Below are 72,089 nucleotides of genomic sequence, written 5' to 3' on the forward strand. Positions count from 1 at the left end.
GATTGCAATTATCTTTCTTGTCCTATCCTGAAAGAGATGCAGATTGGAGCCGTGAGTCTAAGGTGGAGGATAACATGAGGTGGTTTCAGACTTGGCTTGGGGTATCACGGTACAATCATTCCTAGGGTACTTAAACAAGGACTCAAAATGTATATGGTACCTATAGAGTGTTTGATTGTAGTTAGCCTTACATTTTACATTATAACAATGTTGATATACTGCTGCAGCAAATATAGTACTTCTGCCAGAGGATGAATGGATGAGCTGCTAGTAGGAGAGAGCCTGATCATTTAACCCAGGGGTCCCCAACCTTTCTTACTCGTGAGGCACAGACAAATGCAAAAAGACTTGGAGAGCAACACAAGCGCCATAAAAGTTAATGAAGGTGCCAAATAAGGGCTGTGATTGGCTATTAGGCAGCCTCTATGCACCCTATCAGCTTACATGGGGCTTTATTTGGTAGGAAATCTTGTTTTTATTCAACCAAAACTTGCCCCCAAGTCAGGAATTCAAAAATAACTCCCTGGTTTGGGGGCACTGAGAGCAACATCCAAGGGGTTGGGGGGCAACATGTTGCCCCCGAGCCACTGGTTGGGGATCACTGATTTAACCACTGAATAAATTATGCAACATGCTATTAAAAAGTAGGGATGAAGAGGCGAGGTCTGGGTAAGAAGGAGTAATATAAATGAGTGTCCAGGTATATATATAGGAAATAAGATTAAAAAACATGGAACCCATTTTGTTAATCTCTGTTGCTATTGTTTAACCATTTTGGGATTGTGTTGACTATTTTTGCTAAATCATGTTGTGCTACATGAGTGAGTTTGCCTGGGGCCCCCCTGCCTTACCTGTCTTTTGACAAATGAATATATATTATAATATATTATATATATTATTATATTATATTATTATATATATATTACATATTATATATTATTATATATTATTATATATTATTATATATGATATTTTATATATTTCTATTTAAAGAGTGTGCTGTTTGTTCAGAGACATAGAATCAATGTGAATAAACGACTTATCTTCAATCAAACTGGCCTATCCAACCTTGCTTAACTCCAACAAAATGCAGCCAGCAGCATCCAATCAGCAATAAATCTTAAACAAGCTACAGCAAGGCAAAAGACCTTTTGGCAACTGCAGTTGACCATCTATGTTTGCAAAAAAACCTCAATAATGAACAAGATTTTTCTCTCAATTCCCCTCCTACCAAAAATGTATTTCTCTATTGTGACATGATTGTGGGACATTAATATGAATAATATTGTGGGATTATTAATATTATATGCGAATACCTCCATGTCAGCTGGTACAACTGTATCTGTGGTTTTATATACGGAACCAAAGAGAAAGACTGAGAAATCAGCCAAATAACTTAACCATTAGATTTATTGGATAACATTATAAGATTCATTAAAGGTCTTTAGAGGACAACTAGATGCAGAAATACAAGCCTTCCTATACCTATCAAACCAGACTAGAGCAGGAGGTATCTCATCTAGATCAGTGCTGTCCAACTGGCGGCCCGCGGGCCCCACACACAGGCAGAGTAGGGAAGGCAGAGTATGGCAGGTTTTTGCTGTACTACAACCATTAATATGGGTATGGTCATGTGATAACACGGGTGTGGTTTCAAAACTGGCTTCCATTATCGGCCCTCCGCCACGTAGGTCGGAAAAATTCCGGCCCTCGGTACCACAGAAGTTGGACAGCACTGATCTAGATCATTCAACAACACAATCCCCTTCTAATAAAAACTTTGGGTTGCCAGTACAATCCCCATGGATGTAACCTAACTATATATATGATGTGGCTATTGCTCTCTTGCCAAACATCCCCAGATGTTAGAATCCTATCTCAATATCTCGCTACTTATGGATGATGTAAAATACTGGTGTCAGGAGCAGCCACAGGTGGGTGGCTGGCAGGTAGGAGCCTATATGCTGTGTAATATGGATATAACAGGTACTGTTGTAGATAGGAAGGCATATTGAGATGCAGAGACATTTACTGTATTATAAGGATTCAGCAAGAAATACAAGTCCATAAAACAGGCCAGTGGTCAGAGGCAGGGGGCAAAACAATATAAGTCCGTTAAGCAGGCAGAGGGTCAGGACTGGCAGCAGGCAAGGAAGGTCCGAATAACAGGCAGTGGTCAGGGGCAGGCACTCTCATAGGGCTCAATGGCACTCTGCAGCTCCAACCCGGCCCAAGGAAAGTCTCCCATAGGGCTCAATGGCACTCTGCAGCTCCAACCCGGCCCAAGGAAAGTCTCCCCATAGGACTCAATGGCACCCCCCTGCAGACTCCCCAACCCCTGGCCCCACCAGGAAAGTCTCCCATAGGGCTCAATGGCACTCTGCAGCTCCAACCCGGCCCAAGGAAAGTCTCCCATAGGGCTCAATGGCACTCTGCAGCTCCAACCCGGCCCAAGGAAAGTCTCCCATAGGGCTCAATGGCACTCTGCAGCTCCAACCCGGCCCAAGGAAAGTCTCCCATAGGGCTCAATGGCACTCTGCAGCTCTGCCCAAGAAAAGTCTCCCATAGGGCTCAATGGCACTCTGCAGCTCCAACCCGGCCCAAAGGAAAGTCTCCCATAGGGCTCAATGGCACTCTGCAGCTCCAACCCGGCCCAAGGAAAGTCTCCCATAGGGCTCAATGGCACTCTGCAGCTCCAACCCGGCCCAAGGAAAGTCTCCCATAGGGCTCAATGGCACTCTGCAGCTCCAACCCGGCCCAAGGAAAGTCTCCCATAGGGCTCAATGGCACTCTGCAGCTCCAAACCCGGCCCAAGGAAGTCTCCCATAGGGCTCAATGGCACTCTGCAGCTCCAACCCGGCCCAAGGAAAGTCTCCCATAGGGCTCAATGGCACTCTGCAGCTCCAACCCGGCCCAAGGAAAGCCTCCCATAGGGCTCAATGGCACTCTGCAGCTCCAACCCTGGCCCAAGGAAAGTCTCCCATAGGGCTCAATGGCACTCTGCAGCTCCAACCCGGCCCAAGGAAAGTCTCCCATAGGGCTCAATGCACTCTGCAGCCCACCGGCCAAGGAAAGTCTCCCATAGGGCTCATGGCCCTGCGCTCAACCCGGCCCAAGGAAAGTCTCTCTTAGGGCTCAATGGCACTCTGCAGCTCCAACCCGGCCCAAGGATAGTCTCCCATAGGGCTCAATGGCACTCTGCAGCTCCAACCCGGCCCAAGGAAAGCCTCCCATAGGGCTCAATGGCACTCTGCAGCTCCAACCCGGCCCAAGGAAAGTCTCCCATAGGGCTCAATGGCACTCTGCAGCTCCAACCCGGCCCAAGTAAAGTCTCCCACAGGGCTCAATGGCACTCTGCAGCTCTAACCCGGCCCAAGGAAAGTCTCCCTGAGGGCTCAATGGCACTCTGCAGCTCCAACCCAGCCCAGGGAAACTCAGCATACTGAAGCTTGAATGAATCTGCAACTTTCGTACTCGGGGATTGCTGCCTGTCCTGACCCTTTTGCCTGATTTTGAACACGCCTTTTGGATTCCAATTTTGTACCCCGCTGTCAGTGCGGTTTTGACCTCGGCCTGATGATGACTTTGTCTCCTCCTTCTGATTCCATAGTAATGCTTAGGTTCCCTTGCTTGCCCAGAACGTTTGCCCTGGTTCTCACATAAGTCCTGCCAGCAGTGGAGTAGTGGAGGGCTCCTCCCAAAGCCAAACATGGCGGTTTATAGGCAGAAGAGTGAGCTCAGACCAGGGACCTTGGCTTTTGTTCTGGGATTTGGGTTACTGTGCGTGACAACTTTTCTAAAGTGCTGAAGTGACTTGTAAACAGGGCAACACTCATTGTGTGAGATACCCTTGGCTGCTACTGTATAATTTGGGGTAGAGTACATTTTGGTCTGTCCACATCCTTATAAATGTTTTGAAATGTTTTTAAACACTTAGTGACTGTAGGTACAATATATGATATTGATTGAAAATGAATTCATTAGCCATAGTTGTGTTCTGCTACATAATATATTCCCCTATGCCTTGAAAATAATGAGACTGTTCCCCAAGGCATTTCCTCTTATTAACAAACTACAAACAGTAACTCACAGTAATAATCCCTCCCTCTGGATAAAGCTCAATTCTGATTGGTGCACAGAACAGCCCAGTGGACCCTATAAATAAGCATCTGAGAGAGCTGCATTGGGCACATAGCTGGAAAGCTATGGATGCTGTCACTTTTCAAGGTAAGAATATACATCTCACTGACACTAGTAAGGAATAATCACAATGGGAGGAATCAGGAAATATTTAATTCTTCTGTTATTCTTTATTTTCTCTATGTTATTATACTTACTGTAAGCTCATATAACAACATTAATTACATGCAAACTAAAATAAAAAGGTGTTTTATGTGCCTCCTCCATAGAACTTTCAGTTTAAATTTGGTACCTGAAGGCCAGAAATTGAAACTCATTTACATTACAATCCTATGAATTTTGGGTCTATAATTAGTAATGTTCAGGATGTTAAAAGGATTCTGTCGTGATTTGTATGGGGTACTTTTTATTTCTAAATGACACTGTTACACAGCAAATAATTCCCTCTGCCATTTAACCTTTTATTCTTGAACCAACAAATGTATTTGTAGCTGTAATATTGGTGTGTAGGCGCCATCTCAGTGCATTGTGCCTGAGTCTGAGCTTTCAGCCAGCGCTACACATTAGAACTGCTTTCAGCTAACCTATTGTTTCTCCTACTCCCATGTAACTGGAGGAGTCCCAAGCCGGACTTGGATTTCTTACTATTGAGTGCTATTCTGATACCTACTGGGAGCTGCTATCTTGCTCCCTTCCCATTGTTCTGCTGATTGGCTGCTGGGAGGGGGGTATATCACTCCAACTTGCAGTGCAGCAGTAAAGTGTGCCTGAGTCTGAGCTTTCAGAAGGAGCCAGCGCTACTCATTAGAACTGCTTTCAGCTAACCTATTGTTTCTCCTACTCCCATGTATAAAATGTATTTCCTTTCATTCATTCCACGATTTGTTTTTTGTTTTTCTATAAAGACAAGATGAAGCCCCAAGGCATTGTGGGAAATCAGTCGGAGGTGACCGAGTTTATAGTCCAGTGTTTTTCCAATGCACCAGAACTCCAGCCCCTCCTTTTTGTGATTTTTTTTCTCATCTACCTCCTCATTGTAACAGGAAACACAACAATTTGTGCGACGGTCGCAGCCGACCCCCACCTGCAAACCCCCATGTATTGGCTCCTGAGTAACTTCTCATTTTTGGAAATGTCTTACTCCTCAGTCATTCTCCCGAAACTTCTAACCATGCTCGTTACACAGCACAAGACCATATCCACCACTGGGTGCAAATTCCAGTTGTTTTTCTTCACAGTTTTTACTTGTATTGAATTCTTCCTACTCACGGTTATGGCTTACGATCGCTACGTGGCAGTTTGTCACCCTCTTCATTATCACTCACTCATGACTCTACGGCATTGTGCTAAGTATATTGCTGCTGTTTGGACCTTTGGGTTTCTTGACCCTATTCCCCTCAACGCCATAATAGCTAAATTTTCTTTCTGTTCATCCAATCAGATTGACCATTTCTATTGTGACGTCACTCCAGTATTAAAACTCACTTGCAGTGATACCTTTACCTTACTTCTTCTCGTTTACATGAATGGGGCTTTCCTTTTCTTAAGCACAATTACGCTTACTTGCATTTCTTACATTCTTATAATCCGAACTATTCAGGGAATTAAGTCCTCTGAAGGCCGGAAGAAAGCTTTTTCTACATGCGCTTCCCATTTGACTTGTGTGAGTATCTTCTATGGGACAATCTTCTGCTTGTACATGAGGCCAAGAGCAGCCTATGAACCAGAGAAAGACAAGTTCTTTTCTCTTTTGAATATTGTGTTAGTTCCCTCACTGAATCCTTTTATTTACACTCTAAAGAATAAAGAATTTAAAATTGCTTTTGCAAAGCAGAAAAAAAGAATATTTTCTTGGGGCCAGTCTTGATGGTGCCAACACGATGCCCATTAGCTCCAAGGCAACAAGGAATGGGTTCTAGATTTGAACAGAGGGGTTAGAAACAATCCCTGGTGAAAAAGTATTTGAGATAATTAAAACCCAACTGGAGCAAAAAAAAGGGGCTAAAGTTGCTGATAGAACCAGTATTTGTCTCAAAATGTTCCACAACCTGGGGGTTTATTTGTAACTAATGGTCCCTTGCTGGTAGAGGCTTGGAATCCACCTCTAGTGATTATCAACATTTTTTTTGCGAGGCATGGATCTGTGGTAAATTCTGCTTTTCTCCATCTATCAATTTTTTCACAAGACCACAGCCAAGTGGTTTGTGTGCACAAAAATGAAGAGAAATCACACCCATTGGCTTCAATGCATTTTGCACACAAAAAAAGCAAAAAACACCCATTTCAAAGTGTTTCACAAATGTTTTGTGAATTTCACAGTTCATTTTTTTTGCAAAGTGAAAGATTTGCTCATAACTACTCAGTCGTGGCATTAGTAACCGGCAAAATGAGATCAAGGGGCAACCAAGATTGTAGGCAAACAGCAAAAAGAAAGAGGTGTAATCAGTAGCAGCGTGGATCATGTTGTTGTAGGCCCCCATCACATCAGGCATAAATTTAGGCCATTTATATATTCTTCCCCCATGGTCCTCAGCAGGTTTAGGAGCATCCAGCTAAATCGCTCTCAGACACCATTACCCTAAGGGTGGTATGGGCTGGTACTGGACTTACGTAATTGCTGGGAACAATCATATGACCTAATTAAATAAGTTCACATAAGATAGGGGTGGTTGGTTGTTTGTTATGTTTGGTCTTTGGTGGAGGCCACAATTGCAAACTTAGAAAAATGGTCAGTAAACACTAGGCCATACCAATGTCCAGTTTTGAATTATTACAAAGTCCATAGTTTAAAAGGCTCCCCGGTGTGACTCTGTATTAGTATGGTGCTATTTATTTAGGATTTGTGGATAGCAAATTGAGGCCACTGATGGCCATCCAATCTCTCCCCTGGCATGGAGGTAAGTGCCCCTGTCTTAACCAATTGAGCAGACAGGACTTTAATTCCTCAGGGCTCTCTGTTGTTCTTAGCCCAAGATCCAACAGGCTACTTGTTGGCGCTTATCTCCTCTCTGTGGGGCACCCCACAAGTAACCTGTTTAGTGATGAAGCAACAAAGGAAAAAATTTAATATAATGCCAATAGTATCCTGCCAGCCCCAGGAAAGATCATAACTGCCCCACACTACTGGGGTTGGACCACTGCTGTACAGCCTGCACTTTGGTTCCGTCACTACTCCTTCCTTGCTGATAACTAGTGATGGGCAAAAAGTTTCGCCAGGCATGGATTTGCAGTGCATTTCCCCATTTCGCCATTGGTGGATTGTTTTGCGAAACAGATGAAAAAGATTGCCACGGAAAAATTTGCCTTGCATCCAAAAATTGTCGCAGGTGTCAAAAGAATAGTTGCGCATCAAAGGAATAGTCGCTGTGTCAAACTACATAGTCCCGGGGGTCAAAAGAATAGTCGCGGCGTCAAAATAAATAGTTGCACATTAAAAAATAGTCGGGGGCGTTGAAAGAATAGTCGTGGCGTTAAAATAAATAGAGGCGCATCGGGAGACAATTTTTTTTAAGCGCAACATTTTCCCCGTTTCACAAATTTTCCGCTGTTTCGAAATGGGACAGATTCGCTCATCACTACTGATGACCTGTATGTATGTATGTATGTATAAGTTTATTTATAAAGTGCCACAAGGGTATGCAGTGCTGTACAATCAGAATTACACACAGGGAGGACTAGTGATATAATAAATAAATACAATAAATATATATCTACTGTATATATATATAAGTGTCATGTGGTATGAGACAGTAGGAAGGAGGTCCCTGCCCCGTAGAGCTTACAATCTAAGTATCTAAGACCTGTCCAAAGTTGGCTACTACCTCTGTGCAAGTTGACATTTTGTGGGCTTCAGCTTGAGTCCAAAAAGTCTCCAGTCAACCCAGCATGGCATCTAAATGCAATAAATGTTCCTTGAATGTGCAGGAGAGAAATACAAAATTGTCCAAGTATATAAGCACAACATGTACATATCATAGTTCATGTCTCCCAAACATTGTTCCATGAGTCTCCAGAAAGTGCTAGAGGCATTGGTTAATCCAAATGGCATTTGGTTGATCTCAAAGAGGCCTATGAGGGTAATGAATACAGTTTTAGTCCCATCTTCTGGTTGAACACCTACTTGCCCATAACTACTACCTATGTCTAATAAATAAATGTAAGTGCTCACTTAAGCATAGTTAGTGACTCCTCAATCAGGTTAAGGTACCACAGCTAGGTTCCAACTTTCCACTATACTCAATTTATTCCAAATATACTGCAGCACCACCGCAAAGTGGGGGAGTGTCTCGCCCTATCTCTGGACTTGCAGATCTATAGCCGCAGCCAGCACATTCTTCATATAACCCTTCCAAACATGCAGCCAACTCATCCAGAATGGATTTCTTTGTGGTCGGTTATTGCAGAACCTCCTTGCGAGCATCACCCTCCAGGGACCCTACGGCCAGGTAAGAGTCATGCTTGGTGGGTGCCCTATACAGACAGATAGTCACTTGCAACCTTTCATCCTCTTCTACTACCAACATATTCACTGCATTCAATGGATATACTTGCCATGACCACTTATAATCATCACATCTGGAGAATGCTGAATTCACCCTGAAGCAGAATCTTTGATCTTACAGCATGTCAAGTATTCTTTTTCATCTAAGTGGTCCCTCATACAGCTGCTATCCCTAAATCTCCACTGCCAGGAAGGTCAGTCCACATCCTCTTTCTCCTAAAGATATATTATCTTGAGACCAAACTTTGTTAACCACACAGATAAACAAAAGAGAGCAAAACAAAACAGTTTTGACTTGAAACTTGCCCAGTAAAATAGTATAGGGTTCCATAGGGTTAACTTCCCAAACTAGTTTAGAAATCCCCTGGCTTTGGTCATTAAAGAACTGTTGAGTTATTTTTCTTTTCTGGTTAAAAGTTTCTCCTGGAAATGGATGGACAGCCTGGGCAAAGGTCCCAGTAAAGGAAAGACCCCAAGGCAGATAAGCCTTGGAGAAGTCTGAGAAAAGGGCCCCATGAATAAGGAATAAGATGGGGAAGGTGTAGCTCCTTTCACAGTACACTGTAGGAGTGTAAGGCAGACAGGTTGAGCTAAAAAGAGCAGTTCTGAGCTCCAACATATAAGTGATAGATTGGAGTTATCTCTCCCAAGTGATACTACCTGTTAGTGTAGGGATAATAGTGGATAGGGAATGTGGTTAGAGGATTTCAATGGAGGTTTCAATTAAGGTTCCACTAGAAGTGATCCAATTCCGATAAAGGGTGTCACAGAGGTGAAATAAAATTCCTGCCTCCTAAAGGGAGTGTCAATATGTGATACGATGTTATTAAATGAGCCTTAACCACTTTACTTCAGAGAAGACTGTACTGTGGTTAAGAACTCAGAAATCCTGTTTTGAGTTACACTAGTAATACATGTGTACAAATGCCCCCTTTCACACTGTAAAATAAGATGGAGTTGCAGTGATAATGTTCTCCATACTAATTGTGTCCTTGCCCCCAGTCCCCAGTGGGGACTGGGGAGAGTGGGGAGAGAGGACTATCAAAGTATCAAATAATGTGGTTGTAGCTGTACCACAAATTAAATATATACCCAGTAATCTGCCACCTCATGGGTCCTTTTTTTTCAAAATCTATATCTGACTCGAACCCACAAACCGCAACCCAAACCCATACCCACAACCCACATAGTCACGCTATCTGCACTCAGCTTACTTGCTTCCTAGGCCCTGGGTCTAAAGCCCACAGCTCTACCTACTGGAATTACAGAGGAACTTCAAAAGTTACTATTTCAAGACAATTACTAAGGACGCAGCTACATGTACAAACTTGGCAGTAGCCCTGCCTTAGTTTTGCCTGGCTGACCCTGACTGCCGGCTAGCCCACCATGAACTAGACCTAAAAACTGAAATGACCATGCACAATTTGCCTATTTTGACGTGCCCACAACTTTTTTTGACGTGTGACCAATGTTTGCGCAGCAAATTTTTACAAAAGTTTTGTGAAACAATTTTCACTGCAAATCCGTGCCTGGCGAAAAAATCTGCTCATCACTAAGTGGCATACATTGTACTTTTCATCTTAACCTAAAATACCCCTAAAGTATTGTGAATTCCTTCTACTCTTTAGGGTGTCATGGGGGGGATTATGGGAAAGATTATGGGAACATCACTAAAGCGGGCAGCCAAGCCATTAATAATAATTATTGGGGGTGACACTGAGATTTTACATAAATACACGCAGGTTTTTTGAGGCCCTGACAAAGTGGCAAAATCATTAACACCACAGGTTTTTACAAACAGTTGGGACTTGGACATCAAGAAAAAGACTGATTTCTGTGTTAGTTCTGCTATTGAATCTAGTATAATCTCCAAAAAGAATATGGGCCGTCTAACAAAGTCGTTCTCAACCTTCCTAATGCTGCGACCCTTTAATACAGTTCCTCATGTTGTGGTGACCCCCAACCATAGAGGAGCAGTGTCTAGGTTCCTAAGACCATTGGAAATGTGTTTTCCGATGGCCTTAGGGGAGCCCTGTGAAAGGGCTGTTCAACCCCCAAAGGGGTCCCAACCCACAGGTTGAGAACCACTGGTTAGACGCAGTAGAATACCAGTGGAGAGGAGGCCATAAATCAGAAAAAGAGCAGTCAGTAGTATCTACTACTTGTCTACAGAAGTCAGAAGAATTAGTAGAAGTCCAAAGTTCTTGATTTGCACGTGAACAAAGATGAAGTTTCTAGATTTTCAGGTTCATGTTCTTAAGAAGGAATTAGACCTGATGTGAAGGCACTTACCAGCCAACATGAAATGGCACCGTTATGTCCAGCATTACAGGGACTGACCAGCCAACATAAAAAGGCACAGTTATGTCCAGCATCACAGGCATGCTGGAATACACTTATAGCATTCAGAGTCATAAAAGTTCCATCACCAGTTATGCTCCTGAGGGCCACCATCAGAAATCATGGGGCCCCATTCAAATAAATGGACATCTTCCACTCCATGACTATTGAGGGAGGACCTTTATAATTTCTAAATATTGCCTTGATTGCCTGCATAGGCCCCTTACCCACTAGCAGCCCTGATGCTCCCTGGGTCACATGGCTGCCAGTGGGTAAGAGGAGGCTTCAGCTCAGGGCCTATGCAGGCAATCAAGGCAATATTTAGCACTTATAAAGGTCCTTCCTCACTAGTCATGGAGTGAAAGATGTCCATTTATTTGAATATGCAGCCTGGTCACAATTGGCATATTTTGATAACAGCCATTTTAGCAAGGTAGGTAACACAGTGCACATAATAGAATATGACTGGGTGTACAACAAGCATTACAGATAAACATGGGAAGGCATATTTATTGAAAAAAATGAATTTCAAATGTGCAAGTTTTCATAGAGAAATCACTTGCTAGGACAACTTCCATTGACTTCTACAAGAACTTGCCAACCTTTGGATTCTTCATTTTTACGTTCAAAATTTTTTGTGCTTTTTAAGTCTTGAACATTCAAGGTTTGGAAACTCTAATTCGAAACTGGTTCGTTTTAGCACAAAAATACTTGAATCTTGGCAAAAACTTCAATTTGAATGTTAATAAATCAGACCCTTAGTTTTATTCTGCATAACCGTATGTATTCCCCTACGTCTTCTTGAAGAGAATAAAATTATCTCCCTTGGCAGTTCTGCTTATTAACGATCCACCACCAGAATCTTTAAATAAAACATTGTTTTCCATTCGGGATAAAGCTGGCTTCTGATTGGCACACAGAGCAGCCCAGTGACGTTATTAATAAGCATCTGAGAGCTCTGTGTTGGACACTTAGCTGGAAAACTATCACCTATGCCGTCACTTTTCAAGGTAAGAACAAACATGTTTCTTTGCATTGAATACCAACGCAATGGAGAACTCAGACAGTGCTCATCTTGGTTAATAGCATTTTCATTCGCTAAGAAAAAGGTAAATATTTTTAACATGGTGACATTGATAAAGAACCAGAAGTTAAACCTTGACTTCATTATCCTGCCAAAGGTGCACGGGAATCCGGCAGATTTCTGTTGCCCATATACAACAATGGAATTCAACTTTTTCAGATGGAAAAACCAGTTGAAAAAAAGGGAAATGTGGGTCGATTACTGAGGAAAATCAACAAATTCCAGAATACCTGGAAAAGACTAGAAACTGCGATAAAATTTGAATTACTACAAAAATGTCAGAAGAATTTCTGGGAATTCCAATTCAAACTTAAATAAATCTCTGCAGTCACACCTTCACCCATTAATAAGATTTTTACTTACACTAAGTTAGAATATTCCAAAATACAGAGCTGAATAAAGTACCAGTTATGAAGGGATGGAAAACGAGAGCTCGGTATTTCTGATAATGTGTTATCTATCTTGCCACAAAGTTCTAGTAAAGTTCAGCTAAAGAGACCAGATATTCCAATAAATGAAACTTTTATTGATAATTAAGTTCTTCCATCTGTCTAATATCTTCTGTGTTTGCCAACTATTCAGGAAACAAATATTACTATTACCTTACTCTACATCTCCTTCAGTTATTGATTCCAAGGAAGTGGCCAACATACGGAGCGGAAGTAGATTGCCACTTCCATGGAATCAATGACTGACGGAAATGTAGACTAAGGGGGTCTGTAATGATAATATTTTTTTCTAAAGAGGCATTTAATATAATTAAAACATGGTCATCGATTTTTATATTGTTACTGTGTAACTTTATTTTAAGTATCAATCACTCAAGACCAAAATTGCTTTAGAGTTGGACCTGTAGAGCTGGACATGTAAGCCAAATGTGAACACGAGTTCCTTCAGAAGTGTTACAACTCCAACACTTGTTGGAGCAGTTAGGATATATCCTATTAAGTTTAGCTGGTGTATAATGCCACCTTGTGGTCAATTTGTATTTGGCTTCATTTATCCCAGAGGCTCTAGATCAGGGGTAGGGAACCTATTGGTCGGGAGCCAGATGTGGCTCTTTTGATGGCTGCATCTGGCTCTCTGGCAAATCTTTAATAAAAAAAAAAAAACGGCTGGCGTGGCCTGCTCTCGGCGGATAGAAGACGTGTTCTAAGCCTTAAAACACGTCTTCTATCCGCCGAGAACAGGCCACGCCCTTCTCCGCATCGCATCTGGCATCCTTGGGACCCACCCTACTTTGCCCCACAGTATCCGCGGCCAAAAATATTGTATGGCTCTCACGGAATTACATTTTAAGATATGTGGTGTTTATGGCCAAAAAGGTTCCCGACCCCTGCTCTAGATGTTTCATACACAGAATGAAAAATTCCACTCCAGAAGTCATCGGGTATATTTATATTCAGTTCTCTTTCCCATGCTTTGCAAAAAGGTTTGGTAGGCACAGATATTGCATTCAACAACAGTTTATAAGTTATAGACAGAGGTTTACCATGGTGCGTTTTATCAGGAGCCAATTAATCATGGGTTTTTGGAGTGTAGGAGGAATTCCTGGCACACACATAAAGAACTTGGCTTGAATTGAAACTTGGACCCCAGCACTGCAAAATAGAAATGCTAACCACTGTGCCAACCCATGCACATTTTTTACAACAGACCTTATATTTCTTTCTTTCTTTCTTTGCTATAAGTGTGTTTTTATGTAATATGATGCACCAAACACTTTAAACACTGATTGGCAGCCTGTGCTGCCCTTAGCACCATTGGACACACACTCCCTTTCCTTCCCGAATGGGGCACACACCCTAAGCATGGGCCCCTGGGTGACTTTATGGTAAATTTGGCCATTCTCACTGGGGGTATAGATCAGTTCAGACATCATTGGATGAGTAATTACATTAATGCAGATTACAAAACACATTATTTTATGAATTAACCCGGGACAAAAAACAGACTCCAGGATGGCTGTATAAGACAACTGTTTTATTTACACAATAACAACAATACACTTTAAAACATTAGATTTTAATAATGCAATACAAAATACTAATGACAAAAAGTAGTAATGTGAAAAATTCACCCCAGGATTGCTTACCAGCAAAACCCAACAAGAGTGAATGGGCCACTCACCATACCCACCACTAGTTGCAGAAGTTCTCCAAAGGGTAAGGGAAAGCTCTTACTCTGATAGGCCTTACTCTGAACCCTGCCTCCTGGGACCAGTACCCAAGGAGGAAACTAACTGAACTATACCAGGACCAAGCATTCCTGATGCCAGAGAGAGCAGTCCAACCACATTTTCTACTCACACCTAATAATTCCATTGTTTCTCTCCACAATTGAAGTGTTAAAGAAAGCAACTCCTCCTATCCTTCTGTAAGCCTTTATATTCCTGCACACTGACCACTCCGCCTTGTACATATACCTCCCTATTAATCTTGTCCTCCCTACCTTCCTATCTTGGTCAAATCTCCCCTTGACCTTGACCTTGACCTAAGTTAGCACCTGGATGGTTGCCTTAGGAATGGAGAGTGCCAGCCTCAGCATGGGGTGTCTATATATATCTAAATACCTATGTTATGGTATTGTCTATAGCAGGATTCCCAGCCTTTCTTACTCGTGAGCCACAGTCAAATGTAAAAAGACTTGGGGAGCAACACAAGCATCATGAAAGTTCATGGAGGAGCCAAATAAGGGCTGTTATTGGCTATTAGGCAGCCTCTATGAACCCTATCAGCTTACAGGGGCTTTATTTGGTAGGAAATCTTGTTTTTATTCAACCAAAACTTGCCCCCAAGTCAGGAATTCAAAAATAACTACCTGGTTTGGGGGCACTGGAAGCAACATCCAAGGGGTTGGGGAGCAACATGATGCCCCTGAGCCACTGGTTGGGGATCACTGATCTATAGACTGCATTAAGAACCTTACACCCTTGTGACTATACACAAGTATAAACTTTATTTGCTTTTGTCTAATTCATGATTTGGTTTTTCTTTATCTTTTATAGACAAGATGCTCCCCAAAGGAATTGTGGGAAATCAGTCAGAGGTCATTGAGTTCATAGTGCAGTGTTTTTCCAATGCACCAGAACTCCAGGTCCCCCTTTTTGTGCTATTTTTTCTCATCTACTTCATCATTTTAACAGGAAACATAACAATTTGCACAACAGTCACAGTGGACCCCCACCTTCACACCCCCATGTATTGGTTCTTGAGTAACTTTTCCATTTTGGAGATTTTGCACACTTCGGCTATTCTACCAAAACTTCTAACCATGCTCATTACACAGCACAAGACCATATCCACCACTGGGTGTAAAATGCAGTTGTTTTTCTTCATGGCTTTTACTTGTATTGAATTTTTCCTTCTCACGGTTATGGCTTACGATCGTTACATCGCAGTTTGTCTGCCTCTTCGTTATCACTCACTTATGAATCCACAGCTTGGTGCTAAGTATATTGCTGCTGTTTGGACCACTGGATTACTTGACCCTGTTCCCCATAATGCAGTAATATCACAATTTTCTTTCTGTTCATCCAATCAGATTGACCATTTCTATTGTGACATCACTCCTGTATTAAAACTCACTTGCAGTGATACTTCTACTGTAGAACTTCTGATTTTCCTCAATGGGACTTTCCTTTTGTTAAGTACATTTACCTTTACTTGTATTTCTTACATTCTTATCATCCAAACTATTCTGGGAATTAAGTCCTCTGAAGGACAAAAAAAGGCTTTTTCTACATGCGCTTCCCATTTGACTTGTGTGAGTATCTTCTATGGAACAATCTACTGCTTGTACATGAGGCCAACAACAGCTTACGATCCAGAGAAGGACAAGTTTTTGTCTCTTTTGAACATTGTGTTAGTTCCCATGCTAAATCCTTTTATTTATACCCTCAAGAATAAAGAATTTAAAATTGCTTTTGCAAAGCAGAAAAAAAGAATATTTTCTTGGGGTCAGTCTTGATGGTGCTGAGAAGACACCTATAAAGTCAGCTCCTAGACTACAAATAATAGATTTAAACAGAGGAGTTATAAACACAAGAGAACATCTGTTACAAGACTGTGGGCACTACATCATCCATATCACCATTTTGGTGGTCCAGAACCAGCACATGGTCCTATAACTCTTACTACAGATGGTATCCCAACGTAACTGGAAAATATACATACATATCCAGTTACCAAGCATTTTTTTTTTACAAGAAAGACATAATGTTGGTTTTAATTGGCAGGACAGTGTAAAAGGCGCAAAAAGGGACATGGTCTTCCATGTTTTTTTACTAAAAAGTGTTGCATGTTTCTATGCTCCAACCTACAATTTCCCACGAATACAGCACTGCTGTAGCAAGTGATAAGTCCAATGAATTAACGAAGGAATGGTTTTTAGATGACCATTAATGAGCGGAGTTGTGAGCTCCTTAGTGTTCTATCTCTTGCGATTGGGGTAATTGAAAATGACCACTTATTTGTCTCAGTTGGATTGATGAGTGAATTTTTTCGCCAGGCATGGATTCGCAGTGACTTTCAGCATTTCACCATTGTGAATATTCGCAGCAGAAAAATTTGTTGTGCGTAAAAAAAATAAGGTTGCACGTCCAAAATTGGGCGTGTCAAAATTGGGCTTGGCCATGTCAAAAAAGCTCATGGTCACATCAAAAAATCGAACAACAAATGTGTTTTGTGATTATTTTGCCGGCTCGCCAATTTTCGTGCCGTTTCGGGAGACGCGAGACGGTTAGAAATACACTCATCCCTACTGAGGGAACGTCACCATACCGAAGCTTGAATGAATCCAAAACTTTCGTACTCGGCATGACAATATGATTTTGTCGCACAAATTTTGTCACAAAGTACGAAATTGTCACGCAAGGTACGAAATTGTCACAGAAAGAAAGCTTGGAGCGTTCGTACAATAATAAATGTCCCCCCTAAATGTGTTTTTGCAACCAACATAGTATAAAAAAACATAATTAAATAGGGGAACAACAGTAGGTTATAAATCAGTGTCACACCACCAGAGTTATTTAAGGTTTACACATAGCAGATCATACAGTAGTAGATCATAGAGATGGAGGTCTAGTTCACACCAAGGATACCAAGTTTTATTATATTTATTGATGGAACCCCTGGTTTTTGCAGTTAACTTGATTAGGGGGATAGCTTTATTGACCGATTGTAGCCATAATGCTAAACATGTTCCCATCCATTATAAAGTATGTTTGTAGTATATGTGGATGAAGTTTGTATAAAATCTCAACAATACAGACCTGTGGGGTAACTATCATTGGGAAGTCTAAATTAATAGCTAGGAAGTTGACAACTATGGGCCAATATAAGATTATGGAAGGGTACTTCCAGATCATATGAGTGAATGTGATCCATGTGAATTACATCTAGGTATAATCAGTCCCCTTAGCCATGTCTTTAAGTTTACTTGTGGAGATATATAATTAGTGCAGAAATTTGTATTGAATTACCACTACCATGTCTAGATAAGATCAGAAAGTTGCTTCTACCCAGTCCCCTGGGGTCACATTTACCAAGTCAAAGGCGTTGGGGCCTTTAGTCATAAGGATCTGATACAGTCAGGGTACCATTTTTTGTGGGTTAGGAGAATGAAGATTTTGTTTGAAAGAGTGTCAAAGAGTGAGAAGTTGCTGAGGAAGACATTTCTGAGTTAGGGCTGTATAAGTAAGGAGACCCAAGTCATCCAAGACATCCCCCAGGTATTTATTGTATCACCAATAATAGGCTTTAAGGTTCTGGAGGTTGTGTAGGTGTGGAAGGTGAGTATTTCCCTATAACAGGAGTGTAGGGGTCAAGCATGGAGGAGAATATATATATATTTTTTTTTTTGAAAGATCACAATAGGTCAATAGGGGGTAAAGAGCATTGACGATATACTGGGCAGTTCTCTAATGCATGGATTCTAGGATCAGTGCCTGGAAATGCATATTAGGGTTATTTGGATCAGACACAAACAAAGCACCAACAGAGATCATAGAAATGGGAGACCAGATAATAGACATACAGATTGGGGAGCGCTAGGCCTCCTAGGTCATAGGGGGCTTCTAGTTTCTCCAGTAGTATTCTTACGGTTGTATTATTCCATATGAACAGAAGGAGTGCTTGATTAACTCTCTCTGGGAATTAACACTGGGGACATTGTGAAGGAGATATAGAAATGTAGGTAAGAATATTATTTTGAATAAGTTGTTATGCCCCACAGAGATAGAGGAAATTTGGTCCACTCAGTGAGTTATTGGATCATGGCTTGAAACACTGGGCCAAGGTTTACAGTTTCATATTTATTAGTCAGAGTGGATGATGATTCCAAGGTTACGAAAGGAGTCAGTCCATTGTAGAGGGACCTGGGACAATAGACAAGGAAGTGGGAATTTATCAGTGGAGTAAGGAGTCAGTAAGGAGCCAGTTAATGTATGATTCAGAGTATGGACCAAAGGTGCTTAATATTGTAAGCATGGTTCTAAGAGAGTAATTGGGTCAGCTAAGAATACAAATAAATCAACTGCAAAGATTGTTTTAGTTTCTATGCCCAAATTTTAACATTTTATTTGGAAATTATCTTTAATCACGATGACCAAGGGATCTCATACTAAGGCAAATAGCATAGGTGAGAGAGGACATGCTTGTCAAGTGCCATTGGTGGGGGAGGAGCAAGGAAGTATATCGGTAATTCTGAATCTTGCCCTTGGATGCTGGTATAGAAGTTGAATTTACTCAAAACATTTTTTTCCATAGGCTGAAACATCTAATATGCCTAGGTAGCCTTATTTCAATGGTCTTAATAAATTGTATTTCTGAGTGATATCCAAGTTTCCATAGTGTAATGCATGAACGGTGGGGCAAATTATTACATGCGGAAGCTCTTTGCATGGAACACACAGTGATACTAAGGATAACACTGATGAGCGAATGAGCATTCCGTTTACTTTATTTTATGCCTTTTGCCTGGTTCTTTAATACTTATTGGAAAGGGGTGTGGCCACACCAAAAACATCTTTTGATAATGTTTTACATTTTGTTGATAAAACAAAGTCATCTATTTAGGGTCTTCCAGAATATTCGGGGTTAGTAGGTGCAACAAACTATTGGTATGGGACCAGTTATAAAGAATCTCTGAGACCATAATTTACATCAATATTCTTCATGTCTACTAAAAAAATTAAACCTCAATAGGATTGTTTTGCCTTTAGTAAAGATTAATTATATCCTAGTTGGAATAAAGTACACTGTTGTATTATTACAGAGAAAAGGGAATCATTTAACCATTAAATAAACCCAATAGGACTGTTCTGCCCCAATAAGGGGTAATTATATCTTAGTTGGGATCAAGTACAGGTACTGTTTTATTATTACAGAGAAAAGGGAATCATTTAACCATGAAATAAACCCAATAGGGCTGTTCTGCCCCAATAAGGGGTAATTATATCTTAGTTGGGATCAAGTACAGGTACTGTTTTATTATTACAGAGAAAAGGGAATCATTTAACCATGAAATAAACCCAATAGGGCTGTTCTGCCCCCAATAAGGGGTAATTATATCTTAGTTGGGATCAAGTACAGGTACTGTTTTATTATTACAGAGAAAAGGGAATCATTTAACCATTAAATAAACCCAATAGGGCTGTTCTGCCCCAATAAGGGGTAATTATATCTTAGTTGGGATCAAGTACAGGTACTGTTTTATTATTACAGAGAAAAGGGAATCATTTAACCATGAAATAAACCCAATAGGGCTGTTCTGCCCCCAATAAGGGGTAATTATATCTTAGTTGGGATCAAGTACAGGTACTGTTTTATTATTACAGAGAAAAGGGAATCATTTATCCATTAAATAAACCCAATAGGACTGTTCTGCCCCCAATAAGGGGTAATTATATCTTAGCTGGGATCAAGTACATGTACTGTTTTATTATTACAGAGAAAAGGGAATCATTTAACCATGAAATAAACCCAATAGGGCTGTTCTGCCCCAATAAGGGGTAATTATATCTTAGTTGGGATCAAGTACAGGTACTGTTTTATTATTACAGAGAAAAGGGAATCATTTAACCATTAAATAAACCCAATAGGGCTGTTCTGCCCCCAATAAGGGGTAATTATATCTTAGTTGGGATCAAGTACAGGTACTGTTTTATTATTACAGAGAAAAGGGAATCATTTATCCATTAAATAAACCCAATAGGACTGTTCTGCCCCCAATAAGGGGTAATTATATCTTAGTTGGGATCAAGTACATGTACTGTTTTATTATTACAGAGAAAAGGGAATCATTCAACCATGAAATAAACCCAATAGGGCTGCTCTGCCCCAATAAGGGGTAATTATATCTTAGTTGGGATCAAGTACAGGTACTGTTTTATTATTACAGAGAAAAGGGAATCATTTAACCATGAAATAAACCCAATAGGGCTGTTCTGCCCCCAATAAGGGGTAATTATATCTTAGTTGGGATCAAGTACAGGTACTTGATGGGTGTGTGTCTTTTTCAACCTAACCTACAATGTTACTATGTTACCTCCCATGGAAATAAAGATTTCATCCAATGTGCAGAGCTTATTGGATGCAAAACAATCATATTGGGTTCAATTAATGTTTTATTGATTTTTTTGTAGACTTAAGGTATGGAGATCCAAATTATGGAAAGACCCCTTATCCAGAATACCCTTGGTCCCGAGCATTCTGGATAACAGGTCCCATACCTGTATATATTTTTGGAATGCTGGAATATGAATCCAGCAAAACGGCCATAGTGATGGGTGAAAAAAAATGTCTACCAATTTCCGCGTCTCGCCATTGGAGGATTTTTTCGTGAAATGGATGAAAAAAATTGCTGCAGAAAAATTCACTGCACATCCAAAAATTGTCACCCGCATCAAAAGAATTGGCGCGAGCGTCAAAAGAATTGTCGTGCGTCAAAAAATAATTGTCTCGCTCATCAAAAGAATTGTCACACATCAAAAAAATGTCTTGCGCCAAAAAGAATTGTCTCTCATCAAAAGAATTGTCTCTTGTGTCAAAAAGAATTGTCTCTCATCAAAAGAATTGTCTCTTATAAAAAGACTTGTCTCTCGTGTCAAAAAGAACTGTCTCTCATCAAAAGAATTGTCTCTTGTGTCAAAAAGAATTGTCTCTCATCAAAAGAATTGTCTCCGCGTCAAAAAGAATTCTCTGATCAAAAGAATTGTCTCTCACGTCAAAAAGAATTGTCTCTCATCAAAAGAATTGTCTCGTGTCAAAAAGAACTGTTTCTCATCAAAAGAATTGTCTCTCGTGTCAAAAAGTACTGTCTCTCATCAAAAGAATTGTCTCTCGTGTCAAAAAGAATTGTCTCTCATCAAAAGAATTGTCTCTTGCATCAAAAAGAATTGTCTCTCATCAAAAGAATTGTCTCTCGTGTCAAAAAGAATTGTCTCTCATCAAAAGAATTGTCTCCGCATCAAAAAGAATTGTCTCTCATCAAAAGAATTGTCTCTCGCGTCAAAAAGAATTGTCTCTCATCAAAAGAATTGTCTCTTGCGTCAAAAAGAACTGTCTCTCATCAAAAGAATTGTCTCTCGCGTCAAAAAGAATTGTCTCTCATCAAAAGAATTGTCTCTCGTGTCAAAAAGAACTGTCTCTCATCAAAAGAATTGTCTCTCATGTCAAAAAGTACTGTCTCTCATCAAAAGAATTGTCTCTCGCGTCAAAAAGAATTGTCTCTCATCAAAAGAATTTTCTCTTGTGTCAAAAAGAACTGTCTCTCGCGTCAAAAAGAATTGTCTCTCATCAAAAGAATTGTCTCTCGCATCAAAAAGAATTGTCTCTCATCAAAATAATTGTCTCTCGTGTCAGAAAGAATTGTCTCTCATCAAAAGAATTTTCTCTTGTGTCAAAAAGAACTGTCTCTCGCGTCAAAAAGAATTGTCTCTCATCAAAAGAATTGTCTCTCCTGTCAAAAAGAATTGTCTCTCCTGTCAAAAAGAATTGTCTCTCATCAAAAGAATTTTCAGTTGTGTCAAAAAGAACCGTCTCTCACGTCAAAAAGAATTGTCTCTCATCAAAAAAATTGTCTCTCACGTCAAAAAGAATTGTCTCTCATCAAACATATTGTTGTGCATATTGTAGTGCAAAGCAAAACGGGACAGATTCGCTCATCACTAACTGGCTGCTCTCTGTCGTCTGAGGCAAGGTTCTCACATTCTTGTTCCTTGACTCATGGAACAAGAACATGCTGCTAAAATTAGCTCCTGCACCCTCATGTTTTCCCATGAAAAACTTTATTTGGAGTTGCATAATTTAAGGCCAGAAAGCTTGAAAAAAATTCCCACTACCTACATGAGATTTTCAAAACAATGAACAGAATTCCAGATCACATCATTTGGAAAGATTAACATTATATAATAACTTTGGGTTACTTTGAGTATGCACATCTTTTGGTTATCAGTTTCTTTAAAGATTCTTTGAAATCATTATTCTTCAAGGTATAAATAATAGGATTTAGCAAAGGGATCAATGTCATATACAAGAGAGAAAAGAATTTGTCCCGCTTTGGATTGAAAGCTTTTATGGGTCTTGTATCCAAACAGATGATTGTAACATAAAAAATGAGAACGCACATCAGGTGGGACGCGCAGGTAGAAAAGGCTTTTTGTTGTCCGTGGGATGATCGGATCCTCATTATTGTGCAGATGATAAAGATGTAAGAAGTTGAGGTGAGGATAAATGCACTAGAGCCAACAAGGGCTCCGTTGATGTAGATCAAAATCTCCAAGATGGAGGTGTCGCTGCAGGTGAGCTTCAGCACTGGGCTAACATCACAGAAAAAATGGTCGATGAGACGGGATGCACAAAAAGACAAGTTTGCTATTAATAAAGCAAATACAAAAGGGTCCAAAAACCCAATGGCGAAGGAAGCTGCTAGAAGTTTCACACAATTCTTCAGACTCATAAGTAAAGTATAATGAAGTGGGTGACAAATTGCAGCATAGCGGTCATAGGCCATGGTGGCAAGAAGAAGGAATTCCGTGCAAATAAATGACAGAAAGAAATACAGCTGCGTCATGCACCCTACAAATGAGATGATCTTCCGTTGGGTGGCGAGCATGACCAGAAGCTTGGGTAGGGTTGTCGAGGCATAGCAGATGTCCAGAAATGAAAGGACACACAAGAAAATATACATTGGGGTGTGCAGGTGGGAACTGGAAATAATCGTTGCAAAAATAACAATGTTACCAATGATAATGATGAGGAAGATGAGCAGGAAGACTATGAAAAGAGGGATTTGGAGCTCGGTTTTCTCTGAAAAACATTGCATTGTAAACGTGGTTATCTCAGACTGGTTTCCTGCTGTCTCTGTAGTCATCCTTTGTCAATACAAGAACAAACAGCATATGCTTTATGGAAACATCCATATTCATGTTATTTTACCCACTGTGCCTCCTTGATAGATTTGTACTACAATATCAGTCTAAAATTTGACACAGTAAATTATATTATATATATCAGTCGTACATACAGTAAATGGGGTAGAATCTGTTTTATTTTCCTTGTTTTTTTTTGTTTGTTTTTAAGTTTGTGATATATCTCCAAAAACACAATGCCATTGGGTTACAGCAGCAAAAGAGACATTGCCCCATGGACATGGCAAATGAATTGGAATCTGTTAGATTATAGAATGTACTCCTGCAATCTGTTTATAATTACATTTATGTGTGTTTAACACAACACGGTGTAGCAGTGATTGAAGTTGAAAATAACACATTCATCGAGTTTTACCTTTTGGTATAAATAAAACCTGTCTAAACCCTAGTTACTATAGAGAAAGGCAAACAATTCCATCTGCAGCCTCTCCAATGTACCTTAAGGTGCCAAGCGAGCAGATTGTCTCCCGATATCGCCACCTACGGGTGGGTGATATTGGGCAAATTTAGGCTAATTCTTTATAATGGCGGCAGTTGGTTCGGGGACCGCATCAACGAGCAGATTCGGTCCCCGATCCGACTAAATCTTTTAAACTGCCCGATCGATATCTGGCCAATTTCAGGCCAGATATCGGTCGGGCATGCCCGTCATTGCTGCCCCTACACGGGCCGATAAGCTGCCGTCTCCGTGTATGGCCACCTTTAGCAGGGGAAAAATCTTTCCTGACTCCAGGAATCAATTTGATTCTAACTGATTTCATTAACTCTGTATTTTCTCACTTGCTAAAAACCCATTCAACCCTTTCTTGAAACTGTCTAGTGCAGTGATCCCCAACCAGTGGCTCGGGGGCAACATGTTGCTTGGATGTTGCTTGGAGGCAAGTTTTGGAAGCCCAAGCAGAGCCTCCTGCAGGCCAGCAGTTCACATGGGGCTACCAAATAGCCAATCACAGCCCTTAATTGGCATCTCCAAAATACTCTTTTCATCCTTGTGTGGCTCACCAACACTCTTTATATCTGAGTGTTGTTCACGAGTTAAAAAGGTTGGGGATCCCTGGTCTTATGTATCTGCTGGAACAAACACTTTAGGGAGAAAATTCTACAGTAGTAATAAGCCAGGCATGGATTCCCAGCATATTTCGCCATCGAAGAATTGTTTTGCAAAATAGCAGTGAAATTTTGCGGTCATGTAAAAAAAAGACATGGTTACATCAAAATAGGTGAAAAGGATATGATCGCATCAAAAAAAGGCGCCACAAACGCTTCACTATTTTTTCACCAGTTCACTAATTTTTCAATTTTTTCGCAAGTTTTTTGGCGAAACAGGGCTGATTCACTCATTACTATTATACAGTGCTTACTATAACAACCCTGTTTTTAATATTAGAATGGAACCTCTCTTTTTCTAATCTCAGTGGATGCTGGAAGAACCTACTGGTGAATAAAGAATTAGAGAGTTCATTGTATTATTATTTTGTTAGTTTTGAGCTCCCAGTGTTTTCACCCAAAATGGTAAAAAAAATTGTGAACTACCCATGGACCCTCCACCCTACATTCTGCCCCTTACTTACCCTTTTATCTATGATAAACCTATCACTGCTTCCTGGTCATGTTCCCCTCAAGGAAGCCATTTTAGATTATGGAATGTGGATTCCAAGAAAGAAAACCGACCTGCATCCAACACAAGTACATGCCGACTGGAATGGTTGCTCCAAGATTATATTCCCATAGAACACTGAGTTATTTTTTTCCAGTAAAAACAATTATTATTCCATTCTACTCTCTAACTGTAGGTGTGGGTTCAGCTCTCCAGTACTAAGATGTATGCATTATTGTGCTCAGGATAATGTTAAAGACTACATGTTCCAATTGGTATTGTGCAGCAAAAATACTTTGATGTCAAGTTATTTGTATATAAGAGTTTTGGTCTTTACAGTCTTTACAACCTTGACCCAATAGTTATGAAGGGAGAGACATGAAATTGGTTTGGTCAATTAAGAAAAAGTAAGTTGCATCCGTAAGAATAATTTGACTTACTTTGCTGAGATGAATTTTTCCTGCTGTTGAAAAATGTTCTGTTTATCCCTAAAGACAAGGATTCCGGTGCAGAATTAAGAATTATACAGGTTGTTGTAACCAACTAACTTGAGATATACAGTATATATATATATGTATGTGGTGAGAAGAGAAAACATCACAGAGCCCAAGAGAGGCCAGAGGAGAAAATAGTGTAAGCAAATTTCCCTAGATAATACGGCAATTGTGTCTGTAGAGGAAAGACCCATGGAGGCCTCATTAGTGTTCTAATTAAATATATATTAACATTTTTAAAAGCAATCTATTCCTGGCAGCCAGTTGCCCTAGTTAACAAACGAGATTTTGTGGAAGTTAACTGGTCAATGGTGTGACCCAAAAAATGAATGTAAGCTAAGTTTTACCAAACAAACAAATGGATCCATATTCCAGCATTCTCCAAGTTCTCAAAAACTATAGAGTCGTGTGGACAGCCCCTGTGCACAGAATACCATATAGATACCGAATCAAACACAACCAGCACCAAGGGTCTTATGGTTCAAATAAATACTAGTGTATCATAATTGCGTGTACAACCAACATTTCGGCCCATTTTGGGACCTTTTTCTTCTTATATACCCATATGTATATACGAAGGACCAGCATGCCATCAATATGAATTTAAGATTGCAACCCCCCTCCCAGCAGAACAATGGGAAGGGAGCAAGAAAGCAGCTCCCAGTAGGTATCAGAAACAAGCTAAAAGGGTTGAGGAGACTGCCTCATACGTATGCAAATACTGTAAGTCATAACAGGATTCTGGGAAGAAATTCCTTTAGGCTCTTAGAAAAGTCCCATTTACATGGGTTTATCCTATAGACTAATGCTGACCCACTGGGTTTTCAATGCAAAAGCCGGGATAATAGCTGATCAGATTCCCAACTACAGACCGGTTTCGCCCTTCTTGGGGCTCCTCAGTGTAGTGCAGGGTTTTCTGATCAGCTTAGGTAGAGCCAGGAGTGGGGATACACAAACAAGCTAAAAGGGTTGAGGAGACCGCCTCATACGTATGCAAATAAGTCATAACAGGATTCTGGGAAGAAATTCCTTTAGGCTCTTAGAAAAGTCCCATTTACAGAATAGCACTCAATAGTAAGAAATCCAAGTCTGACTTGGGACTCCTCCAGTTACATGGGAGTAAGAGAAACAATAGGTTAGCTGAAAGCAGTTCTAATGTGTAGTGCTGGCTCCTTCTGAAAGCTCAGACTTAGGCACACTTTACTGCTGCGCTGCAAGTTGGAGTGATATCCCCCCCTCACCCCCAGCAGCCGATCAGTAGAATAATGGGAAGGGAGCAAGATAGCAGCTCCCAGTAGGTATCAGAATAGCACTCAATAGTAAGAAATCCAAGTCTGGCTTGGGACTCCTCCAGTTACATGGGAGTAGGAGAAACAATAGGTTAGCTGAAAGCAGTTCTAATGTGTAGTGCTGGCTGAAAGCTCAGACTCAGGCACACTTTACTGCTGTGCTGCAAGTTGGAGTGAGGAGACATTGGCATTTAAAATTTCCACACTGAAATAAATTAAAGAAATGTGATTGGCTGTTGGTGGCTTCTAAACCTGAATACATAGTCACCCAGTGACCTACTGTGCAAAGTTTGGGAACCCTGACATACTGTAAATAGTGTGAGAAAGGCAGCATTTTAAATTTAAATTTAAAAAAAATTCAATAGGTGAAGTCTGTTTGGCTGTTGGTGGCTCCACCCACTTTTTAAAACCTACAAATGCAGTCCCCTAGTGACCCTAGTGTTAATACTGGCAGCAGGTTAAATTTTGCCATTAAAATTTGATAGGTAAAATCTGATTGGCTGTTGGTCTCTAAACCGCAGTTACCTGGTGACTAGCTCTGCAAAGTTTGGGGACCTTAGTATTAATATTTAAAGAACTACAGCAGTTTGAATTTAAATGTATAGGTGGAATCTGTTGTTAGCTCCGCCCACTTTTTTGAACTTGGCATATAGTCACCCAGTGACTGTGCAAAGTTTTGGGAGCCTGGTGTTAATATTGTGAGAATGGCAGCAGGTAAAAAAAAGTCAGTAGGTAAAATCTGATTGGCTGTTTGTGGCTCTACCCACTTTTTCGAACCTTGAACCCCTGTTACCTGGTGCCTAACTCTGCAAAGTTTGGGGCCCCCGGCGTAATTACTGTGAGTATGGCAGCAGGTTGGATTTCCCACATTGAAAGTCAATAGGTAAAATCTGATTGGCTGTTCACAGCTCTGCCCACTTTTGGGCATCCAACAATTAGCATAATCTATTCTGGCTGAGCCCATGACTGTGATTCGAGTTTGGGGAGTGTAGCCTCAAAGCTGTAAGATTGGCAGCAGTTTCAATTTCCCCATTAAAGTCAGGTGGGTTGGCTGTTGTTGGTCCCTCCCACTTTGGGTGATCCAAAAAATGTCACTATTTCATTCAGGGTGACCCTATTATTATTGTATTCAAGTTTGGGGGGTGTAGCTTCAAAGCTGTAAGAGTGGCAGCAGACTGAAAATCTTCCCTGTCAAAGTCAATGGGAAAATTGGGGGGTTCACCATAAAAAGATGGGGGGGCAGTTTTGCTTAGAAAAGCAAAAGCTTTGCTATAAGGTGAAGTAGTTTGGAGAGTTTGGATGTTGTACCCCTAAAACTGTAGGAGGAGTAGCGTTTAGAAAATGGGGGGCGCTAAGAAGAAGCGGAAGAATAAGCTGCAGTCAAAGAACAGTATGTTGGGGTTTTCAACCCAACATAATAAAAAGTGCCCCATCACAACAGCATCCCTTTAATAAACAGAATGTTGAAGTTTTTGAAAAATAGGATTTTTAAGTTACAAAATGGGAATCATATTGTAAAAAAAAAAGACTTCTATCAAAGTTAAAACTTTGTCTGTAGGTAAAGTTGGAAAAACGTGTACAATCTGTACCAGTTTTTAAAAGAAATGTTAAGTCTATTTCACTGGGGGTGCCAAAATGTTAGGCACCCCCTAGTGAAATAGATAGCTAAGTTTTTTCCCCAGGGTGGGGCTCTTATTAGGGGAGAACCGCACAAAAATGAGTGCTGCGCAGTCATCTCCTTACATTGGCGCTTAGTCCCCTTGGTACTTGGCTCAAAAATCTAAAAAACCTTGTGTATCCTTTACCACACCTGCGCATATAGGAATTCAGAATTTGTGCAGGGGATTCCTGGGAGACTGGGAGAAAGGTAAGTAAAATGGTGGTGTGACGCTCAGGTTTTTTCAACAGCCTAGTGAAGTTCTCTCTCAACTTGTGATGAGCGAATCTGTTCCGTTCTGCTTCGCCGAAAAATTTGCGAATCTTTCAAAAGATCCGCGAAACGGTGAAAAATTTGCGAAACGGCAAAAATGTCATGTGGCAAAAAATTTGTCGCCTGTAACTATTATTTTGTCACCCATGGCTATTCTTTTGACGCATGGCTATTCTTTTGTCGCCCGCAGCTATTATTTTGTCACGCGGCTATTATTTTGTCGCACGGCTATTCTTTTGTCGCCCGCGGCAATTATTTCGTTGCGCGGGTATTCCTATGACGCCCGCGACTATTCTTTTTTGGCGCCGGCGACAATTTTTCTGCGGTAAATTTTGTCATCCATTTCGCGGAAATTCGCCATGAATCCATGCCTGGCGAACCATTTCTCCCATCACTACTCCTAACAGGAACACCAGCCTGAGGAAAAGGCACCAGCCTGAAGAAACCTGGTAAGACACCAGGAGAAAAGGAAGTAAAATGGCGGTCACCTTTTTCCCAGTGTCACAGGAATCCCCTGCACAAATTTCCTGGGACACTGGGAGAAAGGTAAGTAAAATGGCAGTGTGACGCTCAGGTTTCTCACGTCATTTCTTTTACTCATGCAACTTTTTTTGCTGCACATCAATTTTTTTAACGCACGTTGATGCGTGCCGAATTTTTCCACAGCGAATATTGACGCCCATTTCGTGAAAAAATCCCCCAATGGCGAAATATGGTAATTCGTTGCGAATCCATACCTGGCAAATGATTTCGCCCATCACTAATGCCAAGTTGTTTCCTCAGGCTGGTGCTCCTGTTAGGAGAGAACTTCACTAGGTTGTGGAAGAAACCTGGTGGGACACCGGGACAAAAGTAAGTAAAATGGCGGTCACACCAGGAATCCCCTGCACAAATTTCCTGGGACACTGGGAGAAAGGTAAATAAAATGGCGGTGTGACGCTCTGGTTTCTCCCACAGCCTAGTGAAGTTCTCTCCTAACAGGAGCACCAGCCTGAGGAAACAACTTAGCGTTAGTGATGAGTGAAATCATTCGCCAGGCATGGATTTACTGCGAATTTCTGTGTTTCGCCATTTTGGGATCTATCACGAAACGGGCGCCAAAATTCGCTGCAAAAAAATTTGGCACGCATCAACGTTAAAAAAATTGATGTGTGTCAAAAAAAGTTGCATGAGTAAAAGAAATGACGTTCTTCAAAAAAAAAGTCATGCCCGTCATGTTTTTTACATATGCATCAAAAGATTTTCGCACGTGGCTGAAAAATGATGTACGCAAACATTTTTTTTTAAACTTGCAACATTTTCACCATTTTGTGAATCTTTTCAAACATTTTTTTTAAACAATTTTTCAGCGACGCAAAACGGGAAAGATTTTTCATCACTACTAGCGCCCATTTTCACTGTGGGGGTGCCTAAAATGTTGGCCCCTCCAGTGAAATAGACTGTGTTCTTTAACATTGACGCTTTATCAATAGGTTACAAATTGTTCATCTCACTTAGTGCCGGAAAGTAATGGTGTCTCTATGCTACAGACCTCCATGGTCTCCAGGGGTTACATTACTGGTGCCAAAGGGACCATTCTTATTTTATCTAGAAATGGCTTAGCCAGTAATTGATCCGATGTGGCTACATGCTCCAGGGAAGGCGTTTGTTTATATAAGGAAATACGAGGAACTATACATCTCTATTGTTTGATCTGAGTCAGTGTATGTGCAAATGAGACACCTGAATGCATTTTACTATAGGCTTTCTACAATATATTGTGTACGTATTGCTTTCACTGTACTTTGTTTCTAGCCGTTTTGGAGAGGAATGAAATGGTGAAAGTTTTCCAAACCCCCAAAAAATGTGATTTTGTAAAGTAAAATAATATAAAAACAATGTTAATTGTAACATAAACCTCATAATCGATTACAGGGAATGCCCTTGCTTTGTTTGGAAAAGCAAAAATGTAAGTATTATAAAATGAGTATGATGAGAGAGCACTTGAGATGTTTGATGTGATCCTTCTTAGATACCAAGAGAACAATATATCGGCTCATGTAACCGCTCTATCACATATTGAATGGACTGTCTAAAAAATCCTCAATATCCTATTATCCGGCTCCCAGTATAATATTTTTATTGCAGACTTATTTGGGGGAACCCCTGCTTTACCAACATCTCCATTTGAATTCCTTGGCTAAACCTATGTGCAAAGCAACATTAAGCATTAGAGTGCCAGGCACATAAAAGAAAATAGAACCTGGAAAGGCACTGCGCTACTGCTCCATCAACACGAAAGTCTCTTTTGGTAACAGAGGAACTGTGGAATGTGGTATTTCTACCTTTGTAACCAATAAAAAATACTTGAAAATGCCGCCAGGAAATGTGTCAGATTTCTTAATCCAAGGATTTTCTGATGATCCCGAGCTGCAACTGTTGCCCTTTATTGTGTTCCTCGGCATCTACCTTCTCATTCTTCTAGGAAATCTCACTGTGGTTTTGGTGATTTCGTTACATTCTCACTTACACACCCCCATGTACTTGTTACTATTGACTCTTTCGATGAATGATATCGTTTCCACCACTAATATCTTGCCTACTTTATTACACCTGCTTCTCACACGACAGAAGAATATGACGTATTCAGGGTGCATGGCTCAGATGTATGTCTACATCTCTTTGCTTCTAGTTGAATACTCTCTGCTGACCATCATGGCGTATGATCGTTATGTCGCCATTTGTGATCCACTTCGTTATATTGCCCGGATGACTCCGAAGCTCTGCCTTACGTTGATCGTTGCATCATTGGTCGTTAGTTTTTTGGACCCTATTGGGCACGTTACCGTTATATCCAAACTGTCATATTGTGGTTCCCACGTCATTGAGCATTTCTTCTGTGATGTTACACCGCTGCTAAAGCTTTCCTGCAGTGACACCTTCATGGTGCAGCTTCTAAACTACATTGAAGGGGCACTGGTGGTCTTCAGTTTCTTTCTGCCTATTCTGACCTCATACATATTTATCATCTCTGCTATCCTGAAAATACAATCCTCAGAGGGAAGACAAAAAGCCTTTTCTACCTGTGCTTCTCACCTGAGCTGTGTTATTATTTTTTATGGGACTCTAGTTTTTTTGTATGTGAGACCCACCACAAGCTATTATTCCAAAAGAGACAAGTTTTTTGCCCTTTTGCACATTGTGCTGATCCCCATGTTGAATCCACTGATTTATACACTAAAGAACAAAGAATTTCAGTCGGCTTTTATTAAACTACGCGATCGCCAGATCTAAAAAGATATACATTTATACAGGTCTGACTAGATTCCATCTCTGTTTTGGGTCAAAGCATGGTACAGGTATAGGACCTGTTATCCAGAATGCTCAGGACCGAGGGTATTCCGGATAAGGGATCTTTCCGTAATTTGGACATCCATTCCTTAAGTCTACTAAAAAATCAATAAAACATGAATTAACCCAATAGGATTGTTTTGCATCCAATAAAGATTATTTATATATTAGTTCAATTACAAGGTACTGTTTTATTATTACAGAGAAAAGGGAATCATTTAACCATGAAATAAACCCAATAGGGCTGTTCTGCCCCCAATAAGGGGTAATTATATCTTAGTTGGGATCAAGTACAGGTACTGTTTTATTATTACAGAGAAAAGGGAATCATTTAACCATTAAATAAACCCAATAGGGCTGTTCTGCCCCAATAAGGGGTAATTATATCTTAGTTGGGATCAAGTACAGGTACTGTTTTATTATTACAGAGAAAAGGGAATCATTTAACCATGAAATAAACCCAATAGGGCTGTTCTGCCCCCAATAAGGGGTAATTATATCTTAGTTGGGATCAAGTACAAGTACTGTTTTATTATTACAGAGAAAAGGGAATCATTTAACCATTAAATAAACCCAATAGGGCTGTTCTGCCCCCAATAAGGGGTAATTATATCTTAGTTGGGATCAAGTACAGGTACTGTTTTATTATTACAGAGAAAAGGGAATCATTTAACCATTAAATAAACCCAATAGGGCTGTTCTGCCCCAATAAGGGGTAATTATATCTTAGTTGGGATCAAGTACTGGTACTGTTTTATTATTACAGAGAAAAAGGAAATCAGTTTTAAAATTCTGAATTATTTGATTAAAATGGAGTCTATGGGAGATGGCCTTTCCGTAATTCGGAGCTTTCTGGATAACCTGTACTTAAAATCCGCATCACACAAACTTTTGCCATCCTAACCTTTGCTGTGAAGAGCGAGGCATGGATTCACAGCGTATTTCTGCATATTACCATTGGCAAATTGTTTCAGGAAACTTCCACAAAAATGTGCTGCAGAAAAATTTGTTGCCCATCAGAAAAAGTTGTGGTAATGCCAAATTGAACACACGTGGCAAAAAAAGTTGCGGAACAAACGTTTCATGGATTTTACTCTATCTTGTGAATTATCATGTAGTTTAGCGGATTTTTCACAAAATGGGACAGATTCGCTCATTACTATTTACTGTCTATGTAAGAATCCAATAAGTGATGAGCGAACCTGTCCTACTTCTTAGAAAATTTCGCAAATCTTTCAAAAGATTTGCAAAACAGGAAAAATTAGTCGCGTGTGACAATAAGTTTGACACACAACAATTCTTTTTATGGGAGAGACAATTCTTGTGACGTGGGCACCAATTTTTGGACATGCAGTGAATTTTTCCACGCCAAGTTTGGTCCCTTTTTGCGAAAAAATTCAACAATGGAGAAATGTGGAAATTTGCTGCAAATCCGTGTCTGGCAAATATTTCCGCCCATCTCTAATCACAATCACTATTTGAGTGCTTCATGTCAATCAAAAGAGTGGGATGGTGCCAATTTTTTGTTTGTTTTTGTGTGCAGTACAGGATAGGCAAGAGTTTGGGGGCTTTTAACCAATTTCCATGTTTTATATAATATAATATAATATATTTAATATAATATATAATAATACTAATATAATATTTAATAAAACTGACTCTATTTCTTTGATAATAATCACTGAGGTTGTGTAGGGTTTTAATCTGTTTCTCACCAGAACTTTGCTGTCTTCTGGTGTTGCTTCTATACTACGGGGCAGAGTTAATAAAGATCATGGTTTTCACGATTTTAATGTTTTACCACAAAAATGGTTGAATTTACCGTTTTCTTTAAACCACAGAAAAACATGATTTATCAAGCAATAAGAGAAAAACATCTAGAAGTCAATGGCAAATGTCAAACTGAAACAATCTTCCTTTGCGTTTATTTGTTTGTAAGCACATAAAAATTCTTACTAAAACATTTTTTTGTGCAATTTATGGTTTAGGACGACTTTTCATGGCTTTTTCCACTCAAGCTTTTTAAGAAATGGTTATTTTAATAAACTTGGCGTTCGTGGTTTTAGAGAAAATTTGTTTTTACAAGGTTTCAAAAACCTCTATAACCACTAAAATGAGAATGTTGATAAACAGGCCTCCCCATGTTGCTGTTAAACTACAAACTATTCTAATATTGTATCGAGCACTAGACATTGGTATTGGATCGCTCTCTCACTCTTTGAGGACAGGGTCACTTGAAAATATTGCCTTCAAATCTTTAGACTTTTTTCTGTTCTTTACATCATACGGCAAGTCCGAAAACATGACATTCCAATTAATATAATTTTTATTGTTTTTCATGTTGTGTAAATGTAGCCATTTATGTAATAGTAATGTTCACAGGCATCTGTGACCCTAATTGTAATGTTGTTAAAATGGGCGAGGTCTCAGTTTTCGGTGTGATGAGCTTGAACATTAGGATTGATATACAGTATTTAGTAGAATTATGTCCAAAACAACTGGACTTTTCTGAGTTTTTTTTTTAAAACGTTTCACCACTCATCCGAGGGGATTCTTCAGTTCAAATGACTGGTAGGGGATTCCCTGGTATTTAAACTCTTGATTGTACTGTAGTTCAGACACAGACATCCAATCAGAATGGTTCAATTGAACTTATTCAGTTAGGTGTTGGCTGAAACTGACAGGTGTAAGAAGGTATGATCCAATCACAATGGTACCATGATTCTCATTGATGCAGGTGAAAATCCTTTAAAGTACATGACTGGAAGTGTGAACTGTTGTGAAACCGCCGGGGTAAGGGTGTCAAAGCGGCATTGTATGTTGATGACAAGCTGTGTCCCAGGCACGTTACTGTCCTCAAAAGAGTGACCTTTTTCTTTGAGGTGTAGATAGACTGCTGAGTCTTGTCCTGAGGAGTTTGCCCGCCTATGTTGGGCCATTCTCTTACAGAGAGGTTGTTTTGTCTCCCCAATGTATAAGTCTGAGCACCTTTCACTACACTGGGGGCATAGCCCACATTACTTTTCATGTGCTTGGGTTTAGGGTGCACCAGCTTTTGTCTCAGGGTGTTGCTGGGTTTGAAAAACACAGGAATGCGATGTTTTGTTGAAAGTTTTTCTGATGTTCCAGCAACATATGGGATGACTATGTTGCTTCGCCTGCACATGAGAGTAATGTGGTCTGTGCTGTCCAGTGTAGTGAAGAGTGCTCTGACTTATACATTGGGGAGACAAAACAACTTACAACTAGTGATGAGCGAATCTGTTCCGTTTCGCCGAAAAATTCGCGAATCTTTGAAAAGATCCGCGAAACGGCGAAAAATTCGCGAAGCGGCGAAAATGTCGTGCGACAAAAAAAATTGTCGCCCGCGGCTATTATTTTGTTGCGCGGCTCTTGTTTCGACGCGCGGCTCTTGTTTCGTCGCGCGGCTCTTGTTTCGTCGCCCGCGGCTCTTGTTTCGTCGCCCGCGGCTCTTGTTTCGTCGCGCGGCTCTTGTTTCGTCGCCCGCGGCTCTTGTTTCGTCGCCCGCAGCTATTATTTTGTCGCGCAGCTATTATTTTGTCGCACGGCTCTTGTTTCGTCGCCCGCGGCTCTTGTTTCGTCGCCCGCGGCTCTTGTTTCGTCGCCCGCGGCTCTTGTTTCGTCGCGCGGCTCTTGTTTCATTGCGCGGCTCTTGTTTCGTCGCCCGCGACTATTCTTTTTTGACGCCGCGACAATTTTTTGACGTGCGGCGAATTTTTCCGCGGCGAAATTTTTCATCCGTTTCGCCGCGAATCCATGCCTGGCGAAACTTTTCGCCCATCACTACTTACAACATACAAAGCCGCTTTGACATCCTTACCCTGGTGGTTTCACATCAGTTCACACTTCCAGTCATGTACTTTGAAGGATTAACACCTGCATCAATGACAATCATGGTACCATTGTGATTGGATCATACCATCTTACACCTGTCAGTTTCAGCTAACACCTAACTGAATAAGTTCAACCATTGTGATTGGATGTCTGTGACTGTACTACCATCAAGAGTTTAAATACCCGGGAATTCCCTACCAGTCATTTGAACTGAAGAAGCCACTCGGATGAGTGGTGAAACGTTTTCAAGAAAAACTCAGAAAAGTCCAGTTGTTTTAGACTTAATTCTACCAGATAAAAAAAAAATTAGTGAAACATGACTTTTTCTTTACCTATGTCTTTATATTTTGCCGCCTGCACTTTTTTTTACACAACCATGCCTATTTTGCCGCAACTGTGCCCTATTTTGTGAACCACAATTTTTTCTTTTTGATGCTCAATGAATTTTGCTGCACATCATTTTTGTGGAATTTCGTGAATCAATTTGCCAATATTGAAATGCGTAAGTTTGTTGCGAATCCACTCCTGGCAAAAAAAGTTGCTCATCACTAGCATGCGCAGCTTGCACCGAAAATTTAGCAAAAACTGTGTTTATGTGACAAATAGTCGCATCATTTGAAGGATTCGGCAGGACCATGGATTTGGCTGAATCCGAATCCTGCTAAAAAAAGGTTGAATCCTGAAATGGTGCATCCCTAGTTTTATTACTTTATAATGAGACTTCTCAGAAGTTGGTCCCCTTACTCTCAAATAGCAAGGAGAGAATTTTTTTGGATTCACAGCAAAATGATGCATTTCATTAGATAGTTGAGAGCATTCATGTGATGCGCACAATTGCACATACATGTTCAGGGTCAGACTGGACCTCGGCGGGCCAGACCCGATGCCTGTTGCTGCTCCTCTGGCCGCCGGTGTCCTCCCCTGGCTTGTTTCACTCATGCAGGCTCAGGGGAGGACGTCGAGAAGGGGGCCCCTGAGAGGGGTTAAAGGGGCGCGGCGGGGGATGGAGCTTGGTGGTGGCAGTAGCCTCAGTGGGCCCTGCACCCCTCAGTCTGATCCTGTGCATGTTATGCCTTGTTTGTGCAAGACAGAACTTTTTTTGCTTGAGTAGCCTCTGAATGACTTTGCCTGGAGTCACACAACTTTGCCAACAAGCCACTGGTGATATAGATATGGAACACTAAATAAATTCAAAGTCTCCAGTTTTGGGGAGTAGAACAAATTATATCTCTCTATGCTGATTATACACTATTGTATTTGGCTGACTCAGGTCCCCCCTGGCTTAAAGAGGCGCTTGTCTTAATAACAGATTTTCGAAATTTTTAACAATCATTGGTTGTTAATTTTTTGGATCCTATTGGACATGCTTACATTATATCTTCATTTCATATTGTGGTTCCCATATCATTGACCATTTCTTCTGTAATGTTATACCATTGTTGAAATTTTTTTTTTTTGCAATGATTTACAGGAACTGCATCATAAGCATTGGAGCTAGTGGTGTCAGGGTCAGAAAAAAGCCAACCCCGACTTAATCAACAAAAACTTATACCCGCACCCAACTCTCTCCTTGCCATTAGAGAGGCTTTAATTCCATGTAATGGTAATTCTTGTGAGAGGTAGTTCAACATTTTGACGTGAGGGGATAATTAATTCGGTAAAGCTTTTGTACAAAAATCCATTGCACATATCAGGGTAAATTATATAATAACCATTGTCCAGGGGAACAAAAAAAGGCTTTCCTCATTCCCAAACACTGTTTGCCCTGATGATTTAACTCTTGGCCATGCTGATTCATGAGGCCAACCAAATTAAGGATACTGGTACTGAGAAAATGTTCCTCGTTGCAAACAAGCTACTCATATATTTAACAGATCCAGTTAAGTCCTTGCCTGCACACTATAAATATTGGGCCTATTTGATCAACTCTCCGGCCTCTGAATCAACTGTGACAAGTCCCTTATTTTACCCATTAACAACTTTCAACCTCTGGAGCTTTCTCATGATGTTCCATTAACATGGTTTACTTCCTATAGATATTGGAGTATGGAAATTCACCTGGATTTGAAGCTGTATGTTTACCCAAAGTTGGACCCAGTCCAGTTCCCTATGGTTGAAGACTTCATACATTGGCCCAAACCTACCCTTACCCTTTGGGGCCATGTTAATATTTTTTTTTTTTTTTTTTGAAAAGTACAAACAATAGAAATATTTATTACTGTAAAAAAAAATAGCATGCTACTAACAGTATAGTGGTACAGTTTATATTGTGAAATACTAAAAATGCTGGACAGTTGACCCAGGAGGTGGGAAGAATCCACAGATAACAAAAATAAAAACATACTATTCTATCAAGTCAATTATAAGTTTTCAATTGACATGTATGATTTGGTATTTCCCGCTGTGTCTCGTTGCTGGGATTAGAGGGTTACCTCTAATCACTAACAAAAAAAGATAATATATATATCTATCATCCATTACAGATTAGGTCACAGTGACACATACAATAAAATAACTAAAGCTAGAGGAATCATTGCTGCCTAGTTTTGTTTTGGAAAATAACAAAGCTCAGCCTAGTCCAAACTCATAACTAGAAAGATTCTGATATAGTTTATATAACCAATTCATAGTACAAAGAATTGTATATTTTTAATGGACTCATTGTATTGGATGTATTCAGCTCACCTTAATTTCATGATCCTGCCTTTCTATTAAGCAACTATAAGATATACACTTGTGCTAAGGGGCCCAGATCCCCAATTTCATACTGGATATGTAGGTTGCATGAACATTACATAAATAACCATGAAAAATTCTTCAAGGCCACCAACACCACAATACATTGTTAATATATTTGCAGCAAGTTTGTGGTTGTGGAACTCACAGTGGTGAATGCCTCTAGACTTGGAACTGCTCAGTTAGTCCTACTGCACTCTGTGCCACATGCTAATGTGCAGCACTGCAAGATGCATGGGATTCCTGTACTAAATGCAGTTATCCCTTGTGACTTCTGTCCACCGGCACTTATGCATTGCACATTGCCAACATCTTTCTGAACCTGCTTTGATTTTAATATATATATATGTGTGTGTAATTTGATTTTAAACTGAAATGTATTAGCAGTTTGGGGTATTATTACTGAATTCTTTTGAATTCTTATGGTCACATGATTAAAAAAGATAAATGGCAAGACACTCGCCCACGAATGTCCTGCAATAATGCAACATTATATGTACATAAACATACACACAAGTATGATAAGATAAAGAGAATATATATATATTTACATACTAATCCAGGACTACTTTGACTTTTTTCAATCACATTAGCAGCCAACAGTCCTTGAAATGTTTTTAAGTCCCTTGACGGTCCACTGAAGACACTCAAAATATACAGTAGAATGAACAGACACTGAATCCCCTATACAGTTTTCTGGTCACACGGCATTCCTTTGGGGAACAGGTATCACTTTGGTGATTGTTGCAAATTTTCATCTTGGGAGCATCTTTTCCTATTTATGCCACCTGTGAGCTTCTCAGAGTCAGGATGACAGAATGGGGAAGAGCCAAGGAGAGAAGCTCTGCCATGTGGTGGAAAATCTGAGTGTGGTAGGGCAGTACAGGTCCCTTTAACTCTCCTGTATGACTTAATTCCATCTGTGCTGGATTTTAGAGGGAAGGAAGGATGGTCCATGGAGCATCGTGGAGGTTCAGATGACCGTCGTTGCAACCCAGCTTCTTGTAAAGCCTCCCATTCCTCACTTGTAGATGGCTGGCTGATAGTGCTTAGAGGACGATTTGAGGTAAAAGAGGACTGGAGTGAAAATTCTGAGCACTTACGAGGATGAGTTTTTGCAGGAAGGGGTGGTGGGGTCTCCAGACTCCTGGATCTGTGGGGAGGTGGTCCCCTCTGAGGAATATTTATAGTTTCATATGTCTTGTTGCTGATGTCCAAACCCATGGAGCTGTGCCAGGGAGGGAGCTTGATTGGCGTTGACAAAGAGATGGTCTTTTCTCCTTCATCGTCTTCACTATTGCTTTCTTCCTCATCTTGATGGAACCAATCAAAATCCACATCACATACAAAACATCCTGTTGCTGCTTTTTCAAGCAGCTCTTCACAGTCTGTATGCTTCATACTTTGAGCCAGCATCAAAGGGGTTAATCCATCATTATTCACTGCAGTTAGAGATGCTTTTGCTCTCAAGAGAAGTCGAATACAGTCCAGTTTGTTATATTTTACTCCATAATGAAGTGCAGTATGTCCATCTGTAGTCACTTTGTCCAAAGCTCCTCCATTCTGGATAATGAAATCCACTACTGGGAGGGAGCTCCTGTCAGACATGGAGCCATGTTAATATTTTAAAAACGATTTACTTTTCAAACAAATGAATTCAACACTTCTCCCATTCACATGGAACTACAGGGGTATTAGAGAGACTTGGGGAAAACTTTATAGCTCCAGGGGTCTAGTTTTCCCAAATTTATATCTTTATTTCCTGGTCATAACATTGTATTATCTGCAATAGTGCTTTCTCCCAGTTCCATATAACCCAAACCTTTCATTCTTTTTACACCATACACCTACAAAAAGTCTAGGAAATGTTGAAAAAATGACTTTTCCGACTTGAAATCTACACTTTTTGTATTGTCACACAAAAGCCAGTGTCAAAAAAACCCTGGAAACCTCTAAAACCATAGATCTCCCAATTGTAAAAGTGACATCTGCCATTGACTTCTACATGATCTCAGCAGGTTTTAGCTTCTACATGATCTCAACAGGTTTTAGCTTCTACATGATCTCAATAGATTTTGGCTTCTACGTGATCTCAGCAGGTTTTTGCTTCTGCATGATCTCAGCAGGTTTTAGCTTCTACATGATCTCAACGGGTTTTAGCTTCTACATGATCTCAGCAGGTTTTAGCTTCTACATGATCTCAACGGGTTTTAGCTTCTACATGATCTCAGCAGGTTTTAGCTTCTACATGATCTCAATGGGTTTTAGCTTCTACATGATCTCAGCAGGTTTTTGCTTCTGCATGATCTCAGCAGGTTTTAGCTTCTACATGATCTCAACAGGTTTTGCTTCTACATGATCTCAACAGGTTTTGCTTCTACATGATCTCAACGGGTTTTGCTTCTACATGATCTCAATGGGTTTTAGCTTCTACATGATCTCAACGGGTTTTAGCTTCTACATGATCTCAACGGGTTTTAGCTTCTACATGATCTCAGCAGGTTTTAGCTTCTACATGATCTCAACATGTTTAAGCTGATGTATTTTAGCATTCAGAATTGTTGCGATTTTCTGCAACAAAATCTAGTTTTCAAGTTTGGGATTGTATGAGATTCTCTTGGTCTCTGTTTGCAAACTTTTTGACCATATGAAGGGTAATCCCTGACTTGACCCAGAAAGACTTTGAGGATGCAACTGATATCTGTTATAAATTCTTTTGCTTTCCACAAGATATAGGCTTACCCAATGCAAAGTACTTAATTCCCTAATCAGACTCCATAATTTGGGAAGAAGACCGGACAAATCTTGCAACTGTAGTGGGTCACAAGCTGCAAATTTCCATATGATTTGGTTTTGTACACCAATAGCCAATTTCTGGCAAACCGTCATAGAGTTTTTGGCATATAGAATGTCTCCCCACAAATACTATCTACACAGATCTGTATCCTAGTTATACTTGTCAATATATTTCCTACCAATTGTGCTTGATAAAATTCTGATCCCTTCTGTTTTATACCAAGGAAAGGCCTAGCTTTGCACCAGAGGGGTGCCACTCTCCTGGTGACATTTGGTTAATAAAGAAATACCACTTATCAGAAGTCAGAGTTACTTCTGTTACAGTACAGTACAGCCGTAAAATGACATTGCAGTCCTAAACACACTTACATTCTCCAGTCTAAAATGATGTACCAGAGCATTATGTCAGCAGGGGTGAGGGATGTTCACTATTGATAAAGGGGAGCCATGGTGCCCAAATTATCCAATAGCTTGTACACATTGGCCATGACATGGGCCATGTTAGTTATTTATTTTTATTTTCTAACCTCCTCTACAAGGTGTACCCATTCTAGATATTTGGGGGGGGCTTGAGTGAACTTTCAGAATCTAGAGTAGTGTAATACAGTTATAGGACCCATTATACAGAATGCTCGGGTCCAAGGGTATTCCGGATAAGGGATCTTTCCGTAATTTGGATCTCCATACCATAAGTCTACTAAAAAATCAATAAAACATAAATTATAACCTATCGGATTGTTTTGCATCCAATAAGAATTATTTATATCTTAGTTGGGATCAATTACAAGGTACTGTTTTATTACTACAGAGGAAATACGTTTTAAAATTCTGAATTATTTGATTAAAATGGAGCCTATGGGAGATGGGCATTCCTTAATTCGGAGCTTTCTGGATAATGGGTTTCCGGATAAGGGATCCCATACCTGTATTTGCAATCATTTGTAGGATCTTAATAATTTTTTAATTGGGGACATAGGTACCAGATATGGGTGCCCTTATCATTGTCGCGTCTCCAGTAGGCATTTTGGCTTTATGGGAAACATCTTGCTCATTTTCATGGAAGTATAGTGCCATCTAGTGCCCAGTTTAAAATTCATTTCCTTTACCCTAACAGCACGTAAAGGATTTGTGTACAGCAGGAATGCCCTTTCCCATACTGTTTCTGGGATTTCTATACCCAGCTCTCTTTCCCGCTCTCTGCAGAAACCTCTTTTCATATTATTTATTAAAAGTTTGTAAAGGTTGGATATAGGTTTCTCTATAGGCTCTTGAGTTTCAAGTAATTTTTCCTGTGTTTTAGGGGTCTATTCCAATTGCAAGGTTGAATCGACTGTATATAGTGATGTACTTGGTCATAGTTCCAGGAATCTCTTGGATGTTGCCCCCAATGTCTCTGTACTTCTGCTAAAGGGATTACTTTGTTGTTTGCTAGGAAGTCACTTACTCTAGTGGGTCTTTTTTGTACTGATGGCACCTTTTAAAATGGCCTATGTCAAGGCTTGGAGGTAAAGCCAGGTTCTGTACTAGGGACTGGAGCGTATATGGAATAGAAGACAGTTTGATTATTCTTGAACCAAACCTGTTATAATCAATTTTATTATCATAAATACAAGCTACTTTTCTTCTTTAGCCACTTATAGGGACATCATTTGTTGATATTGTCCCTAGAGAGGTATTTATAATAAGTACAATGGATTTTACTAATTACAATTGTTATAGAAAATGAACTGATCATTGTGTATTCTCTCAGGAATTCCCTGTGTCACACTGGTTATATAAACTGGGTTCCTAAAGAGACCGGCAGACTCTGTGCCCCTGCATGGAACAACCTTCTGCTCCTCAGGCTACATAGTTACATAGTTACATAGGGTTGAAAAAAGACCAGTGTCCATCAAGTTCAACCCATCCAAGTAAACCCAGCACACCTAACCCACACCTACCAATCTATACACTCACATACATAAACTATAAATACAACCACTAGTACTAACTGTAGATATTAGTATCACAATAGCCTTGGATATTCTGATTGATCAAGAACTCATCCAGGCCCCTCTTAAAGGCATTAACAGAATCTGCCATTACCACATCACTAGGAAGGGCATTCCACAACCTCACTGCCCTCACCGTGAGGAACCCCCTACCCAACATCCCCCGGCAGGGCATTCCCCAACCTCACTGCCCTCACCGTGAGGAACCCCCTACGCTGCTTCAAATGGAAGCTCCATTCCTCTAATCTAAAGGGGGGACCTCTGGTGCGTTGATTGTTTTTATGGGAAAAAAGAACATCCCCCAACTGCCTATATACACAGGCTGAGCAAAGACAAGCAGAAACATGTGACTGAAGTATTTAATCAGGAACCTGGCTACAGTAGGAACAGTGCAAGTTTAGAATAAAGGTAAGTGCAATGTTGCTTCATACAGGAGGTTTTTTTTTTTTATCATTCCCTGCAATTCAAAAACTCATGGTCATCTTGGGTGATTTTTGCAGGAGTTTAGGCCAGGCAGAGGGAGAGAGAGACAGACAGGCAGTGTAGGTGCTGGCATTCTATTGTGCAAGTGTAGGTGAGGTAATGCTTTCAATCTATCGATTTTTGCAGTGATCTTGCTGGCATGTCTGGAGTTAATATGCTGATTATCCATTTTCTGTAGGAATTATGCTGGCATGTCACACTACATGTCACAGATTTCTTGAATAAGAGAACTTTTGAGTATTTGAATCTGGAAAAAAAGTGTTCTTGCCAATTCTAGGAAATTCAATTTGAGTGTTCCAGTTATTTTGTGACCTCTGGTTTGTCTGATCTTGTCTCTAAAAAAAGGCCCTGGTTCTGAGTAATCATTGGCTCCTCACTGAATCTCCCTTTTCGCCTGATAGTAAATCTGAGCTAGATTTTTGGCATGGGTTTTTTTTCTCCCACAGGAAAAAAAAATCATGAGGAATAAACACACGTTGACTTCAGTGCATTTGTTGTGAAAAGAAAACTTGGTTAAATATGCCAAATAACTTCAATACATTAGGGGGCACATTTACTAAACAATTTTGAGATAAAGTCTGATTTTTTTCTTACTTGTAGATTTATGAATGGGTTTTCATCTTGATTTTTTCATTTTTGTTCCCCAAAAGAGTTTTTTCTAAATAACTTCCATAATTTGTGATTTATTAATGTTTAGTAAAATGCTTTGTGTATATTTTTGTATGTTTTTCATTAAAATTTTCTAGATTTTTTTTTTAAATTTACAGATCTCTCAATTTGGGGCACATTTACTAAGCAATTTTGAGATAAAGTTGAATTTTTTCTTACTTCTAGATCCTTTTTGGAGTTTTCGCTAGAACTTTTTCAAAAATAACTCCCATAATTTGTGATCTAATAATGTTTAGTTAACTTATTTTTTGTAAAAAAAAACCAAAAAACGTGTTTCATCTGTCGAGTACCATTGAGTCCTATGGAGACTTAGGGGCCCATTTACTAAGTCACGATCCGGCCGAATGCGTCCGGTTGCATTTTTTTCGTAATGATCGGAATTTTGCGACTTTTTCGGAAAATTGTCGCGACTTTTTCGTTACCAATACGATTTTTGCATAAAAACGCGAGTTTTTAGTAGCCATTCCGAAAGTTGCGCAAAATCTGGCGATTTTTTCGTAGCGTTAAAACTTGCGCCTTTTAAGTTTTAACGTTACGAAAAAGGCGCGACTTTACGCGCAAGTTTTAACGCTACGAAAAAATCTGCAGATTTTGCGCAACTTTCGGAATGCTACGAAAAACTCGCGTTTTTACGCAAAAATCATAAAGGCGCCGAAAAAATCGCAAAAAATACGAAAAAGTCGCAAAATGTTCATTTTCCAATCGGATTTTTCCAATTCGGATTCGAATTCGTGTCTTAGTAAATCTGCCCCTTAGAATAGTAGAGGAATAGAATAGTCAGTGACGGCCTGTCCTTGATACATTTTCAAGGACAATTTAATCCCCTCATTGTTTTCAGTTTCACCCAGCATCAGGGGGAATTTAAACACATTATTGTTTTCCAAGAGCGCCAATGCTCCTAAAATGGCTGCTGGAGCAATTCCTGTTTGGGAAAAATAAAGAGGATTCATGGAAACGAACGTCCACTTAAACTCAAATTTTTCGAGTTTTAACAATACTTTTGAAATCTTTGTCTTGACGATTCAAGCATTATCGTGACATTTTATAAATACAGCAATGATCAAGTTTAAGGGACCCATTTACGAAACAATTTTGAGATATATTCGTATTTTTTCTAAATTATAGAACATTTCGGAATGTATGCGAAAAGTTTGTTAAAATTCCACAAGTTTTTTGTGGTTTTCGGTAAATTTTCACAAAAAATCATACTTTGCGCAAAGAAGATGAACATTTCGGAATTCGTTAACGCTTTGGGTACACTTTCATCGCTACTATCTTTTCGCCAGGTTTGATCTGCCGAGGGCCATTGAGTCCTATGGAAGGCTTCCAAAGCCATACATGGAAGGTATCAAAGCCAGAATGGTTTTTGTGGCGTTAACAAACTTTTCGGCACAAAAATTTCATGACTTTCGGAACACAATTGTGATATTTTGGTATGAACGATAATAGCAATGTCGAGACATTTTAAAACTACAGAAATTATTGTGGTTACCACGAAATTATAGTATACTATCATTTCAGTAAATGTGCCCCTTGGTGTGTAAAAGAAATGGCCGCTGATTTCAATGCATCTGCAAAATTTCATGAATTTCACAATTTTTTTCTGCAGTTTTGCACATTTTTCTAAAGGTTTCAGAAGTGTTTTGGAGAATCGAAACAGTGTAATTTTGATTACCAATAATTGCAAATCTCTCCGCTTCTTGCTGCTGGTTCCTTGTGTTGCTTTTCTGTTGTGGGAAATCAACTCATTTTCTGCTTTACAGTTTTAACTGGGTTTTCCAACCACCGGGATCCTTAAAAGCCGATATATTGGTTTTCAGTCCACTCAGTCCCTCCCTACATAAGCTTTATAAGTTTAGAGTGCGTACAACTCAAGCCCAACTAACTAATTGGTTTTTGCTTTGTATATGTTGGTACACCTACCTACCCAGTGATATCTCGTTCTCTTTATCCTTTCTTCCTAAAAAGAGACCTGTACTAAACTAATCATCTTTCTATTTCTTTACTTTTCCTTTATTTGTCTCCCTATTCTGTTTCCTAGTTTTTCTACTTTCTATTACTTAATTATTGCCTTGGTTAGTGGATAATTTGAGAAAAACTCTTGAGGAATCAACAGGATTCAGACGGAATCGTTTTTTTTCTTTTTTCCTTACACCATTTTCGGTCTTACACTATTATCATTATTATTACAGCAATTATTACAATTGCTATAATGTATATGCTTTTTTGCATTTCCCTTTTTTTTTTTTTACTTTTTGATACAATATTATGTACTGTTGGAACCTCAAGATTAAAAAAAAATTTTTGAAAAAAAAGTTGATATACAAACAACTGTGGTAAAAATTCAATTATGAATGTTGAAAAATCTGCCCCTTGGTAGGGAGACAGGAGAATCTGGTACAGGTATAGGACCCATTATCCAGAATGCTCGGGACCAAGGGTATTCCGGATAAGGGGGTCTTTCCGTAATTTGGATCTCCATACCTTAAGTCTACTAAAAAATCAATAAAACATTAATTAAACCCAATAGGATTGTTTTGCATCCAATAAGGATTAATTATATCTTAGTTGGGATCAATTACAAGATACTGATTTTTTTCTACATAGAAAAAGGAAATCAGTTTTAAAATTCTGAATTATTTGATTAAAATGGAGTCTATGGGAGACGGGCTTTCCGTAATTCGGAGCTTTCTGGATAATGGGTTTCCGGATAAGGGGTCCGATACCTGTACTTTATTTTTTTTGCATTGACAAAAAAACAAACAACAACACTAGTGGGCATAAACACAAAAAATCCCAGTTTAAACAGACATTAGCTTCCATGAATTCGCTTTATTTTTCCCAAACAGGAATTGCTCCAGCAGCCATTTTAGAAGCATTGGCACTCTTGGAAAACCATAGTGTGTTTAAGTTTCAATTGAAACTGGGTGAAACAATGTGGGGATTAAATGTGGGGGCCACATCTGCGGCCATATTCTGACCTAATTATATCTCTCCTGGAGCTCCTTACAATTTGAATGCCATCAGTGATCTCCTCTGGAGAGAATCTTCTCTTATGGGCACATTTACTAAAATACTTTTTTTTTTCTGCGCTTGAAACTCGATATGGTATAATTTCGAAGTAACCACAATAATTTCTGTAGTCCCAAAATGTCTCGACAATGCTTTTATTGTTCATAAAGTCCATAAACACCATGAAAACAGTTCTGGCTTTGGAAGTCTTCCAAAGGACTCAGTGGCACTTGACAGATCAAACCTGGTGAAAATATAGTCCCGATGAAAGTGTAACCCAAGCGTTAACAAATCCCAAAATGTTCTATAATTTAGAAAAATACGAATTTATTTGAAAATTGTTTAGTAAATGGGCCCCAAATTCTCTTTGAAAATAAACCCAAAGGGGCCTCCTTCCTCTTGTACCATCTCTTAGCACTTAATAAATGGCCTTGCATGCAAAATGGACAGTAGGGCTACCATCAATGTCCAACTGTAGAGGGGCAGAGTTATTAATGTGAAATTAGAGCTTAAATTCCACCACTCTTTATTCATTTCTATTGGATGTTTAGAAGTATATGCATTAAATGATAAACTTTCAACTGTTGAGAAAAACACCTCTAAATAATCCATAGAAATGAATAGAGAGTGGTGGAATAAGAAAGGCCCATTTATCATCATTCTCATTTTAGTGATCTGAATGCTTTGAATGCCAAGTAATTTACTAAAACAGTCTTTTTTTAAAAGCATAAACGAAAAAAGTCTCTAAATCCGTGAAAAAAAAAATTTCTTGAGAATTTTTATAGGAATGAAAGAGTCTAAAAACCTCTAATACCACAAAGCAAAAAAACAAATCTTCCAACTGGAACATAGGAATGCTCTCATTGACTTCTACATAAGTTGGCAATTTTTTATATTTGTTTCTGTGGATTCTTTGTTTAATAAATTACACTTTTTTGTGGCTTAGAGAAAAAAAGTGAAATTCAAAATTGTTAACACAAAAAAATATGAATCTGTCTCTTAAAGTGGTGAACTGTACACGGGCCATACACGGGCCGATTGTAGCTGCCGATATCTGTCCCTTAGACCGATTCAGCAGCTTATCGGCCCGTGTAGGGGCACTAATAACGGGCCTGCCCGACCGATATCTGGCCTGAAATTTGGCAGATATTGATCGGGGCAGGTTAAAAAATTTAGTCGGATCAGGGAGAGCATCGGCTCATTGATGCGGTCCCCGAACCGACTGCACCCATTGCTTAGCCTACATTTGCCCGATATCGCACACCCATAGGTGGGGATATCGGGAGAAGATCCGCTCACTTGGCGACCTTACCAAGCAAGAGGATCTTCATGTGTATGGCCGCCTTTATTTAACAGTTTGATACATCTGGCCACTAAGTAAATAAAGACAAAATATCAGTTCTGGGGTACAGAGGGGAGAGGTAACCTATTTGTCCATATGTGATATATTTCTACTATATTTTGCTTTTATACACAGGAAGGAAGACTTGAACAAATGGCCTCAGAAAGTCAAGGAAATGTCTCAGGATTCATCATCCAAGGGTTCTCTGATACTCCTGAGCTTCATATCTCTCTTTTTGTGCTATTCCTTGGAATCTATCTCATCATTCTGCTGGGAAATCTCATCATATTCTTAGTCATTTCATGCAATCCTCACTTACACACCCCCATGTACATATTCTTGCTGAACCTTTCATTCATAGACATTTCTTCCACTACAAATATTTTACCTAATTTGCTACATATTCTTCTCACTCAACAAAATAACATTTCATTCTTGGGGTGTATGACTCAATTGTATGTTTTTGTGTCCTTGGCCGGCATTGAATACTTTCTCCTGACGGCCATGGCATATGATCGTTATGTTGCCATCTGTGATCCCCTTCATTACATTGCCCGAATGAGCAGGAAACACTGTGCTGGGCTTATAACTGCAGCAATCACTGGGGGGTTTATTGAACCTGTCATCTTTATTGTACTTGTATCTAAACTATCATATTGTGCTTCCCATCTTATTAACCATTTCTTCTGTGATGTTTCACCATTGCTACAACTTTCCTGCAGCAGCACTTTTAGTGTGGAACGCTTAATTTACATTGAAGGGACATTGCTTTATTTCAGTTCCTTCCTCCTTATTCTGATCTCATACATATTTATCATCTCTGCTATCCTGAAAATACAATCCTCAGAGGGGAGACAAAAAGCCTTTTCTACCTGTGCTTCTCACCTGGCCTGTGTGATAACCCTTTATGGGACACTATTTTCCTTGTATATGAGACCCCCCACAAATTATTCCCTGGAAAGAGACAAGTATTTCTCACTGCTGTACATTGCCCTGGGCCCTGTGCTAAATCCTCTTATTTACACCTTGAAAAATAGAGAATTTCAGTTTTCACTTAATAAACTGAAGCAAAGATTTCTATTGATTTTAAATGGCAATGGCAGTTAATAAACAATTGGTGTGGCCCCTACAGTCTTAAATATTTCAGTAAAATAAATAAATATACTATAACTGGCCTGATTTACAGCACATTTAGCCCCCAGTGCCATATAAATGAGAGCCGCCTTCTTGTTTAGGAACTAATGATCTTGGTGAATGCAAGAGAAAAATCATACAATGAATATCTTCTTGGTCATGTTAATTACACAACTATAGATTGTTAGGTTACTTATACATTTACCTTTCTGTAGACATAGAGGACAATGTGAATATTATATCAGGTGCTTCGTTATTTGCACTAAACATTGAGAGGCAGATTGAATCATTTACAAATTGGAACATTTTTTGAGTTTTTCTATATTCAATTTTGACTTCAACTTCAATTTTTAAAATTGTTGTATGTTTTTTGTATGTTTTTCATTCAAATTTTCTAGTTTTTTTTTTTTTTTAATTGACAGATCTGTCAATTTGGGGCACATTTACTAAGCAATTTTGAGAAAAAGTTGAATTTTTTCTTACTTCTAGATCATTTTTGGAGTTTTCGCTAGAACTTTTTCAAAAATAACTCCCATAATTTGTGATCTAATAATGTTTAGTTAACTTATTTTTTGTAAAAAAAAAAATTCAACGGGTTTCATCTGTCTAGTACCATTGAGTCCTATGGAGGCTTAGAATAGTAGAGGAATAAAAAAGTAATTGACAGCCTGTCCTTGACACATTTTCAAGGACAAGTTAATCCCCTCATTGTTTTCAATTTTACCCAGCTTCAATGGGATCAAGTCAAATTGTTTAAACTTGAATTTTTCGAGTTTTAACAATACTTTCAACTCAAAAAATTCTGGATTTTCAAATGTAAACTCGAGCAGCTGTCCTCAGTATAAAACAATCTGGTGTATATCTCTCAAGAAGCAACATATAATGGGCCAGATTCAATTCAGTGAGAAAATGGTTTATCACATGAAAACGTGGACGAGATTCAATTTGAGATGCAATTCAGAAAAACTGTCTTTTTATCATGTGAAATATCCATGGAAACAAACTGGAACTGAATTAGGAGAAAAGTGGTTTTCTGCTCAAATTGACTCTCATCCATGAGTTTTCACATGATAAACCATGAGAACTTTTTCTCACTGAATAAAATCTGGCCCAATATTGGGAAACCAGTTTCTCAGGGGAACATATTTAACTTAAGTTACATATATGGAAAAAATGGAAAATGTAAGGAGAGCATATACAAAATATGAATAAATTGGTATTATATGTCAGTGTATATTGTAGGCAGTGTACCTACACTCTATCCCACATCATTTGGGAGAAGATAGAGACAAATAGACCAATTGTTTAATAAACTTTTGAAATATAATATCCCTATAGATCTGTAGTAATACATCAAATCAACTGGACTTGCTGTGTTTTATCCAACTGGCTTTTCTCAATTCAATCAGATGACTGTCAAAATATCTTCAAGAGGGTTTGGAGGCACAGATGGAGGCACAGATGGCATTTAGCAGGAAAAAATATTTTTTTAACCCTTCTACTGCCAACCGTTTTGGTCAAAGCGGAACTTGTATTGCCAGACAGTTTTTGAACATTTTGCACTGTTTCACTTTAGCGGCCTTTCCTCTGGGGGACTTTTAGTTTACCCAGGAAAACAATATATCGTTTTTTTCAGAACAACCTAAGCTTTCAAAATATGGTAGAATTTTTGTGTAATTCCAATTCTGTAAAAAGATATAGGCTTCTAAATGTCTAAAAATACAAAAAAAATCAAATTTTCCATAATATAAACACACATGCTAGAAAGAAAAATTATTTTATGCACAAATATACAACTGATTTAGAAAGTCCCATGTCTCCTGAACGTGCCAATACCAAATATATATAGTTTTATGGAGATTTCTCACTTGTATAGGTCAAAAACTGCCAGCAGTACACTACCAAATTTCCAAAGCACTGCTGCAGAAAGCTGCATACTTTAGATTTCAAGGCCACAAATTCCACTAACGGAAGGTTTATCCCAGAAAATTGTACATTTTTGGAAAGAACAGATTCTGGGGAATACAGAATAGGCACAACTGTCTGTCTACTCTGAACTATCAAGTCGCAATGCTTTCCTAAATTTATTGGTTTTTATCAAAATTTGTGATTTTTTTTTAAAAATCGCTTCAAAGCTTCAAGTCTATAGTATCTTATCTCCTACGGGTCATAAAGTAACCAAATAAAACACCCTAAATATGAACGCCAGGGGTCCACTGAACAGTTTGATGCCCAATATGTATAGGTTTACTTAAGTATGTGGCATGTAGGGGTCCCAATGTGAGCATATCCCTATATGATCTATCATTTCTGTCATTTCAGCTCCTGCAAAATCAACACATTTACATCATTATATGTGGAATAAAGCTAGTAAAAAGTATGCTCACCCCAGAAAGTTATATATTTTTGGAAAGTACACATTCCCCTGAATCTAAAATGGGTACCCATGTCTTTCTACTCCAAAGTACCAAGCCGCACAGCTTTTCTAAATGTAGCAATTTTGATGACATTTCCAAAAATCCCCTCAAAGCTTCCAGTTTGCAGCATCTTATCTCCCACATAGCATTAGGTACCAAGATAAAACACCCTGAATTTGAACACCAGGGGTCCACTGAATAGTTTGATGCCCAATATGTATAGGTTTACCTAAGTATGTGGCATGTAGGGGTCCCAATATGAACATACCCCCATATGATTAATCATTTCTGTCATTTCAGCTCCTACAAAATCAACACATTTACATCATTATATGTGGGATTAAGCTAGTAAAAAGTATGCTCACCCCAGAAAGTCATATATTTTTGGAAAGTACACATTCCCCTGAATCTAAAATGGGTACCCATGTCTTTCTACTCCAAAGTACCAAGCCACACAGCTTTTCTAAAGTTAGCAATTTTGATGACATTTCCAAAAATCCCCTCAAAGCTTCCACTTATCTTCCACATAGTGTTAGGTACCAAGATAAAACACCCTAAATTTGAACGCCAGGGGTCCACTGAACAGTTTGATGCCCAATATGTATAGGTTTACCTAAGTATGTGGCATGTAGGGGCCCCAATGTTAACATACCCCCATATGATCTATCATTTCAGCTCCTGCAAAATCAACACATTTACATCCTTTATGTGGGATAATGCTACAAAAAAAGTACACTCACCCCAGAAAGCCATATATTTTAGGAAAGTACACATCCCTCCGAATCTATAATGGGTAAACATTTCTTTTTGCTCCAAAGTACCAAGCTGTAAAGCTTTCCTAAGTTTGCAGATTTATATGACATTTAGAAAATCGCATAAAAATTTTGCAATTTGCCACATTTATCTCTCACAATATCTTGATAAAGATCAGATAAAGGCAAATCACCCCAAATAGGAACACCTAAGGTCTACTGAACAGTTTGATGCCCAATATGCATAGATATACCAAAGTCTGCGGTAAGTACTGACCCCAAAATGAAAATAGCACATATGGATTTCTCGCCTGCCAACTCAGCTTTTGCATACAGAGCCCCCTGTCAGCGTATTATGTGCAGTAACCCCCCCCCCCCCCAACTATACAGAGACTCCCAGAAAACCATATATTTTTGGAAAGTACACATTCTGATGAATTCAAATTTACACATGGCAAAGCTATGCTAAAAACATATTAGGAACACTTATACAGGGATAAAATGCGATTAAACCACAAAAATTGTGCAAATTAGTGAAACAACAAAATAAGTCACATGACAGTGTAATTAGTGGTCAGAATATCTGCTACAATAGTCACGCTGTCAAAATAAACAGTTTTTAGGTAAAAGAAACTAAAAACAAAGTGGTAAAATGAAAAAAAAAACAAAGTGTTTGTGTATACATGTGTGTACATGTGTAAAAGTAGGAAGCAGCAGACGTGACGCAATTGCGTCTGCTGCTTCCAGGAGGGTCCTGCGACGATCACGTTGCAGGACCCACACGACAGCCCCCCTGGCTCGTTGCCCAGGGGGGGCTGTCATCGCTAGAAACTCTCTGCAGTGACGGCATATGCTGCCACTGCAGAGAGAAGCCTTTAAATGCCAATGACGTATGGGACACGTCATTGGCATTTAAGCCCTTTTACTGCCACGACGTATGCCATACGTCGTTGGCAGTAAAAAGGTTAATGGAGGCACAAATGGAGGTACAAATGGAGGCACAGATGAAGGTATAGATGGAGGCACAGATGAAGGTACAGATGGCATTTAGCAGGAAAAAATATTTTTCAATGTCCCAAGATAAAGTCTTGTATTTTGTGTATCTTAAAAGAAAGATATCAATGTATGTCCAAACCTGCAGAGAGACCAGTGTAGCGCAATCATAGTGATAATGCCCGCTATCATTCCATAGCACTGCATTCTTGTAAAAATTCAAAATTCAGGGGCAATTTTTTTTTTCATGATTTGGATTTTAATAAAAACTTAAAAAATGAATCAATAAATCTTTTGGAGTTTATTTTGTTATTTTCTAGACTCATTGAAAAGAAGATGCCGATTGATCCTATATGGTAGAAATTGAAGAAATGTTGTGATAATCCGTTTGGTACCAACAATTTCTAAAGACCATTTTCAAAGACTTCCTACGATACTCAGATGCTGTTGATGTTGTCTTTTTACACTTTCATGGGATAAGCAATAGTTTAAAAATTAACTAATAAAGAATGAGGTGGAAGCTCTGAAAAATGTTTATGTCGACAGTGGCAAAATGCAACCAGACACCAGTGAGGAAGGGTTAGTGAGTTATTTAGCACAAAGCTTTTGCTTCGGTAAAAAAATTGAAAAACTGCTGAAAAATTTGCAAAACTACAAAAAATGTGATTTTTTTGATGCAACCACTTTTCCTCACTTGACAAATTTTTGCGGTGGTTTAACAAAAAAAAGTTTCAGTGCCGAAATACGGAAATTTGCTATGAATCCATGCCTGCCAAAAAACACTAATCACTAATAACAAATGGAATTAATGTTTATTTTCATGTAGGAGATGTAGAAAGGCCCAGGGGGTAGGTTGAATCATTATGCATGGCTCTATACATTGTTGGTCAAATGTTTCACCAGAGAAGCTAAGGTGTGTGAATGTGCAGAAGAATTTGATCATACAGGGACCATCTTTTGTTGGCCCATTTGCCTGCCTCATACTGTATTCTAATGGGGTGGCAGCAAGCTCTTGGTACAACATTAATATAGGAGTACAGTGCGGCAGTGAAGGTGAGAAGTCAAAATAACGTATGTTCCCTTTGTATCAAACTGACATGAATGGTAGGTACTGTACTGCCAAAGGATTGATAAGACCTGGTCAGAGTTCCAGATCAGCACCACTATCCCTAAACAAAACAGAAATAAGCTGCTTTAACCCTTTAATTGCCACAGGACATAGAATCTACGTCTTGTGTATAAAAGTACCTAAGTGCCACAGGACGTAGATTCTGCACTGCACTTCCGGATTTGGGAGCAGAGGAGCGGCTTTTAAAGCCGCTCCTTCACCCCCGCTCATTCCCCTGCCCCTAGACAACGAGCAGAGGTGGGGAACGAGTGGCCCCTGGGGCACGATCACCAAGGGGCCCCATAGGAAAAGCCAGATATGTGCATTCTACATGTCTAGCTTTCCCTGCTTTCCCTCTCCCTTCCTCCGCTCCCCCTCCCCTTCCTGCACTTCCCACTCACCGGACCCGACTGCAGCTACTGTCCCTGCGTCCCTCCTGTCTCCCTCTTGCGATCTCAAGTTTCTTGACCCCAGGTAAGTTCCAGATACACACACACAAACACACAATCACACACTTATTACACTAATACACACTTACACACACACACATTTTTTGGGGGGGTTTCACACCTTTACAGCACTTACAGCACTCGAACTTACTTGCATACTCAGACACATGCACACAAAACACATTTTGCCTAGTGTAAACACGCACTTACACACTTAGGTAATTTTGTAATTTTTTTTTTATCGCATTGTTTTTATTCTTGCCTGAAAATTTTTTTTATTACCATTGCAGAGAGCGTATGCACTAACCGCACTGCACAATACCTTTTGTGTATTATTTTGGTTTTTTTACTACATTTTCTCTGATTTTGGTGCATTTTTGGGTATTTTATTGCATTTTTAGCCATTTGTCTGTAAAACTTGTTTGCCCAAGCCAAAATACTCAAACTGTTATTCTGACCGCAGATATTACTAGACAAAAACATTGATTTTAGTGATTCTTTTTATTTTAGCAATTTTATTGCATTTTACCTTGTTCTTTGCTACTTCTCTTTGCATATGGACATTTTGTCTGCTGTATTTCAACTTGGCTTCCTCTGTACACCACATAGTTTGGTATATCTATGCACATTTGGCATCAAACTGTTCAGTAGACCCCTAGCGTTCATAGTTAGAATGTTTTATGTTGGTATGTTACTAAATGTGGTGTACATAATGGGGCAAAATGCAAGCTTTGTGACTATTTTCAGAAATTTCACAAAAACCGTTCTGTTTGGCATAGCTTTGTAGTTTGGTAGTTTGTAGTAGAAAGTTGTATTTACCCATTTTTCTTTTGTCAGAATGTGTACTTTTGGAAAATATATGGTTTTCTTCAGCATCCATACTGTTAGGGGGTTTTATGGCACATAATACACATACCGGGTGCAAAATTTGCACAAGCTGGAGCGTCATATGTGAAAATTCATTTTAATTTGGGTGCCCCTGTACGCCACATAGTTTCGTAAATCTATGCATATAGGGCATCAAACTGTTCAGTAGACCCCTGGCGTTCATATTTAGAATGTTTTATGTTGATATGTTACAAAATGTGGGGGTACATAATGGGGTAAAATGCAAGCTTTGTGACAATTTTCAGAAATGTCATAAAAACCGTTCTGTTTAGCATAGCTTTGTTGTTTGGTAGTTTGCATTTTTGTTTTGTCAGAATGTGTACTTTCAGAAAAATGTCTAGTTTTCTAGGATCTCCGTATTGTTAGGGGGTCTTATGGCACATAATGCGCATGTCGGTAGCTTATATTGCAGCATATATACTTTGTATTCACTAACTTCCTTTTGGGGTCTATAAATGCCAGATACTTTAGCAATCCTATGCACAATGGGCATCAAACTGTTCAGTAGACCCTTGGCTTTCATATTTAGGTTGTGTTTTCTTGGTACCTAATGTTATGTGGGAGATAAGGTGCTTGAAAGTGGAAGGTTTTATGTGATTTTCAGGTATTTCATCAAAACCAGCAATTTTGGGTAAGCATTGCGACTCTGTAGTTTGGAGTAGAAAGACATAGGTACCCATTTTTAATTCACCTAAATGTGTACTTTTCGAAAATATATGATTTTGGGGGGGTCAATGTATTTTTTTTTGTTTTTACCCCACAAAATGCAATTAATTTGTTTAATTTTCAGTAGCTAAAGAGATCTCTGGGGCAATTGGTATGTACTAACTTCCTTTTGGGGTCTCTAAATGCCAGATACTTTAGTAATCCTATACAATGGGCATTAAACTGTTCAGTGGACCCTTGGCTTCCATATTAAGGTTGTGTTTTCTTGCTACCTAATGTTATGTGGGAGGTAAAGTGCTTGAAAGTGGAAGATTTGATTTTAAGGTATTTCATCAAATCCGGCAATTTTGAGAAAGCATTGCGACTCTGTAATTTGGAGTAGAAAGACATGGGTACCAATTTTGAATTCCTCTGAATGACGCTTGATAGTGGAAGATTTGAGGTAATTTTTTAGAATTTTCATAATCTTTTATAGAAACTGCTAAATTCAGTAAAGCATTGCCGTTTGGTACTTAGGAGTTGGAAGACATAGTTACCCATTTAGGATTAGTCAGAAAGTGTACTTTTCAAAAATATATGGTTTCCTGGGATAAACCTTATGTTCCAGGATTTTTGGCTTTGGAATCTAAAGTATGCCGTATTCTGCTGTAATGCTTTGAAATTTTGATAATTTACTGCTCGGAGTTTTTGATGTATAGAAGTCAGAAATCTCCATAAAACTATACATGTCAGGTATTGGCATGTTCGGCATAAGGCTTTCCAAATCAGTTGAATTTTTGTCCATAAAATAAAATATGTTTCTGGTATAAACCCCTATATCATGAAAAATAGCATTTAGCATTTAGCATTTATTTCCCTAGAGAGGTATGTATTACAATTATACCACATTTCCCAAGTTATACATTATACAGCACTAAGTTTATATGTCTTTATTAAATGAGCTCATAATTGTGTATTCTCTTAGGAATTCCCTTTGTCACACTGGTTATATAAACTGGGTTCCTATAGAGACCGGAGCTTTTTATTTTCCTCAGACTAAGCCGACAAGGTTTGACTTATACATTTGTAGGATATACTTGCAAGTTTTGAATCTAGATAAGTAATTATGCTGTGTGGGTTCGTACGAGAGGCTTTTACTATTTTCTGCAAACTCATTAATATGAAGGCAAACTCTTTTTTCCCACCGCCCCCCAAGTGACTAATAAATACAGTGTAAACCAGTTTGCTTAGCTCATTTAACAACACATTGGGTCTGTTTAAATGTACATTACGCTTGCAAAGATGTATGTATTATTCTGTACAGATTTAGGGCAGAAGATATAGAGCATTAATTGGTCACAGTTCCACAGTGCTCCATATTACGGCTTCTTTCTGACATGAGCAAAACTTTTTAAACCGGAATCAGCCTTGAATCCAAATTTGTACACTATATAAAAATCTATCCGTTTCAGACAGAGCCGTGATACTAGAATTTGTTCACAAAAACTGTAAGTAAATAAGAAGTAAGGGTTTGTATATATTAACCACAAAATAGAAATGTTTTATTCCCCAGCACCCTGTTAAAATGACTCCTTGCATCATACAGTAGTGTCATCTCTCTTACTATATATCTGAAAAATATGGCGTAAAACAGCACAAAAGTAACTAAAGCTTTGGACATTGTCCCAATGTTTTTGTTTTTCCAAATGTTTAATGGAGTAAAAACTCTGCCACTCATGGTGTTTCCCGGCTACTTCTCAGTACAAAGTTTTTGAGTTTTGAGCAGTTCTCACAGATGGAATAAGACTCCTGTTCTGAAAATCTGAGCAAAGAAACTGATGTTGCCTGCAATATCTACGAACAGAATCCGAAGGGCTGCCATTGATCTCTGTTGGTGGGACTCTCCATTTATCCATTTGTGAAATATTTATTCTGTTATTTGCTTTTATCCTCAAGAAGGAAGTCTTGAAAAATGGCCTCAGGAAGTCCAAAAAATGTATCAGGATTCATCATCCAAGGGTTCTCTGATACTCCTGAGCTTCAAATCTCTCTTTTTGTGCTAATCCTTGGAATCTATCTCATCATTCTGCTGGGAAATCTCATCATATTCTTAGTCATTTCATGCAATCCTCACTTACACACCCCCATGTACATATTCTTGCAGAACCTTTCACTCATAGACATTTCTTCTACCTCAACTGTTTTACCTAATTTGCTACATATTCTTCTCACACAACAAAATAACATTTCATTCTTGGGGTGTATGACTCAAATGTATGTTTTTGTCGCCTTTGCTGCCAGTGAATACTTTCTCCTGACGGCCATGGCATATGATCGTTATGTTGCCATCTGTGATCCCCTTCATTACATTGCCCGAATGAGCAGGAAACACTGTGCTGGGCTTATAACTGCAGCATTCACTGTTGGGTTTGTTGACCCTGTTGGCCATGTTGTCCTTATATCTAAACTATCATATTGTGCTTCCCGTCTCATTAACCATTTCTTCTGTGATATCACACCATTGCTAAAACTTTCCTGCAGCAGCACTTTTAGTGTGGAACTTCTAACCTACATTGTAGGGGCATTGCTGATTTTTAATGCCTTCCTCCTTACTCTGACCTCATACATATTTATCATCTCTGCTATCCTGAAAATACAATCCTCAGAGGGGAGACAAAAAGCCTTTTCTACCTGTGCTTCTCACCTGGCCTGTGTGATAACCCTTTATGGGACAGGATTTTGCTTGTATGTGAGACCCACCACAAGTTATTCCCTGGAAAGAGACAAGTATTTCTCACTGCTGTACATTGCCCTGGGCCCTGTGCTAAATCCTCTTATTTACACACTGAAAAATAGAGAATTTCATTCTTCACTTGTTAAACTGAGGCAAAGAGGTTTCTTTCTTTTAATTGTCAATGCCACTTAATAAAACATTAGCCTGGCCACTACAGTCTTAAATAGACCATTTCAATAAAATAAATAAATATACTATAACTGGCCCCATTAACAGCACATTTAGCCACCAGTGCCATATAAATGAGAGCCGCCTTCTTGTTTAGGAACTGATGATCTAGGTCAGTGCTGTCCAACTTCTGCGGTGCCGAGGGCCGGAATTTCTCTAGCATACATGGTGGAGGGCCGCTAATGGAAGCCAGTTTTTACCACTCCCCTTTTTGAAACAACACCCACTTCAAACCACACCTATTTTATCACAATGGTGGTAGCACAGCAAAATCCCAAATGCTTGGTCCTTACTGTGGGTATATCAACCATCATTCATATGTGAAAGAATTATGTCATATTAAGATATACCCTTAAATTCCATATGCCTCCTCCTCCCCTGTGGATAGCAGAGCAACCCCAAGTACATAATTACACACCTTAGGGACCATTTAATGGCTATTTCCAACTGCTAACAAACTCCCACAACAAACCCCTGCCAGGTTCACCTCCCACAAGCAGCATAGGGCAAGCAGAGTATGGCACACACAGGCAGCACTCTGCCTGTCCTATGCTGTCTGTGTGTGCCATACTCTGCCTGTCCTATGCTGTCTGTGTGTGCCATACTCTGCCTTCTCTATGCTGCCTCTGTGTGCCATACTCTGCCTGCCCTACCCTGACTGTGTGTGCCATACTCTGCCTGCCCTACCCTGACTGTGTGTGCCATACTCTGCCTTCCCTACCCTGCCTGTGTGTGCCATACTCTGCCTTCTCTATGCTGCCTCTGTGTGCCATACTCTGCCTGCCCTACCCTGCCTGTGTGCCATACTCTGCCTGCCCTACCCTGACTGTGTGTGCCATACCCTCCCTGACCTATGCTGCCTGTGTGTGCCATACTCTACCTGCCCTATGCTGGCTGTATGTGCCATACTCTGCCTACAGTACCTATGTCTGAGGTGTGAAGAAGTGAACAATGGGGGTGATTACAGCCTGAGCCTGAGGTGTGAACACTGCAGGGGGTGAACAATGCAGGTATTAAAAGGTGTGAAAAACACAGGGGATTACATATTTAAACAATACAGAGGGATTACAGCCTGAATCTGAGGTGAGAACCATGCAGGGAGCCAGTTAATCACAGTACTGATACCATTTAATGCTTACTCAAAGGTAAGCCATCAAAGCAGCCAGACAGGTGGGGGGCCACACAGAGGGGGGTCGCGGGCCGCATGCGGCCCGCTGGCCGCCAGTTGGACAGCACTGATCTAGGTGAATGCAAGAGAAAAATCACATTAATTGTGATACAATGAATAACTGCTTGGGGATGTTATTTACACAACTTTGTGGAACAGATCTTGTGGGGCCTGCTTCCTCTATAGAAGTGAAAAAATTCCCCCCTCTGCAGCCACTTTCCTACCTGCAGCCAGAGAGAGGGATGGGTCGGACAGAAGACTCCAGCAGGGGGTGGGGATTGGGCAGGTGGGGAATGTCCATTTAAGGAGGTGTGTGTGCCAGGCACTTCCATTTCTTTGCAGGGGGGCACCCTTGTTACGCCACTGGATTGTTGGGCTACATATACGTTTCCCTTTCTATGCACATAAGACACAATGTGAATATTATATCAGGTGCTTCATTATTTGCACTAAATAGTGATGAGCAAATTTTTTCAACAGGCATGGATTCGCAGCGACTTTCCGCACTTTGCCATTGGCGAATTGTTTCGCGAAACGTCCGTGAAAATTTTTTTTTTGTTGTGCGTCAAATTGGGCGCGGTCGCAGAGAAAAAGGAAATGGTTGCGTCAAATCGGGCGCGGTCACATCAAAAAGTGCGGGCAACAAAAAATTTAATCTGGCCCAATATTGGGACACCAGCTTCCCACATGTTAAACCTGTTTACATATATTTAAAAAATTAAAGATGTAAGAAGAGTAAACAAAATCAACTGGACTTGGCTTGGCTGTGTTTTGTCTGACTGGCTTTTCTCTATTTAATCAGATGACTGGCGAAACATCAACTTTTTCACCATAATTTCACACAATCCAGTGTTTCTGATTTTAGTTTTGTTGTAAGCGGTTGAGAAAACGACACCATCATAAATAAAAATTCAGTGGCAATTTATGTTTTTCATGATTGGATTTTGAAAAAACTTGAACAAATTTAATTTTGTCATTTTCTAATTTTGTCTAAAAAATTAGATTTGTTCATTCATTTTTCAAGTTTGATGCTGACTGATGCTATATGGTAGAAATTAGAAATGGTTGGTATCAAACAGATTACAACAACATTTTTCAAAGACCATTTTTAAAAGACTTCAAAATTAAGTCCAATGATGCTCAGATGCTGTAGATGTTGTGTTTTTACACTTTCATAGGATAAGCAATGCAGCATGAAAATTGGTTAGTAAAAAATGTGTCACAAATCTCTGAAACTCTAGTGATGAGCAAATCTGTCTCATTTGGCTTCAGCAAAAGATTTTGCAAAACTGCGGAAAATTTTGCTAAAAGCGGCTACGGTGCAACATTTTTGAAACATGCAACTTTTTTGATGCATCCACGACTTTTTATCCACCTGGCAAATTCTTGGTGTGAATTTGCAAATGTTTTAAAATTTGTGTGACAATAACTGGTGGTCTTTTGGGGCAGCGGGGATGCCCGCCTCTTCATTCTTTCTGTTTTGCGTGCAGCACGGAATTCAAATATTTAAACTTTGGTTCAGCTTCCTGGTTGTGTTTGTTTCTGATTTTCTTTATATTGTTCAGACAATAGACAATCTGCCTGAAAGAATGGACCAAAGTTTCTCCTGAAATGTGGGAAAAAGTATTTACTTACTATTAAAGCGGCACAGCTGTAATTGCAGCCAAATGGGGCTACTGACCCGAGGGTACAGGAACCAAGACTTTTTTGTTAATTAACTTTGTGTCTCAATAAAACATAACAGTAAGTATTCTGTGTCAATTAAATATTACAATTACAAATGAACGCAATGTTATTTTCATGTAGGAGATGTAGAAAAGCCTGGGGGGGTATGTGAATACCTGTGCATGGCTCTATACATTGTTGGTCAAATTGTTGAAAAGAGAAGCTAAGATGCGTGAATGGGAATAATAAGGGGTTTTACCCATCTTTTGTTGGCCCATATTCTAATGGGGTGGCACACAGCAAGCTCTTGGTACAATATTAATATAAGAGTATATGGGGTGATTTATACACAAGAAATTGTGTGAGATAAATGCGGCAAATTGCAACATTTTTAGGAGATTTTCTGAAATGTCATAAAAACCACTAACTTTAGAAAAGCTTTGCAGATTGGTACTTTGGTGTAGAAAGGACTCTTTACCCATGTTGGATTTGTCAGAATGTGTACTTTCCAAAATTACATATGGGTTTCTGGGTTTTTCTGTACAGCTTACGGCACATAATACACTGTCAGGGGGCTCTGTATAGTTAGGGGGTATTACGGCATATAATATGCTGTCATGGGGCTCTGTGTGCAAAAGCTGAGTTGGCAGGTGAGAAATCCATATGCGCTATTTTCATTTTGGGGTCAGTATATACCGCAAACTTTGGTATATCTATGCATATTGGGCATCAAACTGTTCAGTAGACCTTAGGTGTTCCTATTTGGGGTGATTTGCATTTATCTGCAAGAAATTGTGAGAGATAAATGCAGCAAATTGTAACATTTTTATGAAATTTCCTGAAATATCATAAAAATCGGCAAATTTAGGAAAGCTTTGCTTGGCTTGGTATTTTGGAATACAAAGAAATGTGTACCCATTATAGATTCAGGGGAATGTGTACTTTCCAAAATGACAGATCATATGGGGGTATGTTCACATTGGGGCCCCTACATGCCACATACTTAGGTAAATCTATACATATTTGATATCAAACTGTTCAGTGGACCCCTGGTGTTCAAATTCAGGGTGTTTTATCTTGGTACCTAATGCTATGTGGGAGATAAGATGCTGCAAAGTGGAAGCTTTGAGGGGATTTTTGGAATTGTCATCAATATTGCCAAATTTAGAAAAGCTTTGCGGCTTGGTACTTTGGAGTAGAAAGACATGGGTACCTATTTTAGATTCAGGGGAAAGTGTACTTTCCAAAAATATATGACCTTCTGGGGTGAGCAGATTTTTTACAAGCTTTATCCCACATATAGTGATGTAAATGTGTTGATTTTGCTGGAGCTGAAATGATAAAAATGAAACATCATATGAGGGTATGTTCACATTGGGGGCCCTACATGCCACATAGGTAAACCTATATGTATTAGGCATCAAACTGTTCAGAGGACCCCTGGCGTTCAAATTTATGGTGTTTTATCTTGGTACCTAATGCTATGTGGGAGATAAGATGCTGCAAAGTGGAAGCTTTGAGGGGATTTTTGGAAATGTTATCAAAATTTCTAACTTTAGAAAAGCTGTGCGGCTTGGTACTTTGGAGTAGAAAGACATGGGTACCCATTTTAGATTCGGGGGAATGTGTACTTTTCAAAAATATATGACTTTTTGGGGTGAGCATACTTTATACTAGCTTTATTCCACATATAATGATGTAAATGTGTTGATTTTGCAGGAGCTGAAATGACAGAAATAATAGATCATATGGGGGTATGTTCCCATTGGGGTCCCTACATACCACATACTTAAGTAAACCTATACATATTGGGCATCAAACTGTTCAGTGGACCCCTGGCATTTATATTTAGGGTGATTTATTTGGTTACTTTATAACCTGTAGGAGATAAGATACTATAGACTGGAATCTTTAAAGTGATTTTTTTAAAAATTCACAAATTTTGATAAAAACCAATAACTTTAGGAAAGCATTGCGACTTGATAGTTTGGAGTAGACAGACAGTTGTGCCTATTCTGGATTCCCCACAATCTGTTCTTTCCAAAAATGTACAGTTTTCTGGGATAAACCTTCTGTTAGTGGAATTTTTGGCCTTGAAATCTAAAGTATGCAGCTTTCTGGAGCAGTGCTTTGGGAATTTGGTAGTGTACTGCTGGGAGTTTTTGACCTATACAAGTGACAAATCTCCATAAAACTATATATATTTGGTATTGGCACATTCAGGAGACATGGAATTTTCCAAATCAGTTGTATTTTTGTGCATAAAATAATTTTTGTTTCTGGTATGAATATTTATATTGTGGAAAATGTGATTTTTTTTTCATTTTTAGAAATTTAGAAGCCTATATCTTGTTACAGAATTGGAATTACACAAAAATTCTACCATATTTTGAAAGCATAGGTTGTCCTGAAAAAAAACCCAATATATTGTTTTCCTGGGTAAACTAAAAGTCCCCCCAAGGAAAGGCCTCTAAACTGAAAGTGCAAAATGTTTAAAATCTGTCTGGCAGTACAAGATCCCCTTTGACCAAAACAGCTGGCAGTAAAAAGGTTAATTCTCCTCCATTATAGCTTGTCATATCTGTTACTTTGTGAAAAGAAAAGGTTTGTATTCAAAAGCATCACTAAATCCTACAATAAACTGATAAGTTTACAATGGTTTTTCTAGAGCTATTTCCCTAGAGAGGTATTTATTACAATTATACCACATTTCCCAAGTTATACATTATACAGCTCTAAGTTTATATGTCTTTATTAAACGAGCTCATAATTGTGTATTCTCTGAGGAATTCCCTTTGTCACACTCGTTATATAAACTGTGCTTCTTAATCTCCTCAGACTAAGCCGACAAGGTTTGACGGATATATTTGTAGGATATACTTGCAAGTTTTGAATCTAGATAAGTAAATATGCTGTGTGGGTTCATACAAGAGGCTTTTACAATTTTCTGCAAACTCATTAACGTGAAGGTGAACTCTTTTTTTCCCACAGTGTAAACCAGTTTGCTTAGCTCATTTAACAAACACTAACTTCCTTTTGGGGTAACAATCACTAACTTCCTTTTGGGGTCTACAAATGCTGGATACTTTAGTAATCCTATGCACAATGGGCATCAAAATGTTCAGTAGACCCTTGGCTTTCATATTTAGGTTTTGTTTTCTTGGTACCTAATGTTATGTGGGAGATAAGGTGCTTGAAAGTGGAAGGTTTGATTTGATTTTCAGGTATTTCATCAAAACCAGCAATTTTGGGAAAGCATTGTGACTCTGTAGTTTGGAGTAGAAAGACATGGGTACCCATTTTGAATTCACCTGAATTTGTACTTTTCGAAAATATATGGTTTTGGGGGGGTCAATGTATTTTTTGTGTTTTTACCCCACAAAAATGCAGTTAATTTGTTGAATTTTCAGTAGCAAAATAGATCTCCGGGGCGATTTGTATGTAGTAACTTCCTTTTGGGGTCTCTAAATGCCAGATACTTTAGTAATCCTATGCACAATGGGCATCAAACTGTTCAGTGGACCCTTGGCTTTCATATTAAGGTTGTGTTTTCTTGGTACCTAATGTTATGTGGGAGGTAAGGTGCTTGAAAGTGGAAGATTTAATTTTAAGGTATTTCATCAAATCTGGCAATTTTGGGAAAGCATTGCGACTCTGTAGTTTGGAGTAGAAAGACATGGGTACCAGTTTTTAATTCCTCCGAATGTGTACTTTCCAAAAATATATGGTTTTTGGGGGGTCAATGTATTTTTTGTGTTTTTACCCCACAGAAAATGCAGTGAACATGTTGAATTTTCAGTAGCTGAAGATATCTCAGGGGCTATTTCTATGCGTTAACTTCATTTTGGTGTCTCTAAAGTCCAGATACTTTAGTAATCCTATGCCCAATGGGCATTAAACTGTTCAGTGGACCCTTGGCTTTCATATTTAGGATGTATTTTCTTGGTCCCTTATGTTATGTGGGAGATATGATGCTTGAAAGTGGAAGATTTGAGGTGATTTTTTAGAACTTTCATAATCTTTTATAGAAACTGCTAAATTCAGTAAAGCATTGCCGTTTGGTACTTTGGAGTTGGAAGACATAGTTACCCATTTAGGATTAGTCAGAAAGTGTACTTTTTAAAAATACATGGTTTCCTGGGATAAACCTAATGTTTCAGGATTTTTGGCTTTGGAATCTTAAGAATCTTTATTTTTTGTATTTCAAGCTCTAAATCTTTTTCCAGAAGTGGAAATACACAAAAATAGATTTGGAAAGCTCAGGTTCTCCTGAACAAAACAATATATAGTTTGCCTATCTAAACTTAACCCCCCCCCCAGTAAAATGAGAGAGCACAAAATGTCAGAAAACATCAGGCACTGAGGGGAACCGAAATGTGAAATTCTGCTGGCTCTTAAAGGGTTAATTCTCCCCATTATCATTTTCATTTCTGTTATCCTGCATTAGTTTACAATGGTTTTTCCAGAGCTATTTCCCTAGAGAGGTGTTTATTAAAATTATACCACATTTCCCAAGTTATACATTATACAGCACTAAGTTTATATGTCTTTATTAAATGAGCTCATAATTGTGTATTCTCTGAGGAATTCCCTTTGTCACACTGGTTATATAAACTGTGCCTCTTAAGCTCCTCAGACTAAGCCGACAAGGTTTGACGGATATATTTGTAGGATATACTTGCAAGTTTTGAATCTAGATAAGTAAATATGCTGTGTGGGTTCATACAAGAGGCTTTTACAATTTTCTGCAAACTCATTAACGTGAAGGTGAACTCTTTTTTTCCCACAGTGTAAACCAGTTTGCTTAGCTCATTTAACAAACACATTGGGTCTGTTTAAATGTACATTAAGTTTACAAAAATGTATGTATTATTCTGTACAGATTTAGGGCAGAAGATATAGAGCATTAATTGGTCAACATTCCACAGTGCTCCATATTGCGGCTTCTTTCTGACATGAGCAAAACATTTTAAAACGTAATCAGCCTTGAATCCAAATTTGTCAACTATATAAAAATCTATCCGTTTCAGACAGAGCCGTGATGCAAGAATTTGTTTACAAAAACGGTAAGTTAATAAGAAATAAGGGTTTGTATATATCAGGGATCCCCAACCTTTTATACCCGTGAGCCACATTCAAATGGAAAAGGATTTGGAGAGCAACACTAGCATGAAAAAAGGTTCTGGGGGTGCAAATAAGAGCTATAATAGGCTATTTGGTAGGCCCTATGTGGACTGGCAGCCTATAGAAGGCTTTCTTTGGCAATTACACTGGGTTTTATGCAACCAAAACTTGCCTCCACTGGCTTTGAGGCCCCTGGGAGCAACATCCAAGGGGTTGGTGAGCAACGTGCTGCTCACGAACCACTGGTTGGGGATCACTGGTATATATTAACCACAAAATAGAAATGTTTTATTCCCCAGTACCATGTTAAAATGACTCCTTGCATCATACAGTAGTGTCATCTCTCTTACTATATATCAGTCTTATCCAGCAAAATATGGAGTAAAACAGCGCAAAAGTAACTAAAGCTTTGTGTATTGCCGAAATGTTTTGGGTTTTTCAAATTATTAATGGAGTAAAAACTCTGCCAATCATGGTGTTTCCCGGCTCCTTCTCTGACTCTTCCGCCTGCATTTTGGAGATTTACGTATATACAGTACTCAGTGTCTGAGTTTTGAGCAGTTCTCACAGACAGGATAAGACTCCTATCCTGAAAATCTGAACAAAGAAACTGATGTTGCCTGCAATATTCACTAACTGAATCCGAAGGGCTGCCATTGATCTCTGTTGATGGGATGCTCCATTTATCCATTTGTGAAATATTTATACTATTATTTGCTTTTATCCTCAAGAAGGAAGTCTTGAAAAATGGCCCCAGGGAGTCAAACAAATGTCTCAGGATTCATCATCCAAGGGTTCTCTGATACTCCTGAGCTTCAAATCTCTCTTTTTGTGCTATTCCTTGGAATCTATCTCATCATTCTGCTGGGAAATCTCATCATATTCTTAGTCATTTCATGCAATCCTCACTTACACACCCCCATGTACATATTCTTGCTGAACCTTTCACTCATAGACATTTCTTCCACCTCAACTGTTTTACCCAATTTGCTACATATTCTTCTCACACAACAAAATAACATTTCATTCTTGGGGTGTATGACTCAAATTTATCTATTTGTGTCCTTGGCTGCCAGTGAATACTTTCTCCTGACGGCCATGGCATATGATCGTTATGTTGCCATCTGTGATCCCCTTCATTACATTGCCCGAATGAGCAGGAAACACTGTGCTGGGCTTATAACTGCAGCATTCACTGTTGGGTTTGGTGAATCTGTTGGCCATGTTACCCTTATATCTAAACTATCATATTGTGCTTCCCATCTTATTAACCATTTTTACTGTGATGTTGCCCCATTGCTACAACTTTCCTGCAGCAGCACTTTTAGTGTGGAACTTTTAATGTACGTTGAAGGGACACTGCTGGCTTTCAGTTCCTTCCTCCTTACTCTGATCTCATACATATTTATCATCTCTGCTATCCTGAAAATACAATCCTCAGAGGGGAGACAAAAAGCCTTTTCTACCTGTGCTTCTCACCTGACCTGTGTGATAACCCTTTATGGGACAGTATTTTGCCTGTATATAAGACCCACCACAAATTATTCCCTGGAAAGAGACAAGTATTTCTCACTGCTGTACATTGCCCTGGGCCCTGTGCTAAATCCTCTTATTTACACACTAAAAAATAGAGAATTTCAGTCTTCACTTATTAAATTGAGGCAAAGAGGTTTTTAGACCAGTCTGATTTAGAGCACATTTAGCCACCAGTGCCATATAAATGGGAGCCGCCTTCTTGTTTAGGAACTGATGATCTAGGTAATTGCAAGAAAAAATCACATTAATTGTGATACAATGAATAACTGCTTGCCGGTGTTAATTACACAACTTTGTGGATTGTTACAGTGGCATAACTATAGAGGAAGCAGGCCTCGTGATTGCAGGGGGGGGATGGGGGGGCCCGGACCATGGGGTCTGCTTCTTCTATAGAAGTGAAAAAATTCCCCCCTCTCTACAGCCACTTTCCTACCTGCAGCTGGGGAGAGGGATGCTTCAGACAGAAGACTCCAATAGGGGGCGGGAGTGGGCAGGTTGGGTATGTCCAAGTAGGGGGAGGTGTGTGCCGGACCCTTCCATTTTTTTGCAGGGGGGCCCGGCGCACCCTGGTTACACCACTGGATTGTTGGGCTACATATACGTTTCCCTTTCTATGCACTTAGGACACAATGTGAATATTATATCAGGTGCACAAAACATTAAAAAGCAAATAATTTAAGAATTTGATCATTTTAGAGTTTTTCTATATTTAATTTCACCTGTCATTTTTAAAATTGGTGTTATGTATATTTTTTATTACTAGCATATTTCAGAAAATAACAAATTTTACAAATATATTACAAATATATCTTATAGCATATTTGTAAAACAAAAACTATACTGTTAAAAAAAGATGCTGTTTAGATATTTTTAATTGATAAATATATCAATTTGTTTTAGCAAAATTTAAAAAAACAAGGAATTCCTGTTCAGGAACTGAAAAAGTCGAAATGGGACAGATTTCTTTATCACTACTCCAAATGTGCTGTTATGTTTAGTGATAAGTGAATTTTTTCCTCAGACATGGAGCAAATTTCCACATTTCACTATTGACAAAGTTTTGCAAAACTTTAGTGAAAATTCATTGTGCATCAAAAACACTTGCGGCCGTGGCAAAATAGTTGCGGCAAAAAAAGCTGCGTGCAACAAAAAAGTCAAGCAACAAATGCGTTTTGCAGATTTTTCACCGTTTTTCAGCAAACTAGGATTTGTTTTCATTTGGGATGCAATTCAATTCGGAAAAACTTATCTCACTCTTTATTATGTGAAAACTGGAACAGAATTAGGAGAAAATGTTTTTCTCCTTGAATTGAATCTCATCCATGAGTTTTCACGTGATAAACCATGAGATAACTTTTTCCTCACTCAATTAAATCTGGCCCAGTTTTGGGAAACCAGTTTCCCAGGGGAACATGTTAAACCTATTTACATATATGGAAAAAATGAAAGATGTAAGAAGAGTATACAAAATATGAATAAATTGGTATTATACGCCAAAAATATTGCATTCAGTGTACCTAAATGTATCTAACGGATGCTGGAAATGTTGTTGGGAACAGGACACTCTATCCCACATCTTCAGGCAAAGGATAAAATCAAATAGAGCAATAAAGTTCAATAATGTTTGGAGATATTTGAAGTAATAAATCAAATCAACTGGACTTGCTGTGTTTTGTCTGACTGGCTTTTCTCAATTCAATCGGATGACTGGCATCAACTTTTTCACAATAATTTCACACGATCCAGTGTTTCTGATTTAATTTTGTCGTAAGCGTTTGACTATAAAACTTCACTGGCAATTTTTTTTCTCAAGGATTTTGAAAAAAAACTTGAAAAATGAATGAACAAATCTTAATTTTGTCATTTTCTAGACTCATTTAAAAGAAGATGCTGATTGGTGCTTTATGGTAGAAAGTGAAAAATGTTGTGATGATTCGTTTGGTACCAACCATTTCTAAAGACCATTTTTTAAAGACTTCAGATTTAAGTCCGATGGTACTCAGATGCTGTAGATGTTGCCTTGTTACTCTTTCATTGGATAAGCAATGCAGCTAGATGGCATGAGAATTGGTTAGTAGAAAATTTAGCACAAAGCCTTGAAACTCTGGTGACAGCCCCCGACTAGTTATCAGTTAATCTGTCTCATTTGGCTTCAGCCAGTTGGATGACTGACGAAACATCAACTTTTTCACAATAATTTCACCTGATCCAGCTGTACAGTCCTAACA

At 39.2% G+C, this 72,089-nt stretch overlaps 5 protein-coding genes across 5 annotated transcripts; 4 read left to right on the forward strand and 1 right to left on the reverse strand.

Annotated features, from left to right (window-relative positions):
- The first annotated feature begins 5,050 nt into the window (after positions 1 to 5,050).
- or6c3 (olfactory receptor family 6 subfamily C member 3) lies at positions 5,051 to 11,743 on the forward strand. Its single transcript, XM_031906478.1, has 3 exons — positions 5,051 to 5,959; positions 8,402 to 8,585; positions 11,631 to 11,743. The coding sequence occupies exons 1-3, from the start codon at positions 5,051 to 5,053 to the stop codon at positions 11,741 to 11,743; spliced, it is 1,206 nt and encodes a 401-aa protein (XP_031762338.1).
- A 230-nt stretch (positions 11,744 to 11,973) lies between these two features.
- LOC101731498 (olfactory receptor 5V1-like) lies at positions 11,974 to 18,859 on the forward strand. Its single transcript, XM_031906479.1, has 4 exons — positions 11,974 to 11,991; positions 12,225 to 12,342; positions 15,073 to 15,986; positions 18,833 to 18,859. Exons 1-4 carry the CDS (start codon positions 11,974 to 11,976, stop codon positions 18,857 to 18,859), a joined length of 1,077 nt encoding a protein of 358 aa, XP_031762339.1.
- Positions 18,860 to 22,487: 3,628 nt separating this feature from the next.
- Positions 22,488 to 23,438, reverse strand: LOC100496623 (olfactory receptor 1019-like). The gene has a single exon (XM_002935441.2). It carries the CDS (start codon positions 23,436 to 23,438, stop codon positions 22,488 to 22,490), a length of 951 nt encoding a protein of 316 aa, XP_002935487.1.
- Positions 23,439 to 31,488: 8,050 nt separating this feature from the next.
- On the forward strand, positions 31,489 to 32,079 carry LOC100496467 (olfactory receptor 1019-like). Its single transcript, XM_002935440.2, has one exon. The coding sequence runs from the start codon at positions 31,501 to 31,503 to the stop codon at positions 32,077 to 32,079; it is 579 nt and encodes a 192-aa protein (XP_002935486.2). The 5' UTR covers positions 31,489 to 31,500.
- A 27,299-nt stretch (positions 32,080 to 59,378) lies between these two features.
- LOC116412344 (olfactory receptor 8H3-like) lies at positions 59,379 to 60,332 on the forward strand. Its single transcript, XM_031906480.1, has one exon. The coding sequence runs from the start codon at positions 59,379 to 59,381 to the stop codon at positions 60,330 to 60,332; it is 954 nt and encodes a 317-aa protein (XP_031762340.1).
- The last annotated feature ends 11,757 nt before the right edge of the window (positions 60,333 to 72,089 follow it).

The sequence above is a fragment of the Xenopus tropicalis genome, chromosome 7 (assembly GCF_000004195.4).
Source record: "Xenopus tropicalis strain Nigerian chromosome 7, UCB_Xtro_10.0, whole genome shotgun sequence".
NCBI lineage: Eukaryota > Metazoa > Chordata > Amphibia > Anura > Pipidae > Xenopus > Xenopus tropicalis.

Coding starts and splice junctions, on each gene's coding strand:
- or6c3 (XM_031906478.1), top strand. CDS start 5,051: ATGAAGCCCCAAGGCATTGTGGGAAATCAGTCGGAGGTGACCGAGTTT. Junction 5,960..8,401: donor AGAATAAAGAATTTAAAATT/GCTTTTGCAAAG, acceptor AATATACTGCAG/CACCACCGCAAAGTGGGGGA. Junction 8,586..11,630: donor TCCAGGGACCCTACGGCCAG/GTAAGAGTCATG, acceptor GTGCTTTTTAAG/TCTTGAACATTCAAGGTTTG.
- LOC101731498 (XM_031906479.1), top strand. Junction 12,343..15,072: donor ATTTGAATTACTACAAAAAT/GTCAGAAGAATT, acceptor TATCTTTTATAG/ACAAGATGCTCCCCAAAGGA. Junction 15,987..18,832: donor AGAATAAAGAATTTAAAATT/GCTTTTGCAAAG, acceptor TTTTTTCCATAG/GCTGAAACATCTAATATGCC.
- LOC100496623 (XM_002935441.2), bottom strand. CDS start 23,438: ATGACTACAGAGACAGCAGGAAACCAGTCTGAGATAACCACGTTTACA.
- LOC100496467 (XM_002935440.2), top strand. CDS start 31,501: ATGGCGTATGATCGTTATGTCGCCATTTGTGATCCACTTCGTTATATT.
- LOC116412344 (XM_031906480.1), top strand. CDS start 59,379: ATGGCCTCAGGAAGTCCAAAAAATGTATCAGGATTCATCATCCAAGGG.